The sequence below is a fragment of the Carcharhinus amblyrhynchos genome, unplaced genomic scaffold (assembly GCF_965287045.1).
Source record: "Carcharhinus amblyrhynchos unplaced genomic scaffold, sCarAmb.v2.hapA scaffold_40, whole genome shotgun sequence".
Lineage (NCBI taxonomy): Eukaryota > Metazoa > Chordata > Chondrichthyes > Carcharhiniformes > Carcharhinidae > Carcharhinus > Carcharhinus amblyrhynchos.
In genome coordinates this window covers 4,387,629-4,459,717 of record NW_027649781.1, presented here as the reverse complement: position 1 = coordinate 4,459,717, position 72,089 = coordinate 4,387,629, and the positions used below count along the sequence as shown (strand labels likewise).

The window sequence follows — 72,089 nt, the reverse complement described above, 5'->3', positions numbered from 1 at the left end:
ATAAGATCCCCCCTCATCCTTCTAAACTCCAACGAGTACAGACCCAGTCTATTTAGTCTCTCTTCATAGTCCAACCCCCTCATCTCCGGTATCAGCCTAGTGAACCTCCTCTGCACTCCCCCCAAGGCCAAAATATCCTTACACAAGTGCGGCGACCAAAACTGCACACAGTACTCCAGCTGTGGCCTCACCAGTGCCCTGTACAGTTACAGCAAGACCTCCCTGCTTTTATATTCTATCCCCCTCGCTATAAAGGCCAGCATCCCATTTGCCTTCTTGATCACCTGCAGACTGGGTTTTTGCGACTCATGCACAAGGACCCCCAGGTCCCTCTGCACCGTAGCATGCTGCAGCTTTTCGCCCTTTAAATAGTAATCCCTCCTACTATTATTCCTGCCAAAGTGGATAACCTCACACTTACTAACATTATACTCCATCTGCCAGGTCCTCGCCCACTTGCTCAGCCTATCTAGATCCCTCTGCAGGCTTTCCACACCCTCCACACAATTTGCTTTTCCACTCAACTTTGTGTCATCAGCAAATTTCGACACCCTACACTCAGCCCCTCCTCCAGATCATCTATATAAATGGTAAATAGCTAAGGCCCCAGCACAGATCCCTGTGGCACTCCACTAGTTACCAACCGTCAATCAGAATAGCACTCATTGATACCAATTCTCTGCCTCCTATTAGACAGCCAATCCTCTATCCATGCTAACACCTTACCCCCAACTCCATGCCCCCTAACCTTCTGAAGCAACCTTTTGTGCGGCACCTTATCAAACGCCTTCTGAAAATCGAGAAACACCACATCCACTGGATTCCCTCTGTCTACCGCACTAGTCACATCCTCATAGAATTCCAATAAATTTGTCAAACACGACTTCCCCTTAACGAATCCGTGCTGTGTCTGCTCCATCAAACAATTCTTCTCTAGGTGCCTCGCTATTTCTTCTTTGATGATGGATTCCAGCATTTTTCCTACAACAGACATTAAACTAACCGGCCTATAATTCCCTGCCTTTTGCCTGCTACCTTTTTTAGACAGTGGCATAACATTAGCCGTTTTCCAATCTTCCCGGAATCCAGCAAAGTTTGGTAAATAATCACTAAGGCATCTACTAGCACCTCTGCCATTTCCTTCAGAACCCTGGGATGCATTCCATCCGGTCCTGGGGACTTGTCCACCATCAGTCCCACTAGCTGACCAAGCACTACCTCTCTAGTGACAGTAATCGCATTCAGGCCCTCAACTCCTACCATCCTTCTATCTTTAATATCCGGCAAACTATTTGTGTCCTCCTCTGTGAAGACCGAGGCAAAAAACTTATTTAAGGCCTCCGTCATTTCCTCATCTCCCACCACTAAATCCCCCCTCTCATCCTCTAAGGGTCCAAGATTCACTCTAGCCAGCCTCCTCCTCTTTATATATTTGTAAAAACTCTTACTGTCCTTTTTTATATTTAGTGCTAGTTTAGCTTCATACTTTATCCTTTCTTTCTTTATCAACTTCTTAGTCATTCTTTGTTGATTTTTAAACCTCTCCCAACCTTCTACTCGCCCACTACTTTTAGCCACTCTAAATGCATCAGCTTTTAATTTAATACTCACCTTTATTTCCCTCGATAACCACGGCTGATTATCCCTTCTCCTACATTCCTTCTTTACCATTGGAATATATTTCTGCTGAGCACCGAAAAAGAACTCCTTAAAGATCCTCCACTGTTCCTCAGCAGTCCTACCGACCAATCTGCGCCCCCAATCTACATTTGCCAATTCCTCTCTCATCCTATCATACTCCCCTCTGTTCAAACAGAGGACACAGGTCTGGGACCCTACTTTCTCATCCTCCATCTGCATCAAAAACTCAACCATACAATGATTGCTCGTCCCAAGAGGATCCCTCACAACAAGATCCCTAATTCTACCTGCCTTGTTACACAACACCAGATCTAAGATAGCTCGCTCCCTCGTCGGTTCCGTCACACACTGTTCAAGGAAACTATCCCGGCAGCATTCCAAGAACTCTTTCTCAAGCCCACTGCGTCCGACATGGGTCAACCAATCTATATGCAGATTGAAATCCCCCATAATTATTACCGTTCCATTCCTGCACGCATCATTTATTTGCTTGTTTATAGCCCGCTCCACCTCCAAGTTATTATTTGGGGGCGTATAGACCACACCCACCAGTGTCTCCCTCCCCTTGCTGTTCCTTATCTCTTTTGCTCTTTGGAGCATATATCTTCCCTTACTACCGCCCCGATATTATCCTTAATCAGCAGAGCTACCCCACCCCCTTTTCCCTCCCTTCTATCCTTCCTAAACACTTGATACCCCTGGACATTCAGCTCCCAGTCCCTGTAACCCTGCAGCCACATTTCTGTAATGGCCACCAGACCATATCCATTTGTGCTGATCTGCGCCACCAGCTCATTCACTTTGTTCCAAAGGTGTCACAAGGTGTTATTTGATAATCACAAGGTGTTATTTGATATATACAAACTATTATACTCTGGGACACACAGTGTGGTATGTAATATATACAGGAGTGTCACAACCTGTAATACATGGGGTGTTACATATTTTATCAGGCGCCTAGATTCCAACTATTTTTTATTGACATTAGTGTGAGGATAAGCTTTTTCATGCTTATGTATGACCCTATTGGCCCACTTGGAAGCTTTTAACAAAACAAAATTTATTTTACCAATGCAGTTTAAATATAATAAATTAATTAGCTTAACTGTTGCCAATCAAAGTACTTAAACATGACAAGATAAATTCTTAATTGCTAAACTATCCCAATTAGTTCCAAATGAAGCAATATTCCTCATAGATTCAAACTCCTCTTCAAAATCAATTAGCAGACAACACATACTTACCTGCTGGGACATGGGCTGCTAGTCCTCAAGCCTCTGAACACTTCCAAAGATAAAGAGATGCCTGTCTTCTGACAGGCAAATGACAGCCTCCAGAGAGAGAGTGAGAAAGATCCCTCTGACTTCTTTCAGGATCAAGCAGAAATGAAACTGTTTTTCCCTATAAACTTAGCTCCTTCCATTCACATGACTCAGCCTCTGTCAATCAACCTAATTAAACCCTATTCCGAAACCCCAAGGGAAAAAACAAAAATGAATTACCTCATGTTAAAACAAGCAGCCCATTCTCTAGGATCAATTATTCTCCCACATTTGCAACATGGATTTGCCTAGTGTGCAGACAGATCGGCATCAGGTAAATCAGAGCTGAATTTTAAGCATATCCCTCACAAGAAACATTTCTTAAAGGCACAGTATCATCATTCCTCCCCGCTCTGCTTAAAAATGAACCAACAATATGAAAAAATGGCTTTTATTGTTTGAAACCTCTAGTTTCACACTATTAGTACTCTAGCATATATTAAATCTAAACGTACAAGTATAACAGTAATAAAGTCCAGTTCAGTCATTCTTTTCAAACTGTGAACGTTCCTCCTTCTTTCATCAAAGCCATGATAAAGAATTGGCAGTTACATTCTCTCTTCCTTTTTTTCTCAACACACTGCTGCTTTTGTCCAGTTGCTTCCTCTTTCTTTTCAGAGATCTCTTTCCGTTTTCGATCCTGCCTTAATTTCAACTCTGAGCTCATTATGTTGTTATGATGATAAATTAGTCCTGATCATATACCTCAGAGAGCTAGGCAGGACTTGGAGGGTATAATTTCACATTGGATAGAAACTGGCACAAAACACCATGGATTGGCTTTTTAATTTCCTCTGCTGAATCAAAGCAGTTCTTTTGATTTTCTAAGTCTTGAAATGATAAAATGAAATAATCTTTTTCCAGAAGGTTGAGTTGCTCATAGACAAGAGAACCTGTCTCTTTGTACGCTTTCTCAACTTCATGTGTTGAGAGCCACCCAGAAGGTTCACTTTATCTCTGTCCCCTTTCTCATTAGCTGGCCTTAGTTTCTCTGTTATGTAGTCCAACTCCACTTTCTTTTGCAAAATAGTACACTCAACATGATTCCAGAGTCTCCCATTGTATATCTTTCTGTTCCGATGCAGTTATCAATGCCTTTGTCTGTTCTGGATTTTCATCATCACTGTCTATATATTCTTTGGAAAAGATATATAGCAGATAGGCTTCTTTGGTGTCATGATTTGTTGTAATTATAGTTTTAGTAATCATTGTGGCAGTCATGCCATTGAAAAAACCATCATGATTTACTTAAGCAGCAGTTATGAATAATACAGCTTCTCTGGGTATCAATGTCTGTGCAAACTATAGATTCATTATCCCAGAAATTAATTTGGAGTGATGGTACAGTTTCATCAAACAGTCCCATTTCTCATGATTGTCCTTTTCTTTTGTCTGCTGTATTACAATAATTCTGCTCAGCAATCTCCACCTTGAGATCACACATGATTGCTCATTGATAGATATTTTTCTTCTCCTTGATGATAAGTTATTTGTGACTGTGCAGTTTATGCTCAATTAATTGCAATAAATCAAGATCAGGCTTCAAATCAGTCAACTTTTCTTGTAACTATCGCTGCATCTGCTCATTTTCTTTATTCAACTTGTTATCCAGTAGCTGGTTATGCTTTATTCCTTCAGCAGATTTACATTGTGCTCATTTGCCTCTATTTATGTCTTCATTATCTGAGATTTGCAACTATCTACCAGCTCTCTGTAGTGTTTAATTAAGACTTTTGGCTGCTGCATCCCAGACTGAGCAAAACATCAGCTTCTTCTGAACCTGTTCCAACTTGAGTGGATTGTCTGAATGGATGTTGCTCAACTGGAACAGCACTTTCTACATCTACATCATGCATAATTATTTAAATAGCTCCCAGTTTATTCCCATGTATATCTCCATGTGGTTGTAATAAAACTTTCAAGTTGTTTTGATTTTCCTCCAGAAGGTGACTTAATTTATCCCAAATTTGAGGAATGTCAAATTCAGAATCATCTGGATTTGGTTTTTCAGTCTGACTTGTAACAATGAACACATTGATCTGCTTTCCTCTCTATCAAAATAGGCATATTAACATGACATACTCTGTGAGTTTTCCCTCTATCTGGCTTCTTATCAAATAATTCACCCCACTCTATTTTTCTTTGATATTTAAGGTCCACTAAACCTTGGCTTTAAAGGTTTACCTACCACTGATCGGAATACTAATACTTTATCACCACGAGGAAAACTATGAATTTTTGAAATACTTATCTGATTCCTGTTTCATCACATGCAGTGCCATCTTTAAATGCTGTCTAGCCAACTCACCAGTGGTACTTAATCTCTCCTTAAAGTTTGACACATAGTCCAACAATGCAATCTCAGACTGTTGACTCATCAATTTCTCTGTGATCAGTTTTGTGGTTCACTTTCCTATTGACCAAAACTCAATTCAAATGGATGGAATTGAGTTCATTCATTAGGGGAATTCCTTTATCCCAATCCTCTGGGTAATTTTGACTATAGGCTCTCAACATGGTTTAAAGTTTGATTCCACTACTCTAATGCTCCCTGCGATTTTGGATGGGATGCAGTTGATTTAAATTGCTTTACTCCTAAACTATCCATAACCTCCATGAATAACTTTGATGTAGAATTTGAGCCGTGATCTGATTGCGTTTCTGTGGGTAGTCCATATCTGGTAAAAATAGATGAAGTAACTCCTGTAACAAACTGTGTGTTATATAATATGTACAGAGTGTTATACCCTGTAACACACAGTGTTTCATATAATATATACAGAGTGTTGAAACACAAAGGGTGGTGAATCTCTGGAATTCTCTGCCCGTTGAAGTGGTGGAGGCTGCCTCGCTAAATATTTTTAAGATGCGGGTTGATGGGTTTTTGATAAACGAGGGGATTAAGGGATATGGGGAGAGGGCGGGAATGTGGAACTGAGCCATGACAGATCAGCCATCATCTTATTGAATGGCGGGGCAGGCTCGAAGGGCTAGATGGCCTACTCCTGCTCCTATTTCTTATGTTCTTATGTTCTTATGCAGAGTATTATATCCTGTAACACCATGCGTTAAAGGATATAATATTCTTGTATATATTATATATCACACTGTGTGTTACAGCATGTAACACTCCTGTATATAGTGTTATATAACATATGCAGAATGTTATACTCTGTGACACAGTGCCTTATATGCTATATTGGCCACCATGTAACACACTGTGTTATATAATATATACAAGAGTATTACGCCCTTTAACACACAGTGCTGGGATTCTCCAAAATAAAGAAGCTCCAGTGTTACACCCTCTGTAAGTAGGGCCAGAGCTTATTCCCGCTGTAGATGCTGACAGCATCACGCTGAGCAAGTCACTGCGCATGTGCTGAACAATTAGAGCAGAGATTGGCGAATGCGCAGTGCCCCCCCACTCCACCCATAGCAGGCCTCTCGGTCACTGGCCAGCCCTGCAACCACCCTGATCACTGACCTTCTGACCATCCCATCCCCAATCGCTGGACTACCACACCCCTTCCAGCTCTGATCTCAAACTCATGGCGAGCCCTGTCTCTCCCCAACCCCCCCCCCGCCTTCCTAGGCAGCCCCGAGTACGCTTACCCCGATGACCAGGCAGAACCGCCCCCCCCCCCCAATTCTAATGGCCAGCTCCAATAGCCTTCACTCCCTCCCTTCCCCATTGATCCAGATTTCAGAATGGCAGTGGTTCCCTCCCATCGATTGGCCCCAATAGGCCCTGCCCCTCAGAATGCCTTTTCCCCTTAGCACTGCATTGTGTCCAGTGGGCAGTGCAAAGGTACTCAGTGGCCAGTACCAGTTTGCGCCATGGGCAGTGCCAGTGTGTTCTTACCCTCAACCTCCCTGGAGGGCCTCAATGGCCTCTGACCCACCAGTGGTGTGAGAACATCTGTTCCTCTTGAGTGAGGAACAATCGTAGGTCCAGCTGGTACAAACCACTCCCAATTGATGCAGAGATACTAGCGGGTCTGGAGAAAACTGTCCCAGGCCTGCTAATCATACTGAAAATCTAATTCCAATATGATAATCAGCTCCATGCGATTTCCAGCACGGAGCTGATTGCACAAACAAAAGCGCCTGGGAGACGCTTGACATTCCCATTACCATTTCTGAATTCTGCAGCGAGTAATTCATCTCCTGAATCCTCTCCACTTGCCTGGATGAGTGCAGCTCCAACTATACACAAGAAGCTTAACAACATCCAGGACAAAATAACCTTTGCTTGATAGCAACAACAAACATCCATTCCCTCCACCACTGACTCACAGTGGCAGCAGTGTGAATCATCTACAAGATGCACTGCAGCAACTCACCAAAGCAGCACCTTCCAACCACATCCACTACCATCTAGAAGGACAAGAGCAGCAGATACCTGGGAACACCACCAGCAGAGGTTCGCCTCCAAGCCATGCACCATTCTGACTTGGAAATACACCATCGTTCATTCATTGTCACTGAGCCAAAATCCTGGAACTCCCTTACTAACAGCACTGTGGGTGTACCTTTCCCTCAGGGACTGCAATGGTTCAAGAAGGCAGCTCACCATCGTCTTCTAAAGGGCAATTAAGGATGGGCAATAAATTCTAGTCTTGTCAGTAAAGCCCACATTCTTTGAATGAATTAAAAATCCAGGCATGAATCAAATTAAAAAAAAACAGTGCATCGGAACAGGTTGTGGTCAGCATTCACCTGTGAGAGATTCTACCTGGCAGTGAATGACATTACACAGGAGAATTGTAACCATGTGGCACACAGATTATGGAAATACTAACTTTGAGTGATCATGTAAAATAGGAGATGTTGAATAAGCCCTTTGTTACATACATCCGCCAATTTTAATTTCTCCAACTACACTCAAGAAGCTCAATGCCCCCCAGGACAAAGCAGATTTGCTTGATTGGCACCCCAACCATAAACATCCATTCCCTCCACCACTGACTGGCAGCAGTGAACCATCTACAAGACACACTGTAGCAACCCTCCAAACCCATATCCACTATCATCTAGAAAGTTAAGAGCAGTAGATACCTGGGAACACCACCAGCTGGATGTTCCCCTGCAGTGGTCCAAGAAGGCGGCTCATCACTACCTTTTCAAGGGCAATTAGGGATGGGCAATAAATTCTGGTCTTCCCAGGAGAAATGTCCAATGGGAGACTAATCCAATATCATTGACTGATTGTCAATGTGATGCCCAACATGTATTACATATGGAAATGCTACACATAGAATCCTACAGCAAAAAGGTGGCCATTTGACCCATCATATACCTGTCCGTTCTCTGAAAGAGCTATCCAAATACTCTTAACTCCCTGCTCTTTTCCCACAGCATTGCTAACCTTTCCTTTTCAAATGTGTTTTGGTGTCGAGATATAGATCAGTCATGATTTGTTAAATAGCAGAACAGACTCAAGTGACTGGGAGGCGCTTGACATTCCCATTACCATTTCTGAATCCTGCAGCGAGTAATTCACCTCCTGACTTCCCAAAGCCTGCCCAGTCAGGAGAGTAATTGAATCCTCTCCACTTGCCTGGATGAGTGCAGCTCCAACTATACACAAGAAGCTTAACAGCATCCAGGACAAAGCAACCTTTGCTTGATTGGCACCCCAACAACAAACATCCATTCGCTCCACCACTGACTCACAGTGGCAGCAGTGTGAATCATCTACAAGATGCACTGCAGAAACTCACCAAAGCAGCACCTTCCAACCACATCCACTACCATCTAGAAGGACAAGAGCAGCAGATACCTGGGAACGTTTCATTCCTTCTTTCTATGCTCCAACCTGTGATTGCTTCCTGTTGAATCTGCCCTCACTGCTTGTCAAGACAGTATATTCCAATACAACTGGGCTAAAATAAAAACATCCTCATCAACCATCTTCACCCCAGCTCTTTTGCCCATTCTCTTAATTCAATAATAACTGTTGGAATAAGTACCCAGTGGGTCTGACAGCATCAGGGGAGAGAGAGAGAGAGAGACAGAGAAAGAGAGAGAGAAAGTGAGGGAGGAGAACAGGGTTAATATTTCAGTTCAATGACCTTTCATCGGAACTGGGAAAAATTAGAGATATGAGAGATTTTCCTGGGTGAAATGGAGGAGAGTCTGTTGCACGATAGGAGATAGGAGCAGTTAAATACAAAAGGAATGAATGATGCAGGGCCAAAGAGTGGTATGATGGGCGAGAAGGGGAAAAAGTACAAAGGTGCAAAACATGCGTTTAGGGGCAGTGAGAATGGCAGAGCGATGACTGGCTGCTGACCTAAAACAAAGAACAAGACAAGATCAAAACACACAAAGGATTTGGGGCACAGATTAGAGTCCAAAGTTGCTGAAACTCAATGCTGAGTCCAGAAGGCTTTGAAATGCCTGATCAAAAGATGAGATGCTGTTCCTTGTGCTCATGTTGAGCTTGGCTGGAACTCTGCAGGAGGCCAAAGTCAGAAAGGTCAGCACCTGTGAAGGTAAAATCACAAGTAACCAGTTTAGGCTCGTGTGGAGGCATTGCACAAAGCAGTAATCCAATCTGTCTTTGGTCTTCCACCCTCCCCCAAGTAGAGCAGAACACATTGAAAGCCACAAGTAGAGTGCACTCAACACACAAATCACTGTCTCAGCCAGAATGAGTGTCTGGTCTTGGGTGGTGAGGAGAGAGGAGGGAAGAGAGGCAGGGTTGCATCTACAGGGAAAGCGTCATAAAAAAGGGAGGGGATTTGTGGGGTGGGGGAATTAGGAGGGGTGAAGAGTGTGGGTGATAGAGGAATGGACCAAAATGTCACAAGGGAACAGGTGCTGAAAGGAGAGGGGAGGGGAATTGACTATGGCAACAGTTGCAAATGGGAGAGGATGATTCATAAATATGGTGACTGTTGGGGTGAAAGATGAGGACAAGGGGAACACCAACGTCATTCTGAGGTGGGTGGGGAAGAGGTGAGAGCAGTAGTGTGGGATTCTTGTTTCTAGTCTTATATCTAGTTCCTCTGGTTGACTGACCCTCTTGCTGGTGGATACAGACTCTTCCAATTTAAGAAGTCCTCAGAATTAATGCTCACACGTGATGCACAGATGCTCTTGGATACCCTTTGTTACTTGTTGTTGTTGTTTAACCAAGTTTATTTTAAATGTGTAAAACTTGAATGATCAGAGGGGAAAAGAAAATCAATTTTGAGCTTGGACCCAAGAAATGGAGGTCATGTTTAACTGATGTGCTGGAATTTGTTGAAGATATCACTGCAATGGTGTACTGGGGAAATACAGCTGATGTTATACACTTGGATTTTCAGAGATCTTTTGACAATCTTCCACATCGGCGTTTGATAGCTAAGGTAAGAAATCGTGGAATAGGAGGTAAAGTATGGCCTTAAATTGTTTTAAAAACAGGAGATTTCAGGTTAGCGTCAATTAGAACATCACATGGTAAAAAGAGTGTTCAGAGTGGAATATCACAGGGGTTTTTTTCTCGAACCTTTATTATATTTAATGCATCCAGTGAATAACTTGATGGCAGATTTGTGGGACAGTAATCCAATCAGATCCAGAAGGATTTAGATCTTCTAGATAATTGACCCAATGGACAGTCAGTGCAGTTAAACGCACATAAATATACGGCAATTCTTTACCTGGTAAATTATGGAATTTACTACCACATGAAGTAATTGAGGCAAATAGTATAGATATCCTACAGGAGGGGGTGGAATCAAATAAGTACTTGATGGAGAAAGGAAGATTAAGATTTACTGATAACCAGTGTAATGTGGGACAAAAGGAGGAACGTGAATTAAATGGCGAAATAGTGAGGCATGCTAAGAGGAAAGATGTTTATAGATAAATCTGTGTCAACCCAGAGCTTGGGCTCACTGCAAAATGAAATAGTGCTCTGTTAATAGAATGGCAGACAATGAATTAGAAGTGATTGTATTGTTAATGTTTTATGGTAAAATACGGTCTGAGAGACAGTGAGCAAGTTTGGTCTGCCCTCATAAGAGGGAAATTGTTATTTGGGTTAGTAACAAAGATAATTTTGGATGTCAGAATTTTAGCTTAGGAATAAATTGATTGCTTTAGACAAGTAAAAGATCACAAAGCCATAGTTTGTAGGATTATGGAAGTGATCTGCTCCAGAAAAATAGTATGCTTGCCAGATTGGCTGAGTTGATAGCATTTGCATTTCAAGTCAAGGTCATCAACTGAGCTGGGATTTCAGTGAAGTGATGCATTTATGGGGTGTTGGTACTTCTGGCTAGGCCAGCATTGCTTGACACTAATTACCCTTAAAAAGATGGTGGTAAACTACCTTCTTCAACCGCTGCTATCTATGTGTTGTAGGTACATCCAGAACGTTGTTAAGGAGGGAGCTCCAGGATTTTGACCCAGCAACTGTGAAGGAACGACAATATTGTTCCAGGTGATGATAGTGTCTGGGTTGGAGGGGGAGCTTACAGCCGGTGGGGCTCCCATGCATGCTGCTCTTGTCATTCCAGATGGTTGAGGTGCTGTAGAAGGAAGCTTGGTGAATTGCTGTACCGCATCTTATAGATGGTACATAGTGATGAGTGAAGGTTTAAGGTACTGGATGGGGTGCTGATCAAGTGGGCTATTTTGTCCTGGATGATGTTGATCTTCTGAAGTGTTGTTAGAGTTACACTCATCCAGGCAAATGGAGAATATCACATTCCTGACCTTTGTTTTATTGATGGTAAATAGATTTTGTGGAAATAGAGATGAATTACTCACTACAGGATTCCCAGCCTCTGACCTGTTCTTGTAGCTCCAGTACTTATCTAGCCCTAGTTCAGTTTCTGGTCAATGGTAACCCCCAGGATGTTAATAGTAGGGTTTTATCAATGGCAATGCTGTTGAATGTCAAGGAATGATAATTTAGATTCTCTGTTGTTGGAGATGGTTATTGCCTGGTGTAACGTCCTAACTATATTAAGTGTTGTGCATTTTGAACAAAAAGAAAAGATATGGTTTGCACATGTAGATTCGAAGTAACACACAACAGGTTTATGTGTTGCCTGTACAGGGTACAAACTGAAGCTGAAAGCAGTAGTCTCTGAAACACCCCACTTACATCAATATCAAATCATGTGACCTTGGTCTTAAAGCAAATTATGTAACTATTTAAATATTTAACATTTCTCCCCCTTTACTTCTGTGGTCATGACAACAAATTGCTACAATGTAATATATAGGATCAATAAAACTCAAGACGCAGCACTCTGTATCGTTAATCGTTATCCACAGTTAATAAGAAAGTTGATCAGGAGGATGTCTATACTTCTTTGGTTGTATGCAATGTTCTGGAACTTTTCTGTCCTTGATTTTTGAAGTATAATTTGGGACTTCAGTAGACACTTCTCTCAAAATGAATTCTCACATCGTATAGTAGCACAGACACAATCATCAGGCAACTCAGACTCAACTAAGTCTCTCACAGTAACTAAGTCTTTGGCATTAGTTTTCACAACACAAGGAAGTTGTTGCTTCTGAAGATGATTCAGAGAAATCATTCTGAGATAACAACAATTGTTAGGCACGGCATCGTCAAACTGGTTTATCTTCAGTTTGAACCATGTAAGAAATTGGATCTGTTTTTGCCATAACTATAGCTGGTACCATTTCTCACTCATGGACATGATTACACGCTAACACTTGATCTCAGATGAAGGGTCATCTAGACTCAAAACATTGGCTCTATTCTCTCTACACAGAGGCTTTCAAACCTGCTGCGATTTTGCAGCATTTTTTGTTTTTGTCATGTGTAACTTAACGAGGCACAATCTGCCAATGATAGATCTTGAACCAGATTATGACGCTGCCAATCATGTGAACTGTTCCATCCTGCATGGCTTCTTGCATATTGCTGTGTCACATAGTCATAGAATTTTACAGCACAGAAAGAGGCCCTTCAGTCCATCTTGTTTGCACAACCCATCAAGCACCCATCTATTCTAATCCCATTTTCCAGCACTTGGTGCGTAGCCTTGTATGCTATGATGTTTCTAGTGCTCATCTAAATGCTTCTTAAATGTTGTGAGGGTCCCCATCTCTGCCACTCTTTCAGGCAATTCTCACCACTCTCTGTGTGAAAAAGTTTTTCTCACATCGCCCATAAACTTCCTGCCTCTTACTTTGAATCTGTGCACCTGGTTATTGATCCCTCTGCTAAGGTGAAAAGTTGCTTTCTATTCACCCTATCTCTGCCCCTCATACTTATATATACCTCAATCAGCTCTCCGCTCAGTCTCCACTGCTCCAAGGAACAACAAGCACAGCCTAACCAGCCTCCCTTCATAACTGAAATGCGCACCAGTCAAAGAAACCTCCATTTCCTCAGCACCGTCTCTAGTGTACACTCTGCACAGAAAGTGATCCAACTGGGATTGGAACGGGAATCACTTACCTGGTTGGACTGAAGTGATTCCTGTTCCATTCCCAGTTGGATCACTTTCTGTGCGGAGTGTACACGTTCTCCCCGTACCTGCGTGGGTTTCCTCCGGGTGCTCTCCTTTCCTTCCGCAGTCCAAAGGACACACTGGCTAGGTGCATTGGCCATGCTAAATTCTCCCTCAGTGTACCCGAACAGGCGCCAGAGAGTGGTGACTAGGGGATTTTCACAATAACTTCATTGCAGTGTTAATGTAAGCTTGCTTCTGACATAAATAAACTAAAGTAAATGGGTGGAGGGACTCTTACTGTGATAATTGGTCTAAATTTCCAAAGGTACATGTTCCCACTCACCGTGGTCGCTGTTTGTCATCAAAGATCCAACTTAAAGATCATTGATAACTTAGTCACCTAGCCTTTCAAGAGACCATTGGGTCAAGTAGGAAAGCAACTATTTACCTCATCTGACTGGTCACTGAAACAAGTGAAAATGAGGATATCAATAGTGATAGAAAATGTTGGAAACATTTTTCTTCATGGAATTGCTTCCTATTTACCAGCCCTAATTGCCTTTGAGAATTAATCACATTGCTATGGGTCTGGAGTCGCATGAAGGTCAGACCGGGTAAGGACAGCAGATTTTCTTCCCTAAAAGGACTTTAGTGATCCAGATGGCTTTTTCCAACAAATGAAAAAGATTTTTATTGAAATCAAATTCCATTATCTGCCATGGTGGAATACAAACCCTAGTCCCCAGAACATTGACTTGGATCTCTGGATTCCTAGTCCAGTGACAACACTACTGCATCACTGCCTTCCCAGCAAGTCAGGCCATTTTAACTCTCCCATTGGGATCAGTGATGGTTAATCTTGGGCAACATTCCACCCAACCTATGGGCTTCCCATGCAGCGAAATTAGGCTAAAACTCTGCTCAGGTCGATCATCTACCATCATGTTTTTTGAGAGTTCGCTTAAGAGACGACCAATCTGGTGCCAAAGTAATAGTGTAACTACGTTAAAAACAAATACTGTGGATGCTGGAATCTGAAACAAAAACAGAAAATGCTGGAAAATCTCAGCAGATCTGACAGCATCTGTCAGCATGAACTATTTCCTTGATGCCACCGTCCCTGTACTCCTCTAACTTTTGCTCCAGTAAATGGTTAAATTCTATTTTGAAAGCCACAATTGAATCAGCCTCTACCACACTTTCTGGCAGTGCACTTCGGGTCCTAACCACTCACCACGGGAAAAATAATGTTTTCCCAATGTCACTGTTGTTTCTTTTGCCAATTCCTTCAAAGCTCCACCAACAGGAATGGTTCATCCCTAACCATTGGCACAAAAACTTCATGGTTCTGAACAGGGCATTGTCAAATCTCCTCTCAATTTCCTCTTCTCCAAAAGCCCAAGCTTCTTCAAACTGTCCACATTATTGAAGTTCATCATCCATTCTCATGAACCTTCGTGGACCCACTTTAGTGCATTCAGATCCTTCATAAACTGTGGTCTTCACTACTGGATGTGATGTCCCTATTTGTAAAACCTAGGATCCCATATGCTTCATTACCCATGCTCCTGCCAGCCACCTTCAATCATTTATGCACATACACCCCTGGATTCCTCTACTCCTAGGATAAAAAACAAAGACAGTATAGGCAGGATCGGCCCTCCAAGCCTGCGCCGATCATGATATCTGTCTAAACTAAAACTGTATGCACTTATGGAATCTGTATCCTTACATTCCATTCAAGATGTTCCTTAAATACCACTATCGTAAATGCTCCTACCATCTCCCCGGGCAGTGCATTCCATTCACCACCTTCTGTGTAAAAAAACTTGCCGCGTACATCTCCTCTAACTTTTCTTCACACACCTTAAACCGATGTCCCCTAGTACTCGACTTTTCTATTCTAGGAAAGAGCATCTGACTATCTACTCTGTCCATGCCACTCATAGTCTTGTAAAGCTCTATCAGGTCACCCCTCAACCTCCGTCATTCCAGTGAGAACAAACCAAGTTTTTTCAATCCCTCCTCATGGTTAATACCCTCCAGACCAGGCAACATCCTGGTAAACCTCTTCTGTATCCTCTCCAAAGCATCCACATCCTTCAGATAGTGTGGTAACCAGAGAAAGGTCATCTAAACTCAAAACGTTAGCTCTATTCTATCTCCATAGATGCTGTCAGATCTGCTGAGATTTTCCAGTGTAACTATAATGTCTGCCCAAATAGCCTTGCACATCTGGAGAGGTAATCACTAAGGTAGTTTTCCACTTTGTTCCACAGTCAGGCCTTTTCTACATTAGTGTCATATTCCAGAGATACTCCCAGGCACTGAGACAGGAGACCTATCTCCTTATGCGAAGATATGACTTCCTCCAATGTTCAGAAAAAGACAAACTAAACTTTGTTTGATAAAAGCTCCCTCGTAGGTCATTTGAATCATAGCTGAAGTGAAATATCTCATACTTATCCTAACCAAATTCAAGAGACTCAGAACAGTTTGAAATCAGAACGCTTCCCAGACCAGGGAGACTCTCTGGTCAAGCCATCAACAGCAGATTTTCTACACCAGGAAAACTTTCAGCTAAACAGCAAAGTTTCCGAAAACCGGGGAGAGCAAGTTCTCACATACTTCTTTCAGTCTGATGTCCACTCCCTTCTAAGCTAAAACTCTGCTGCCAGCCAAAATCAGAAAAAAAACGTTGAATTCCCTAGGAGGGAAAGAGAAACCTGATCAGAACCCATGACCTTCCTCCTAACAAGGTAAGAAGTCTCACAACACTAGGTTAAAGTCCAACAGGTTTATTTGGTAGCGAAAGCCACTAGATTTCAGGCCTCTGACGCTTCGTCAAGTGAGTGGAGAGTTCTGATGACAAACAGGGGGTGTAAAGACACACACTCAGTTTACAGAATACTGATTAGAATGTGAGTTTTTACAGCTAATCAAGTCTTAAAGGTGCAAATAATGGAGTGGGGGTAGCATTAAGCATAAATTAAAAAGATATGTATTATCTCCAGACAGGAAAGTAAGTGAGATTTTGCAGGCCCAGGCAAGTCATGGGAGTTACAAATAGTGTGACATGAACCCAAGATCCCAGTTGAAGCCATAGTCATGTGTTCAGAACTTGGCTACGCCGGCATCTCCACATCATGACTTCCTCCTAACAATTCAGGGCAATAAAACCAATCCCAGAGTAAACATAAGCAATCCCATTTAAGCTATTAAAGTAGTAATAAAACAATATCCCCAGTTAAGCAAGTATCAAATGACATTAGCTGAGGCTGTGAGCTAAGAAAACACTGAAGCTGTGAGAGCTGTAACGATCATGATTAAAAAAAACTTTCTTAAAGGTACACTAATGCCACACTTCCTACTTTGTCAGACCCACAAGTAAACACCTTCCAGACAACGCTCCCTTTAACTATAAAGATCAAGTGATGTTATCCAAGGCAAAACTGCTGTCACTTTAGTAAAAGCCGCATGACCTCTCAAACTCGCTACAGTTCTGCAGTAGAGAGACAGCAGCCCAAACATTTTTGGCTTGATAGGGTGGCTGATTCAAACTTTTTACCAGCAGATCTCAGCCTCACGAATAATAAGTCAATTCAATCTCTGTCCTTCAGTATCTTTTTCCCTTTGATCTTCAATCCCATTGTTCCTAGTGCTTCTTTGAACTTAACTTTTCCAAAACATAAAAATCTTTCATGTCTTACCTATTGCCTCACTTTTGTGTAATTGCCTGTTTATTTATAAAACCTTTCTAAATTGTACAAGCCTTTTACTCCCCTTTGAAATTCAACAGCTGAAGAAAGGAAGTCTGTAATTATTTCCTAGTGCACCTGAGGCTGGAATCTGGGTCCCTGATGCTGTAATGCAGCTGAGCTAAGCTCTGTGTCACCATACCTCCCATAACAAGCCAATGGGCCTCTATAATGCACTGCTTACACCATAATGTGGTTGGTGTGTGTGTGTGGATGGACGGGCGTGAGCAGCCCACTTTTAGAGAAAAGATTTCAAAAGTGGAGGCTCGGAAGTTGGGTACTGTCTTGAGGGGGGGTGCACTTTTGCCATGGGGGGAGGGTGTGGGTCGGGAAAACTCCCTTCCTCTTCCTTCCTACCCACCTGCTTCTCAATACGCAGATCTTCTTATGCCCCAACCCCTCTCTGAGTTAGCCACACTGTTGCTGCCCATACCCTGGATATCTCCATTGAGTCCTCTTCTTGGGGTCGGTTACAGTCCTGGCAGTGCCCACTACTGAGCTCATGGTGCTGCTGATGCTGCAGGCCAATCAGATAAAGGCAGGACTCTGCCTCAGTGAAGGGTACAAGTCCCACTGTCCCACTGTGAGCCAAATTAGCCCACCCACAATGCATGGTAGCGGCAGGGCAGGTTTACACAGAAATGGTTGTCTTCCAGCCAACTTTATTTCTGGGGAGGTAGAGGTATGGTGTGAAGTCTCAACTAAATCTCTCCTCAGCCTCCAATTTTTCAAAGAAAATCATCCCCAACCTATCCAACGTTTCGTCATGTTTTAAGTTCTCCTTTTTTCTGGTGGATTCCTCATACTCATACTCATTGTTAGGTGCCTTGGCCACGCTATATATTCCTTCAGTGTACCTGAACAGGTTCCAGAGTGTGGTGACTAGGGGATTTTCACAATAACTTCCTTGCAGTGTTCATGTAAGCTACTTGTGACACTAATAAATAAACTTTAAACTTAACAGCCTGCCGGGTATAATCACACCTGTGTTATCATGCAGCAACCAGAACTGAATGCAATATTCCAGTTGGGGTCTAGTTTGTGTTTTACACAGTTCTCAGTGAGCATCTCTTACTCTCATATTCTGGGCATTGACTAAGAAAGGAAAGCACTCTGTGTGTCTTCTCCACCTAGTATGCTAATTTCAGGGATTGAGCATTCCAAAGTCTCTCTCTCTCTCTGTACCCCTGCATTTCTCAATATCCTGCCATTTGTTGCGTATTCCCTGTCATGTCAGCCCTTCCTAAATACGTTACAGATATCTCATACATCTCCATATTAAATTACATTTGCCACATTGGTACCCTCTTGCAATTGAATGGCCTCCAGGAATAATATAAATCCATGATATGGATTGCAAAGTTCAAGAAGCCTCACCACTAGCTTCCCAAAACCAATTGAGGATGGGTAATGGATACTGGTCCTTCTAATGATGCCCACATCCTAGGAATGTTTTATTTATTAGACCTCAGGGGTCACACTTTTGCCAATTTAAAAACCTGAGCAATGTCCAGGTTACACATGTCCAGATAACTCTACCATCATAGGGTTATTCAGTGGGTGATTAGAGGGTCCAGCAGTAATATCACTAGAGGGATTTTTCTGCTTCCCACACCTTAGTAAATGTTGCGGGGCTGACTGCTCCATGAATGCACCAGTGAAGTCCCCCCACCGGATGCTCATCCTCCTGTTTATCACTGGAGGGGTTCTTCTGCTTCTCACTTCTTAGTAGATGTTGCTGAGCTGACCTCTCCCAGAATGCATGAGTGAAGTCCCTCTACCGATGTCACTAGGCCAATGCAGTAATGTCACCAGACTAGTAATGCAGAAGCCTTGACTAATGCTCTGGGGACACAGGTTCAAATCCTACCACTGAATTCAAATTCATTTAATAAAATCTGGAATTGAAAGCTAGTTTCAGTAGTGATGACCAATGATTGTCATATAAACCCATCTGGTTCATGAATATCTTTTAGAGAAGGAAATCTGCCATCCTTACCCAATCTGGCCTATATGTGACTCCAGACCCCACAGCAATAAGTCTTAAATCACTCTCAGGGATGGACAATAAATGTTGGTGAATATAAAGAATGCATTGACAATAGTAAATGCCCCAGGGCACTCCACAGGCATGTATACTGACAAAAACTGATCTTACGAAAAGCTGCTTACTACATACAACACTCAGCCATTGAAACACTGAAATATACCATGTCTCTCAGTTTGTTTATCAGGCTTGAGGTGAGTGGAAAACAGGAAGGAATACAAAATTAGAATTCACATACAGATGCTAGCAATTCCATGGAGTATTTTCAGCACCTCTGTTTTTATTTCAGGAGTACAGAAACAGGAGTGTAGCAGATTGAGAAAATGAGAGTGTGACTAATGGGAAAGAGAGAAGTGCGATAGCCAGAAAGAGGAAAGGCAGGAAATGGAGGAGTGCGACACTGAAAAGGAGGCCCCACGGCTGACAGAGAAGGGAGCAGTGTGACATGGGGAGGGGGGGTGGGGGGAGGGGAAGGGGCATGATCGATAGTATGATGGTTGGAAATGGACAGAAGTGAACAGAAGGAGCAAGACAAACAGAAAAGGAGAACTGTGAACACAAAACAAGGATGAAACAGGCCAAAGAAAGGAAAGAGAGCAGAACGACAGACAGGGATAGAGGGAACATGCCAAACAGGAGAGAAAAGACTGTGAAAGTGGTAATGGGAAGAGCGTGATAGATGTGACAAGAGGGAGTGAGGCAGGTTGTGAAGGATGAAGTGTGTGAGATCAGAAAAATTGACTGAGGCAGACAGAAAAAGGAGAAGCGCACCCAACAGGAAAGCAAGGAGTGTGTTATATGGGAACAAACATAGAATGGAGGAGTGCATAGTGGTATTGTCACTGGGCTAGTGATTCAGAGACCCAGGGTAATGGAACCTGGGTTCCAATGCCTCCACTGCAAGTGGTAGATTTAAAAATCTGGAATTAAAAGTCTAATGATGATCATGAAACCATAGTCGATTGTTGGAAAAACTCATCTGGTTCACTAATGTCCTTTAGGGAAGGAAATCTGCCATCCTTACCTGGTTCGGCCTATATATGACTCCAGAGCCACAGCAAAGTGGTTGACTGTCAGCTGCTGTCTGAAATGGCCATTTAGTTGTACCAGACTGCTAAAAAGTCTCAAAGGAATGAAACCGGATGGACCATCTGGCATCAGCTCCGGTGATGGTAGTCATGATGTGGAGATGGCAGCATTGGACTTGGTAAGCACAGTAAGAAGTCTCACAACACCAGGTTAAAGTCCAACAGTTTATTTGGCAGCACGAGCTTTCGGAGTCTCAGGCTCCTTTATCAGGTGATTCTTGTGCTACCAAATAAACCCGTTGGCTCTTACGGTGCTCAGCCTAGGCACCAGAAATGACAATGGCAAACCTAGTCCTATCGAACCTGCAAAGTCCTCCCACCTAACAATTGGGAGCTTCTGCCATAATTGGGAGAACTGTCTCACAGCATGGTCAAGGAACCACCTGACATAGACATTCTCACAGAATCATACATTACAGATAATGTCCCATACATCACCATCATCATTCCTGGGTATGTTCTTTCCTACAGGCAGGGCAGACCCAGCAGAGGTGGTGGCACAGTCGGGAGGGAATTGCCCTGAAAGTACTAGCCACCGACTCTGGACCCCATGAAGTTTCATTGCACCAGGTCAAACATGGGCAGGGAAACCTTCTTATTACCATTCTCCCCCACAACTTTGCATTGCTCTGCCATGTTGAAAACCACTTAGAGGAAGGACTGGGAGTGACAAGGGTGCAAATTGTATTTTGGGTTGAGGACTTGGGTTGAGCAAGAGTGGTTCGGCAGCACCACCACAGACCTAGCTGGCCAGGTCCTACTGGACATAAATGCTATTCTGCAGCAGGTGGTGAGGGAACAAACAAGAGAGAAAAACAAAGCCATCCTCACCAACCTGCCTTCTGCAGATGCATCTGCCCATGACAGTTTCAGTAGGAGAGACCTTGTGGAGATTAAGTCCCATCTTCACATTGAAGATACCTGTTGTGTGGCATTACCATCGGGCTACAGGGGGCAGATTTCAAACAGATCTAGCAACTCAAGACTGGCCATTCTCATGAGGTGCTGTTGAGACATCAGCAGCAGTGGAACTGTATTCTAATACAATCTACAACCCCATGACCCAGCACGTCCCCCAACCTACCATTACCATCAAGCCAGGGGGTCAACCCTAGTTCAATGGAGAGTGCAAGAGAGGGCTCAAACAGATATACCTAAAATTGAATTGTCAACCTGGTGAAGCCACCAAACAGGGCTACTTGAGTGCCAAACAGCATAAGCATCAAGTGATAGACAGAGTTCGGCAATTCCACAACCAACGGATCAGATGTAAGCTCTGCAGTCCAGTCATGAATGGTGGTAGACAATTAAACAACTCACTGGAGGGGAGGGGTCCATGAATATCCACCCTCACTGATGGAGGATCCCAGCACATCTTTGCAAAAGACAAATCCTAAGGACCCGCAACAATCTCCAGGCAAAAGTGCTGAGTGGTTGATTCATCTCAATCTGTTCTGAGGTCCTCAGTATCAGAATTCCACTCTTCAGCCAATTTAATTCAGTCCACATGATATCAAGAAATGGATGAGGGCCAATTTTGCAAAGCCTGTGGGCCCTGACGATATTCCAGCAATATTACTGGAGACTTGGGCTCAAGAACTTGCCAAGCTGTTCCAGTACAGCTGCAACACTGGCATCTACCCAGTAATGTGGATGATTGTCCAGTTGGAGTAAGTCTACTTTGATATCAAGATCACATTTGACCATGTATGGCATCAAGGCGCCCGAGTGAAACTAGAGTCAATGGGAATCAGGAGGAAACTCTCTGCTGGTTGGGGTTACATTTGACACAAAAGAAGATTGTTGTGCTTATTGGAGATCAATCATCTCAGCTCCAATTATTTGACCCTCAATTATTTATTAGCATCTGGCAGGTGAGGAGGCCTCATGGCAGAGTGGGTCGTATCCCTGCCTCTGAGCCAGAAAAATCTGGGTTCGAGTCCCACCCCAGAACCTGATGGCCAATGGAAGGTGCGTTCATAACGCAGCCAAACAGGTTGAGTATCAGCCTGCAAAGTCCGTTTAATCATTCGCCAACGGTTGGTGGTAAAAGTGGGAGAGACTCCATGGTAAAGGGAGGTTACAAGGATAGGGTGAGGGAGTGGGTTAGATACAGTACTTCCAGAGGGTTGGTACAGATTTGATGGGCCAAATGGCCTCCTTTTGCACTGTATGGATTCTGTGGATTCTTCTCTGAGTGAATGGCAGGAGCTCTGCCTGCAGCCAATTGATGCATTTTTGAGTGTGAATTGGCAGGCAATGTAGGCGGAGAGAGAGGTCTCTGTTGGGAAACATTGCCATATCTGAAATACCCTGGCCCATGTGTAAAAAAAAGACAATAGGACTAGGGGGCACAGCCTCAAGATAAAAGGGGGGCGGTTTAGAACGGAGTTGAGGAGGAACTTCTTCACTCAAAGGGTGGTGAATCTCTGGAATTCTCTGCCCGTTGAAGTGGTGGAGGCTGCCTCGCTAAATATTTTTAAGACGTGGGTTGATGGGTTTTTGATAGGAGAGGGGATTAAGGGTTATGGGGAGAGGGCGGGAAAGTGGAGCTGAGCAGCGACAGATCAGCCATGATCTTATTGAATGGCGGGGCAGGCTCGAAGGGCTGGATGGCCTACTCCTGCTCCTATTTCTTATGTTCTTATGTTCTTATGTATTGCAAAAGAAATGTCTAGAACTTTCTTTGCATTGGCACGTTAACTGATGCAAGGAATAGCTATCAGAATAAAAGGAAACAGCTATCTGAACAGGCAACCAAAAGCCTAATTGAAGAGATAAGTTTTGAGTAAGCAAAGTTAAAAGGAGATGGATGGAGTTTCACAGGCGAGGAATTCCAGAACTTGGACCTCAACCAGGAAAGCATGGTCACCGGTGCTGGATAAACATGAATGGGGGAAATAATAGGGCAGAAATTGTAGGAATACAGAGATATTGAAAGATTATAGTGTTGGTAGAGGCTACCATTCTATCATGCTCATGTTACTTGATGATTGCAGGGATAGGCTGGGGGGGGGAGCATAGTGTGATGGTAGATTCTGGCATTGCTCCATTAATGAGTCCACAGTGAGAGAGGGCAGACATTTAACGAGTGTTCAGCCCCAGGCAACTGACATTAAGTGAATGGTATTGGGAAGTATGTGCCTTACATCTTAAGTAGGCACCCCAGTTGGCATCTGTATAACCTAACAAGAATTCATATTCATTCAGGACTCAACATGATTCCACATTCACTGGAAAATGGGCCTCTAAATCAAGTGTCTGTTCACATTTATTCCTTAATTTCATAGCACACACAGCCTACAAAGACAAGCAGCAGTTGCACGAAAATCTCACCATCCCATTCCCTTCTGAGTCATCTCCTAACAGCATTGTGGAATTACCTCCCTAACAGCACTGTGGGATTACCCTCCCCCAACAGCACTGTGGGGTTACGCCCCCAACAGCACTGTAGGATTACCCCACTCCCTAACAGCACTGTGGAATTACCCCCCTAACAGCACTGTGGGATTACCCCCTAACAGCACTGTGGGATCACTCCCTACCAACAGCATGTGGGATTACCCCCCCAGCAGCACTGTGGGATCGCCCCTCCTAACAGCACTGTGGAATTACCCCCTAACAGCACTGTGGGATTACCCCCCCTAACAGCACTGTGGGATTACCCCCTAACAGCACTGTGGAATTACCCCCTAACAGCACTGTGGGATTACCCCCCTAACAGCACTGTGGGATTACCCCCTAACAGCACTGTGGGATTACCCCCCTAACAGCACTGTGGGATTACCCCCCTAACAGCACTGTGGGATTACCCCCCTAACAGCACTGTGGGATTACCTGCCCCCCCAACAGTACTGCAGGATTACCACACACCCCCCCACCCCCGAACAGCACTGTGGGATTAACTCCCCCAACAGCATTGTGGGATTACCCCACAAACAGCACTGTGGGATTACCTCCTAACAGCACTGTGGGATTACCACCCCCCACAGCACTGTGGGATTACCTCCTAACAGCATTGTGGGATTACCACCCCCCACAGCACTGTGGGATTACCTCCCTAGCAGCACTGTGGGATTACCCCCTCTAACACCATGGTGTGATTATCTCCCCTAACAACACTGTGGGATTACCTCCCTAGCAGCACTGTGGGATTACCCCCTCTAACACCACGGTGTGATTATCTCCCCTAACAGCACTGTGGGATTACCATCCCCCACCAACAGCAATGTGGGATTACCCCCCTTAACAGCACTGTGGGATTACCCCCTAACATCACTGTGCGATTACCACCCCCCTCCCCCCCCACAGCACTGTGGGACCACTCCCCCCCTAACAGCACTGTGAAATTACCTCCCTAACAGCACTGTGGGACCACTCCCCCCCTAACAGCACTGTGAAATTACCTCCCTAACAGCACTGTGCAATTACCACCCCCCACCCCCCACAGCACTGTGGGACCACTCCCCCCCTAACAGCACTGTGAAATTACCTCCCTAACAGCACTGTGCAATTACCACCCCCCACAGCACTGTGCGATTACCACCCCTCCCCCCACAGCACTGTGGGACCACTCCCCCCCTAACAGCATTGTGAAATTACCTCCCTAACAGCACTGTGGGATTACCCCCTCTTCACACCACGGTGTGATTATCTCCCCTAACAGCACTGTGGGATTACCCCCCCACAGCACTGTGGGGTTACCCCCCTCCCCCCAACAGCATTGTGGGATTACTCCCCTAACAGCACTGTGGGATTACCTCCCTAGCAGCACTGTGGGATTACCCCCCTAACAGCACTGTGGGATTACCCCCTAACAGCATTGTGGGATTACCTCGCTAACAGCACTGTGAAATTACCTCCCTAATAGCACTGTGGGAATACCCCCCTAACATCACTGTGGGATTACCCCCTAACAGCACTGTGGGATTACCCCCTAACAGCACTGTGGGATTACCTCCCTAACAGCACTGTGGGATTACCTCCCTAACAGCATTGTGGGATTACCCCCTAACAGCACTGTGGGATTACCTCCCTAACAGCATTGTGGGATTACCCCCTAACAGCACTGTGGGATTACCTCCCTAACAGCACTGTGGGATTACCTCCCTAACAGCATTGTGGGATTACCCCCTAACAGCACTGTGGGATTACCTCCCTAACAGCACTGTGCGATTACCTCCCTCACAGCAATGTGTGATTATCTCCCCTAACAGCAGTATGTGATTACCCCCCTAACAGTACTGTGGGATTAACCCATCCCTCCCTAACAGCACTGGGGGATAATCACCCAACAACACTGTGGAATTACCCCCTAATAGCACCTTGGGTAATTCTCCCCTAACAGCACTGTGGGATTATCCCCCAATAGCACTGTGGGATTACTCCCCCCCAACAGTACTGTGGAATTACCCCACTAACAGCACTGTGGGATTACCCCTCCCCACCCGAACAGTACTGTGGGATTACCCCCTCTCACAGCACTGTGGGATTATCTCCCATAACAGGATTGTGGGATTACCACCCTCCCCCCAACAGCACTGTGGGATTACCCCCCCTAACAGCACTGTTGGTTTAACACCCCTATCAGCACTGTAGCATTATCACCCAACAACACTGTGGAATTATCCCCCCCAGCAGCACTGGGGGGATTACTCCCTAACAGAAATGTGAGATTATCCACTAACAGTACCGCATCGTACGTTGTTGCATAAGGTTAAATCTCATGGGATGCAAGGTGAGGTATCTAAATGGATAAAAAAATGGCTTCTTGACAGAAGCCAGAGGGTGGTTGCACAGATTTGTTTTTCAAACTGGAGGCCTGTGACCAGCGGTGTGCCTCAGGGATCAGTGCTGCATCCATTGTTATTTGTCATTTATATCAATGATTTGGATGAGAATATAGGAGGCATGGTTAGTAAGTTTGCAGATGACACTAAGATTGATGGCATAGTGGACAATGAAGAAAGTTTCTTCAATTGCAACGGGATTTTGATCAATTGGGCCAGTGAGCTGATGAATGACAGATGGAGTTTAATTTAGACAAATGCAAGGTGATGCATTTTGGTAGATTGAACCAGGGCAGGACTTACTCAGTTAATGGTAAGGCGTTGGGGAGAGTTACAGAACAAAGTGGTCTAGGGTTACATGTGCTATAGCACCTTGAAAGTGGACAGAGTGGTGAAGAAGGCATTTGGCATGCTTGGTTTCATAGGTCAGAACATTGAATATAAGAGTTGAAATGTCGTGTTGAAATTGTACAAGGCGTTGGTAAGGCCACACTTGGAATACTGTGTACAATTCTGGTCACCTATTGTAGAAAGGATATTATTAAACTAGAAAGAAATGCAGAAAAGAGTTAGTAGAATGCTACTGGAACTTAATGTTTTGAGTTATAAGGAGTGGCTGGATAGACTAGGACTTTTTCCTCTGGACTGTAGGAGGCTGAGGGGTGATCTTATAGTGGTCTATAAGATAATGAGGGGCACAGATCAGCTAGATAGTCAATATCTTTTCCCAAAGGTGGGGGAGTCTAAAACTAGAGGGCATAAGTTTAAGGTGAGAAGAGAGAAATACATAAGTGTCCAGAGGGGCAAATTTTTCACACAAAGGGTGTGGAACAAGTTGCCAGAGGTAGTAGTAGAGGTGGTACAATTTTGTCTTTTAAAAAGCATTTGGATAGTTACATGGGTATGATGGGTATAGCGGGATATGGGCCAATTGTGGGCAATTGGGATTAGCTTAGGCGTTTTTTTAAAAAAAGGGACAAGTTTGGCCAAAAGGCCTGTTCCCATTCTGCAAACCTTTATGACTCTATAATGGCACTGTAGGATTACCCTCCTAACAGCACTGTGGGATTAATCCCTCAACAGCACTGTAGGACTACCCCCCCGCCCCCCCAACATCTCTGTGGGATTAGCCCCCCACAATAGCACTGTGGGATTAGTCTCCCTAATAGCACTGTGGGATTACTCCCCCCCCCGCCCCCAACAGCTCTGTGGGATTACTCCCCCTCGCCAACAACACTGTAGGATTACCTCCCAAAACAGCACTATGGGATTAACCCCCCTCCCCCATAGCACTGTGGGAGTAGCTCCCAAAACACTGCAGGATTACCCTACTAACAGCACTGTGGGATAACCACCACCCGCATTCCACCCCCCCCCCCCAACAACACTGTGGGATTATCCCCCTTTCCCAACAGCATAATCAGCAGCAGTTTGAAAAAACATTATACCACCACTTTCTTAAGTGTAAATTGCACTCGGTGACAGAAGCTAGACAGATCCCCTTATCTTGAGAACACTTTTAGAAATTATACATTCTCCTTTTTTGATTCATGGGATTGTGACATCACTAGCTAGCCCAGCATTTATTTCCCATCCTTAATTGCCCTTGACGTGGTGGTGAGCTGCCTTTTTGAACCACAGTAAAAAGTCTGACAACACCAGGTTTTAGTCCAACCTATTTATTTGATAATATACTCGCAAGCTTTCGGGTTAGCCCCTTCGTCAGGTGTCGCAGCAAACTACCCAGCCTTCAGGAGAACAGTGACCACAATACCACACAACCCTGCCACAGCAACCTCTGCAAGACATGCCGGATCATCAACATGGATACCATCATCACACGTGAGAATACCGTCCACCAGGTACATGGTAAATACTCTTGCAACTCAGCCAACATTGTCTACCTGATACGTTGCAAGAAAGGATGTCCCGAAGCATGGTACATTGGGGAGACCATGCAGACGCTACGACAACGGATGAATGAACATCGCTCGACAGTCACCAGGCAAGACTGTTCCCTTCCTGTTGGCAAACACTTCAGCGGTCACGGGCATTCAGCCTCTGACCTTCGGGTAAGCATTCTCCAAGGCGGCCTTCACGACACACGACAGCGCAGAGTCGCTGAACAGAGACTGATAGCCAAGTTCCGCACACATGAGGACGGTCTCAACAGGGATCTTGGGTTCATGTTGCACTATCTGTAACCCCCGTGACTTGCCTGGGTTTGCAAAACCTCACTTACTGTACTGTCTGGAGACAATACACATCTCTTTAAACTGTGATCAGTGCTCCTTCCACTCACATTATCAGCCACTTCAGGTCTTGAACAGCAGGTTAGGTGTAAGGATTCGCATTCTAATCAGTAATCTCTAAACTGTCTGTGCTTTATATGCTCTGTCTGAGGCCAGAACTCTCCATTCACCTGATGAAGGGGCTAACCCGAAAGCTTGCGAGTATATTATCAAATAAATAGGTTGGACTAAAACCTGGTGTTGTCAGACTTTTTACTGTGTTTACGCCAGTCCAACGCCGGCATACCCACATCATAACTATTTTTGAACCACTGCGGTCCACGTGGTGTAGGTACACCCACAATGTTGTTAGGGAGCAAGATCCAGGACAGTAAAGGAATGGAGATGTATTTCCAAGTCAGACTGGGATAAGGCTCAGAGGTGTTTCTGTCCACCTGCTGTCCTTGGTCTGCTCAATGCTAGAGGTTGCAGATGTTTACAATGGAGATTTGATTAATTGCCACAATGTGTTTTGTGGCCACTGTGCATCAGTGGTGGAGGGATTGATTGTTTGAGATAGTGGATGGGATGCCAATCAAAGAAAGCTGCTTTGTTTTGGTGTTAAGCTTCTTGAATGTTGTTGTGGCTGCACTCATCCAGGCAAGTGGGAGTATTCCAAATTGCACCCCTGATGTATAGCTGGTGTACAGGAGTTGGGGTTTCAGGATGATTTACTCACCACAGAATTCCCAGCCTCAGACACGCTCTTGTATTCCATTCATGGAAACTGGGTTGGCGTACGCTCCTCTCCAAGAGATAATAGCTGCACCTTAGGCATACAAACGAAATTCCATCTTCTCATTTCTAAAAGCTATTAGGGAGATACTGCAACCCACTGCCCCCGCACCCACCCCCCCAACCCAAATATTATTGTGCAGTTTTGGTCTCCTTATCCATTGGCCATAAAGGGAGTGCAATGAAGATTCACCAGACTAAACCCTGGATAGTCTGTGGAGAGCGAATAGGTCTGGGCCTGTCACTCTAGAGTTTAGAAGAATGACAGATGATCTCATTGAAATTCTTCCAAAACTCGACAGCGTATATGCAGGCTGTTTCCGTGGTTTTGGTGGTGGGGATTTAGAAGCAGAGGACATAGTCTCGAAATAAGGGGTAAGCCATTTACAACCAAGAGCATAGGAATCTTTGGAATTCTCTGCACCAGAGGCCTGTAGAGGCTCAATCATTGAGTTTGTTCAAAGCTGAGGTCAGTGGATTTCCAGATACTGAAGACATTAAGGGATATGGGGATAGTGCTCAAAGAAAATGGCTCAGCCATGGTCTAGTTAAAACAATAGGGTATGCTCAAGAAGCCGAATGGACGACTCCTACTCTGACCTTCCTACGAGGAAGAGGCAACTGTGGTAATGTCATATTCCACCCTCCCTAGTTCTGATTTGTCTTTCCTCTCCTGAAGAGGCCAACGTTCTGCACTGTGCTTCCACCCTATCTGCAGATATCAGGCCTGAGTAGCCAACAATATAGCTGGGACAAGCAGACTATTCAACACTTCGCCATCACAAACCTGCCTTATGCCATCCACATTCCTACCTTCTTCAGGTTAAATTTGTTGTGTTTTGGGTGACACCAGGCATAGCCATCATTTATTGTTCATCCCTCCTAACTCTGACAGCATTAATAGCCAACAATAAAGTGTGGGACTAAATTTACAGGTTGGTCACATTGGGGCAAAGAGTTCCTAAATGCCGTGTTAGCCAAACAAAAATCCATCATTTTAAACTTTTTTTTAAAAAGTCTGCAAATCATACAATCCCTACAATGCAGGCCATTGGACCCATCAAGTCTGTACTGACTCTCTGACACAGCATCTTATGCAGGCCCTATCCCCATAGCCCCACTTATCCCACTAATCCCCCACACCTGCACATCTTTAGATACCAGGGGTCAATTTAGCATGGCCAATCAACCAAATTCTTTAGACTGTGGGAGAAAACCAAAGGCACCCAGAGGAAGCCAACACAGACACTGGGACAATGTGTAAACTCCACACAGTCAACCAAGGCCAGAATTGAACACAGGTCCCTGGCACTGTGAGACAACAGTGCTAACCACTGTGGCACCCAGTCTTCATTGAACTCAATCCTCAAAATGTACTCACAGTCGTGAGTGGACTAGAATCAGGAGCTCAGGATTTTTTAAAATTCATTCATGGTACACGAGACCAAACTGCCCTCAAACTGAATGGCATAGCTATGGAGTCACATGTAGGTCAGACTAGGTTAAGAATGGCAGGTTTCCTTCCTGAAAGGGCATTAGTGAACCCCAGATGGCTTTTCATGACAATTGCCATGGGTTAGCAACAGAGTTTTAATTCCAGGTTCCAATTTCACAATCTGTGATGGGATTGAAATCCGGGTCCCCAGAGCATTATCTATGAGGGTTTCAGGATTACTCACCCAGTGACAATATCACTAGGCCACTGGCCTCCCATTTTGTGTAGTAAGTAATGAATAATCTGGAGTGCGCTGCAGAAAAGGGTGCTTAACAGATTCAACAGTAACTTTCAAAAGGGAAAGAACTGCTCCCGGGGCCTGAAAGGGAACAATTAATTGGGCTATGGGGAAGAGATCAGGCAATCGAGCTCACCTCAAACACGCCGGCATGGACACAGGCTAAATGACCCCCACCATCCCACCCAGGACGTATAATTTCAGTGACCTATTACCAGGCTGATCTTGGCTCAGGTGGTAACTCCTATTACCACCTGAGCCAAGATCAGCCTAAGAGTGAGTACAGGAGTCTAGTCAGTTGTCAAACTTTTTTATTCACAGGGAGAGCAGTTTAAGTCGACACTATTTTATAAAAAGACATAAATAGTAAAGAACACGACAAAAATAAAAACAAAAAAAATTGGAAATGCCGGAATCCCGAAAGGATAGATCAGAACCAGGAGGCCCACACTGCTTTAATGGCTAATGTATCTTTTGAAATACAGACATTGTTGCAATGTGGTGGTGCTGGGGGCAACATGCAGCAAGTCAATTCGCACAGAGCAAGCTGCCACCAAAGCAATACGATGATGACTAGATCATCAATTTCAATGGCGGTGGTTGAAGGATGAATATTGGCCATGGGTTGCGGAGGGGGAACTCTCCTCCCCCCACTCTTCTCCAAAGGACAGACCGCAGGAATCTTTAACTTGTGATCCCAGGCATAGGATCAGGATTGGTGGGCTTGGTTCAAAGTCTCAACTTGCAGTGCAGCATTCCCTCCAAGCCACCACTGGCAGCATCAGCCTCCATCTCTGTGCTTGGGTCTCTGGCGGTGGACTCGCCTCAGTGAACTTCTGACTTGGGAGACAACGGCCAACACAAATCCAGGATGCTCTCTAACAGACACCAGTCAGTCTGTGAAGCATCTCCTGTCTTCCTAGTTCAATATTCATAAATATTTAAAAGCATGAGGCAGTGGTTAAAAAATACTTCAGTGTTCCAAGCACCACAATTTACAGATATAGATATATATATATATATCTAAATATATATATATTTTTCATAGACTTAAATACTCATTCCATGTAAAAATTGTCAGCATGATTTGATGTGGGTAAGTGGGTTTGAAGCTGGATCATGTCAGCCATCAAGTTCTTTAAAAAGGTCCACTGAGGATTATGCTCGTCCTGCTTGTCCCACCACCCCCTCCCCCACCCCACCCCTCCCCTAACAACCGTCCATGGTCGCACTGGCCCACGCCCAGCTCCCCTCTGTCACCCCCTCCCAGGCTCAGCTGTTCAGTGTCATCTTTGGTCGCATAGTCAGGAGCGGCGCTTCACCAGTGGTGGACCAAGTCTGAGGGGAAGCCACGGTGGGGATGCAGCCAGGTCAGAGGTCTGTAGGCACACTGAGGTCAGACGGCACATCGAGGTCGGGGAGGGTAATGGGGACGGAGGCAGCGGCGGCAGCGTGGTAGAGCTTGGCACAGGCATTGCGGTGGCGGGTGAAGCTGTCACGCCACATGAACTTCTTGCCGCAGTAGTGGCACTCGTAAGGCTTGTGGCCGGTGTGGATCTTCATGTGACCCATCAGGTGGTGCTTCATCTTGAACTTCTTGTTGCAGATGGGGCAGCCAAACGGCCTGACGTTCAGGTGCATGCTCATGTGTCGGTCTCGCTGGCTCTTGTGGGCAAAGCTCTTGCCACACTGGCATGGGTAGAGTTTGTAGACGGCGCCAGGAAAGTCCGAGCCGGCCGCCTGCTGGCCTGAGCTGGGGCCCGGCTCCCCCAGCACTCCATAGGCACCATTCTCCTGGATCTCGCCGGGCAGCCCAGCCCCCTGCAGGACAGACCCATTTGGACTGCCTACCCCCGGCCGCTCGAAGTGGAAGTCATCTGAGGATCCATAGTAGTCAACAGGCTCGTCGTAGCTGGGGTCCTCGGGGAACTCGTCGTATTCTTCAGGCAGTGAGTGCTCGCCGAAGTGGGAACCCTCGTGCTCGTTGGACTCTGGGGCCCCTGGCTCCCTCTTACCCAGTGGTGCCAGCAGGAAGTGCCGTTCCTCCTCACTGCCCGGAGACCTCCCATCCTCCACCTTGCCGCTCTTCACAAACACCCAGCGCTTGTGTGGCACGATGCTGGGCTGGCTGTAAGCAGCGGGCAGTGGGTAGGAGCATTCGCCACTGTCGCTAGCCCCTGCCTCGCACTCCCGGCTGACCCCCTCCCCGGCAAACTTCTCTCGCTCAGCTGAGTTGCTGATGACGTTGTCCTGCTCAGTCTCCCGGCTCGGGGAGGCCTGGCCTTTCTGGCCCCCCTCCTCATCCTCGTCCTCTTCCTCATCCTCCTCCTCCTCCTCCTCCTGGTGGCCCTCTACCTTGACGTCGTCTTCCTCGGGCCGCTCAAACTTGGCCGGCAATGCGACGCCCGGCTCAGGCCCATGCCAGGGACTGAGGTAGTTGCTGCTACTGGGTGACTGGTTCTGGCTGGGGGCTGGGGTGGGTGGTGGCTGGCACTCCCTCAGCAGCTCAGTGCACTTGTCCACCACGTGCCACATCTGTAGGAAGCTAGCCACTGTCAGGTAGCTGACAATCTCCGGCGACATAATGGTGAGCTTGCCGGTGTAAGAGGAGGCCAGCACGTTCTCAAAGGCCTTGGGGCTCATCACGCCAGGCAGCACGATGCGGTTGGCGTTCTTCAGCAGCACCTGGTCATGGAAGTACGGAGAGGAGGCTGCCAGCACCGCCCGGTGGGCCCTGAACATTTGGCCCTGGAGGTGGATGGTGATGTCGCATAGTTTGCCCTCCATCCGCTGCTGGTTCAACTTCCTCAGAAGGTTGTTGCCGAAGTTCGGGAACTCCACCTGAAACATCCCTGGCTCCATGGGGAAGTGCCTTTTCCACAGCCCCAGCTGTATCTGTTGTGAGGAAGGGGGCGGGGGGGGGAGAACAAAAAAACTGTTGAAGTTTGCAGCAAAGCATAAGATTCATTACTCAAGACTTTAATCTTCTTACAAATTAGAAGGAGTAGGTCACTCGGCCCCTCAAGCCTGCTTCCCTATTCATGGCTGACCGGACTGTAACCTCAATCCCACATTCCTACTTACCCCAATAACCATTCACCCTTTTGGATCAAGAATCCATCTAGTCCAATAACTACCCCTCAATCAATGTCACTAAAGCAGACTAACTGGTCATTATTACATTGCTGTTTGTGGGATCTTGCTGTGTGCAAATTAGCTGCCATGTTTCCTACATTCCAACAACAACACGAAAAGAGCTTCATTGGCCGGAAAGGAGTTCTGAGGTGTGCGATGGTTGTGAGAAGTGTTATAGAAAGGCACGTCTTTGAATTTGTGTCGGCAAAGATATTGCTAAAAAGGAAGTGGGTGAAACGTGTGGGTTCTGCTCCTGCCGTGGTTTGGGATCAGACATCCTGTTTAAGCTAAAGAGGTCTGCCAGCAGTGGCAGGTTGCTGTGAACGGCCAATGACAAGAAAGATCCAGAATTTAGTTTATACACACCAGGAAAGGCTGGGGTACTTTCCTCTAGAAAACAGCAGGTTGAGGTGTGGCCTAAGAGGGATTTTCAAATGGTGAAGGGAACTGATAGGACTCGATGTAGGGTCAATCACTACAAGGATTGCTAATGCATCCAATAAAGAATTCAGGTGAAACAACTTTATCCAGAAAGTAGTGAGAATCTGGAACTCTATCACAGAGAATACTTGAAGCAACTGGAATAGTTACATGCAAGGGGAAGCTAGTTATGTACTTGAGTGTCAGGTCCATGAGGGAGAAAGGGATAGAAGGACATGTTGGTAAGGTGAGAGGAAGTAGGTATGAACGTAAGAACAAGGAGCAGGAGTAGGCCATCTAGCCCTTCGAGCCTGCCCCGCCATTCAATAAGATCATGGCTGATCTGTCGTGGCTCAGTTCCACATTCCCGCCCTCTCCCCATAACCCTTAATCCCCTCTCTTATCAAACACCCATCAACCCACTTCTTAAAAATATTTAGCGAGGTAGCCTCCACCACTTCAACGGGCAGAGAATTCGAGGTTCACCACCCTTTGAGTGAAGAAATTCTTCCTCAACTCCGTTCTAAACTGCCCCCCCTTTATCTTGAGGCTGTGCCCCCTAGTCCTACTGTCCTTTCTGAGCGGGAAGAGTCTCTCCACCTCTATCCTATAAGAACATAAGAAATAGGAGCAGGAGTAGGCCATCTAGCCCTTCGAGCCTGCCCCGCCATTCAATAAGATCATGGCTGATCTGTCGCTGCTCAGTTCCACTTTCCCGCCCTCTCCCCATAACCCTTAATCCCCTCTCTTATCAAAAACCTATCAACCCGCTTCTTAAAAATATTTAGCGAGGCAGCCTCCACCACTTCAACAGGCAGAGAATTCCAGAGATTCACCACCCTTTGAGTGAAGAAGTTCCTCCTCAACTCCCTTCTAAACCGCCCCCCTTTTATCTTGAGGCTGTGCCCCCTAGTCCTACTGTCTTTTTTGAGCGGGAAGAGTCTCTCCACCTCTATCCTATCCATCCCATTCATCATCTTATACGTCTCAATGAGATCTCCCCTCATTCTTATAAACTCTAACGAGTACAAGCCTAGTTTATTCAGCCTCTCCTCTTAGCTCAACCCCCTCAACTCCGGTATCAGCCTAGTAAACCTCCTCTGCACTCCCTCCAAGGCCAAAATATCCTTGCGTAAGTATGGCGCCCAAAACTGCACACAGTACTCCAGCTGTGGCCTCACCAATGCCCTATACAGCCGCAGCAAGACCTCCCTACTTTTATATTCAATCCCCCTCGCTATGAAGGCCAGCATCCCATTCGCCTTCCTGACCACCTGCTGCACCTGCAAGCTGGGTTTTTGCGACTCATGCACAAGGACCCCGAGGTCCCTCTGCACCATCGCCTGCTGCAGTTTTTCGCCACGTAAGTAATAATCCTTCCTACCATTATTCCTACCAAAGTGGACCACCTCGCACTTGCCAACATTAAATTCCATTTGCCATTTCCTGGCCCATTTGCCCAGCCTATCTAGATCCTTCTGTAGACTCTCCACACCCTCCGCACATTTTGCCGTTCCACCAATCTTGGTGTCATCAGCAAATTTCGACACCATACACTCGGTTCCCTCCTCCAGATCATCTATATAAAATGGGAGGAGGCTCACGTGGATCATAAACCCCGACCAGACTAGCCGAGTTAAAAGGCTCGATTCTGCGCTGTTCAGCCCAAGTAACCTTTTCCTTCATTATTTTGCTGGCCATTTTTACACGCCGGCTCACTGGGGCCGAAGCAGGGGAAATAGCTTTTTGTTCTCAATCAATCGATTGATCAAAGAGTGGAGCGACTGCTCCCAATGCTGAATTCACTTGTGACTAGACAATTGTATCCAGGACTGTCTGCTACATCCCTCCCCCATGCTACAATTTCCCTTTCCTTAATGTAGGGGTGCCTATAAAAATCCTTCCACCCTCTCCGACTCACCGCCTTGTGGCTGCTTTAAAGGCTGTCGAGATTATGAATCAGCCAGCAAACACATCCACATCGCACCGCTCTCTGGAGGAAAACTGTGAACGCACAAAATCCACCTCACACATTCTGAATATGTCCTTCGGAAGCACTTGTCAACCTTCCCTGCTGAGCGATAGAATCACCGTTTCCTTAATCTTCCCTCAGAACTAAAACCTTTCACTATTCATGTCATCTTCCTTAACCTCATCTACTTTCTCCCCAGGTCCTAGGCATCTTTCTTAAGGTAGGGCCATTAAGAAAATTCTAGCCAGATCGATGATCGATCCACTTTTAGCATTACCTCTGTTTAAACACTGTGTCTCCATTTATTAAACCTACAAGCTATCTGACAGCTTGTTTTAAGCCTGTCTTTGAGATACATTGTGTGTCACTGGCAAAGCCACCATATATTGTCCATCCCTTTAAAACTTGGTGGTGAGCCTTGTTCTTGAACCAATCCACTCTATGTGGTGACAGTGCGGTTACAATAATGAAATTTATAATATATTATTTTGGGACTCCAGCTTTAAATTCAGGGTAAATGAGAGGGATGGGGGAAGGGAGATCATGCGACCTGTTCTGCAATCTACCCAACTCTAAGTTGGGTGGCTTGATTGTTAGAGATCAAAGGAAAGTTTGGACTGGTTTTTAATTAAAAAGGTCCAAGGTGTTTACAATTCAGAGACAATGGCAATAGTCTCCGAGTTTACAATGGGCAGACGCTGTGCCTTTTAAATACCCAAAAATATATTTAGGTACCAGGTTATACTGCAAACTGCCTAGTTACTTTTAGGATGAAAGGGAGCTGAGGCCAAAGATAGTGAAAATTATCATTTCTCCCCAGTGCTGAGGCACTGCCATGGGGAAAACGGCAGATGAAACCATTTTGAGATTAGGTTACAGGCTTCCCCACAAATAACGAAATATCACAAAAAAAACAGCAGTTTCTTCAAAGGCTGAGGGAAAGACCTGGAGGTAGTCACTCAAAGTTAGGACTTGGTGAAACAGGGATACAGCAGCCCATTGCAAGCTGGAGCAACTGTGGATTGTTTGTGATGAGTAATGCAATTCCATGGAGTGTGAGGACCCCAAAAGGGGAGTGCTACTTTTTGTAGTTTAAATTATAAGTTCCAACAAAAAGAAAATAGTGGTTAGCTGATAATGTTTTCATTTGTTATAGTAAAGGTTTTAAAATGTGACTTCTTGAATATCATTCTCTCAGCTAGTTTTAACCTTAGTTTAAAAGTTTATGGTCCCTACAGAGATGGCAGCAGTGCTCCATCCATTGTTTGATGAGAAGCAAGGACTTTAACCCTATGACAATGCAGGAACAGTGATAAAAGAGTAACAAGGGAGACAGTGAGGCCTCTTAAGGATCAACAAGATCTTCTATGTGCGGATCCACAAGGGGTGGGTGAGATCCTAAATGAATATTTCTCATCAGTATTTACTGTTGAAAAAAGCATGGATGTTGGGGAACTTGGGGAAATGAAGAGATCTCTTGAGTAGTGTACATACTTCAGAGAAAGAGGTGCTGGAAGTCTTAAAATGCATCAAGGTAGATAAATCTCTGGGACCTGATGAAGTGCATCCAGGATATTGTGGGAGGCTAGGGAGGAAATTGTGGGTCCCTAGCAGATATTTGAATCAACAATAATCACGGGCGAGGTGCCTGAAGATTGGAGAGTGGCAAATGTTGTGCCTTTGTTTAAGGAGTACTGCAAAGCCTGGGAACTACAGGCCAGTGAACCTCATGTCTTGTGGTGGATAAGTTGTTGGAAGGTACTTTGAGAGACAGAGTTTATTAACATTTAGAGACGCAAGTGTGATTAGGGACAGTCAGCATGGCTTTGTGAGTGGAAAATCATGTCTCACAAATTTGATCAAGTTTTTTGAAAGGTAGATGAGGGCAGTGCAGTTGATATTGTCTACATGGACTTTAGCAAGGCCTTTGACGAGGTACTGAATGGTAGGTTGAATCATAAGGTTAAATTTCAAGGGATCCAGGGTGAAGTATCTAAATGGATATAAAATTGGCTTCTTGACAGAAGCCAAAGGGTGGTTATAGAGGATTGTTTTTCAAACTGGAGGCCTGTGACCAGAAATGTGCCTCAGGGATCAGTGCTACTATTTGTCATTTATATTAATGATTTGGATAGGAATATAGGAGGCCTGGTTAGTAAGTTTGCAGATGATACCAAGATTGGTGGCATAGTGGACAGTTAAGAAAGTTGTATCCGATTGCAACAGGATCTTGATCAATTGGGCCAGTGGGCTGACAAATGGCAGATGGAGTTTAATTTAGATAAATGCGAGGTGATGCATTTTGGTGGATCGAACCAGGGCAGGACTTACTCAGTTAATGGTAGGGCACTGGGGAGAGCTACAGAACAAAAAGATCTAGGGGTACATGCTCATAGCTCCTTGAAAGTGGAGACAGCAGTGATGAAGGCATTCAGCAAGCTTGATTTCATTGGTCAGAACACTGAATACAGGAGTTGAGGCGTCTTGTTGAAGTTGTACAAGACATTGGTAAGGCCACGCTTGGAATATTGTGCGCAGTTCTGATCACCCTATTATAGAAAGGATATTATTAAACTAGAAAGAGTGCAGAAAAGATTTACTAGGATGCTATCGAGACTTGATGTTTGAGTTGAGAGAGGCTGGACAGACTGGGGTTTTTTTCCTCTGGAGCATAGGAGGCTGAGGGGTGATCTTATAGAGGTCTATAAAATAATGAGGGGCATAAACCAGCTAAATAGCCAGTACCTTTTTCCAAAGGTAGGGGAGTCTAAAACTAGAGGGCATAGGTTTAAGGTGAGAGGGGAGAGATACAAAAGTGTCCAGAGGGACAATTTTTCCACAGAGGGTAGTGAGTGTCTGGAACAAACTGCCAGAAGCAGTAGTAGAGGCAAGTATAATTTTGTCTTTTAAAAAGCATTTAGACAGTTACATGGGTAAGATGGGTATAGAAGGATATGGGCCAAATGCAGGCAATTGAGGCTGACTTAGGGGGTTTAAAAAAAGGGTGGCATGGACAGGTTAGGCCAAAGGGCCTGTTTCCATGCTGTAAACTTCTATGACTCTAACTATTCAACATAGGATAGTGAGACGTGGCACCCTGACAAAGCTGCTACCCTTCTCCTTCGAGGTAGTGGAGGCCATAAGCTTGGTACTTGCTGTCAGAGGTTTTAATGATTACAGTGAAGATGGTGCACATTGCATCCACAGTACACCTCTGCTGGAGGGGATGATTGGTTAGACTAAGGAGTGAGATGTCAATCAAACACATTGCTTTGTACTGAATGTCCGATTCTCAAGATTGCCAGCATGGCTCTATAACTCATGCCTTGGGAGGCTTGCAAGTTTGAGCCTCCCTCCACAGATCTCAGCACAATATCTTGGTGGACACTTCTATGTCATAATGGTGTTCTGGCTTGAGATTTGGAGGTGATGGTGAGGTGAGCTACTCACAATAGGACTGCAAGCAGCTCAACCCTCTATATGGAACTGGACTCAGTTGAGTTTCTTGTTTAATAGTGACCTGTAGGAGGATAATGGTGGGGGATTTGACGATGGTAATTTTGTTGGAAGTCAAGGAGAGAGAGTGTTAGATCTCTTGTTGGAAGCAGTCTTTAGTGGAGACTTCTGTGGTACGACTGTCGCAAACCACTCTTCTGTCCAAGCATGGAAGTCCTCCAGGCTTGTCTGCAAGTGATTACGGACTTGTTCGGTATCTGAGGAGTTATGAATGGAACTGACGCAAACATCCTCACACCTGATCTGATGACGGATGGATGGAGGATCATTGACAAAGCAGCCAAAGATGTTTGCTCCTGCTTCATAGCAGGGTCTCCATCAGCCCTCAGCCCACCCATCCCGTTCCTTCCCATAGGCCCTGTCAAGTGTTTCCTCCAAGTACAATGCAATGGGATTGATTTAGGTTTTGGTGAAATAGCACCTTTCACAACATCATGGAATCCTGCAGTGCAGAAGGAGGCCATTGGGCCCATCAATTCTGCACCGACCACAATCCCACACAGGCCCTATCCCCATAACTCCAGGCAGTGTCTTCCTGATGCTAAGGGGCAATTATTAGCATGGCCAATCCATCTAATCCACACATCTTAGGACTGTGGGAGGAAACCGGAGCAAATCTGTGCAGACAAAGGGAGAATGTCCGCCCAGTGACCCTATGATGGGAATTAAACCTGGGTCCCTGGCGCTGAAAGGTAGCAGTGCTAATCACTGAGCCACCAAGAAGTATCGAAGTACCTTGCAGCCAACGAAGTACAATTTAAAACTCAGTTACAGTAGTATTGCAGGAAGTATAGCAGCCAGGATGCATAAAGAGAGACAGGTGTGACAATAACCAGTTAATCTGACTTTCCGTGATGTCGGTTTAGAGTTGAATATCTGTCAGAATGCTGAGGCACTGCACCTCAATGCCAATTCCTTCCGGCACTGACCCTCCTGACAGTGCGACACTCCCCCGGGCACTGACCCTCCTGACAGTGCGACACTCCCCCGGGCACTGACCCTCCTGACAGTGCGACACTCCCCCGGGCACTGACCCTCCTGACAGTGCGACACTCCCCCGGGCACTGACCCTCCTGACAGTGCGACACTCCCCCGGGCACTGACCCTCCTGACAGTGCGACACTCCCCCGGGCACTGACCCTCCTGACAGTGCGACACTCCCCCGGGCACTGACCCTCCTGACAGTGCGACACTCCCCCGGGCACTGACCCTCCTGACAGTGCGACACTCCCCCGGGCACTGACCCTCCTGACAGTGCGACACTCCCCCGGGCACTGACCCTCCTGACAGTGCGACACTTCCCCGGGCACTGACCCTCCTGACAGTGCGACACTCCCCTGGGCACTGACCCTCCTGACAGTGCGACACTCCCCCGGGCACTGACCCTCCTGACAGTGCGACACTCCCCCGGGCACTGACCCTCCTGACAGTGCGACACTCCCCCGGGCACTGACCCTCTGACAATGCAATATTCCCTCAGTGCTGAATTGGGATTGTCCATCCAGATTGTGGTGTACGTACATTAAAAACGAAGCACAGTCCTGGCTTCCTGGGTGTGCATTAAAGCTTTGTCAACATTACCAGCAGAGTTGGATACCATCCTGGGAGGGTCAGTAAAAATCCCTGAGTTTGAGATAGATAATTTAACAATAATTACAGCCCAGCTTGTACACTACCCGATAAAATAAGGCAACTGCCTTTATTTGCAGCTACCAGGTGTTTCCCCCTCTCCTCACCCTCCACACACACACACACACACACATATATGTACCGTACCCGCGAATGAGCTCCTGGCCCCGGCTACCGCATCTACTCAAGCCCGAAGCTTCCCGGAGGCCTACCTCCCCTCCACCAGTGCTGACAGGACTGGAGAATGGACGAATTTTTACAGATCGGGACGGGGGGGGAGGTAGGATTTTTTTTGGGGTGTTTCGCACCGAGTTCCGACGGAGGGCTGGCTGCGACCCCGGTCTAAACAGTGCTTGGTCCCGGCGGCGGATTCTTCATCTCATTCAGGGAGAGGGATGTGGAAGTCGCCAGGCCCTGGTCGCTCGGCTCTTTCCGGCTCCCAGGGCGGCCTGGCTACTTCCGTTCGCTCCCTCCTCCCGGCACTCGGCTATTTCCGTCTCGCCTCCCACACCCGCTCGGCTACTTCTGTTCCCTCCCCCTCTGTATCTCTCTCTCTTTCTCTCTCCCCGCCCCGCCCTCCAAGTCATCCAGTCGACTATTTCCGCTTCCACTCGGAAAATCCGACTCTTGGCTCCCGTAACTCTTAAAGGGACAGGCATTGCCAGTCCATTCCCAGGGCATTGCCCACACAAGTATAATATATTATAATACTTGATTAAAGTATAAAATATAATTACCTTATAAAACTTAATTATCTTATATATAACATAAAGGTTACTTTGGTCATTTAAAGTTTATTTCTTTGTGTCACAAATAAGCTTACATTAATGCTGCAATGAAGTTACTGTGAAAATCTCCTAGTCGACACACTTCGGCGCCTGTTTGGGTACACTAAGGAAGAATGCACCTAACCAGCACGTCTTTTGGACTGTGGGTAGAAACTAGAGCATCCGGAGGACATCCACCCAAGCACAGGAAAAACATGCAGACTCCCCCAGACAGTGACCCAAGCCGGGAATTGAACCCAAGTCCCTAGCACTGTGAGGCAACAGTGCTAACCACTATGCCACCTTGCCATCTTTAATCAAAGCAGCAAGATCTGATCTGATACTCTGTGGATAATTCGGGGTACTCGACGCTCAATATATTGAGTCAGTTTCACAGAAAGTGCCAGGGACTCAGGTTCAATTCCCAGTTTGGATCACTGTGTGGAGTTTGCACGTTCTCCCCATGTCTGCATGCATTTCCTCCAGGTGCTCCTACAGTCCAAAGATGTGCTGGTTAGCTGAATTATCTATGCTAAATTGACCCTCAGTGTACCTGAACAGGTACCGAAGTGTGGACAGTAGAGATTTTCACAGTAATTTCAGTGCAGTGTTAATGTAAGCCTACTTGTGGTTAATAAATAAACTTTATGAAGAGTCATATAGGGCTCAAAACGTTAACTCTGTTTCTCTCCACCTACGCTGCTAGACCTGCTGAGATTTTCTAGTGCTTTCTGTTTTTATTTCAGATTTCCAGCATCCACAGTATTTTGCTTTCATCATTATATTGAACCAGCACATAACAGAAACCAATCAATAAATATTGAACAGAGAGCAGGGATTCATGGAGTTTTTTTCTGGAGGAATCTGCTAATAAAGCAGAGTATTCTGGGCTTTATGAGGCCATAAGATGTAGGCCATTTGGCCCATCGAGTCTGCTCCACCACTTTTTTTGAGATCTGATGTAATAATTCTCAATTCCACTTTCCCACCTTATCCCCATAAACCTCGATTCCTTACTGATTAAAAATCTGTATTTTTTTTATTCATTCGTGGGACATAGGCGTTGCTGGCTGGGCAGCATTTATTGCCTATCCCTAGTTGCCTGAGGGCCACATTGCCATGGCCCTGGAGACACGTGTAGGCCAGACCAGGTGAGGATGGTAGATTTGCTCTGCTGAAGGACATTAGTAAACCAGATGGGTTTTTCCCGACAATCGACAATGGTTTCATGGTCTGATTTTCTACGTTTCAAAAATCAGAGGAGATCGATTTAAGGAGGTGGGTAAAAGAAGCAATGGCGTGAAGTGGAGGGAGGTGGGGGGTGATTTTTTTGAAAACACAGCAAATGATTAGGATCTGGAATAACTGCCTGAGATTGTGGTGGTTAGGTCTCGTCGTGGAGTAGGATAATTATCTGAAGTGAACTGATCTGGGCACTCCAGGGGAGTGGAGGAGGAACAGGACTGGCTGAACTGCCACTTTGCAGAGAGCCAGAACTATGGTGATGGGTTCCTACTGTGCTGTGACCATCCCACGATTCAATGATTCAAATAACTGGATTGGTGAGTTGAATGGCTTATCTCCTAGTCTTATATTACCATTCAGTTTCTGGGAGATCATTGATTTAAATTTGTGGGTTTTGGACATTTCACTGACTCCCTCCTCACTACATGGACACTTACCTCAGTCACTCTGTTACCCTTTATTTCCATCTTGTAAACGTTACTACCTTTTGTTTGGTAGTGAGGGAGAGTGAAGGATACTCACAACCACATGCCCCACCTAATGCCTTCATGTGCTCTAATGCTGTGACATCATGAATGGGTGAAGTAGCTTGTAACAATCCCCACTCATGACACAAATCACACACAAATGTACAGCACAGAAACCAGGCCCTTCTTATCCTCGCCTCATTCAAACTATTGCTATAACCTTTTATCCCTTTCAGCCTCCTGGTGGCATGGTGCCACACTGGTGAGTACTGCTGCCTCATAGCACCAGGAACCCGGGTTTGATTCCCAGTTTGGGTCACTGTCTGGGGGAGTCTGCACGTTCTCCCATGTGTCTGTGTGGGTTTCCTCCGACTGCTCCAGTTTCCTCTCACAGTCCAAAAATGTGCTGATTAGGTGGACTGGCCATGCTAAATTGCCCCTTAATGTTAGGGACACTAGCTAGGGCAGACTCAATGGACTAAATGGCCTATGATTCTGCTAAATTGCCCCTTAATATCCCAAAATGTCTAGGTTAGATGGATTGGCTACGGGAAATGTGTATGGGATTACAGGGATAGAGTGGGAGAAAGGGCCTGGATAAGATATTCTGTCAGAGAGTTGGTGCAGACTCGATGGGCCTCCTCTGCACTGTAAGGATTCTATTCCATAATACTTATTGGAAATATGCAAGGGAGTTAGATATGTGGGTGACACATCGATGCAGCAGTTAAATCTGTAGCTGTGTAAAATAATTTCCTTGCATGTCTTACTGGGCTCCATCTTGAGCCCAATTCACTTCTGAAATGAAGCCATCAAATAAACTCCCAAAGGATTCTCTACTATTGCAAACTGACCTTCACTGGTCAATGCACTTTTACAGTCCCATGCACTGTAAGATTGATCTTATCTTGTAAATGGGGACCAATTAATTTGCTCACTATGTAAGCTTGATTCTGAAACAAAGAAATCCTGCGGTATAATAGCTACCTTCATCAGATCATTCTGCACTGTATATCACATAACCCATGAATGGGCCCAAGGGCGTCACTGACTGACCCTGAAAAATGCCCCATCTGCCTCAGATCATCCTGGAAGGGTAAGGTATCTCAAACGTTTGAGCAACAGGTGAAGCTAGCTGTTTCATGATATTACTATACAGTTGCAATATGACTGATATTTACCACTGACAGGATGATTCTATCAAGGCAAAAACACATTTTGCCTATCACACAAATGAGTAATGTGGTATATGAAGTTTAGTGGCACTGTGATGCCAGGTATGAAGGCCGTACATCCCAAATTTTGGCAGCTGATGGTATAAACCAGCATTTCCCAATGGGCAAGGTACAGACCATATCCAACCAACTCAGACTTGCAAAATATCGTGTCCAATATTGTACATGATTCTGCAATTCAACAGCATTTACTAAATAATCCCCATTGTGTTAAGAATTATGCTGACAACCAATTTAAGATTGTCAGTCAGGTTCACAATGTGGCATTTGTGTGTATTGGAAGCTACATGTATTAGTATAGAGGGTTCTGTTCTTTGCAGACAGAGAGAACAGTATACACATTGCACCTGTTTCAGCTAAACAAAATAAGTGGCAGTCATTCACTGACCCATTCCTCAAGGCAATCCCTTGACTAATCAGATTCAAGCTTTTTGAGTTTAAACTTCAAACAATGCTTGAAAGTTCACTGTCAGTCATCTGATGCATTCTCCATGGCAACACCTCTACCAATCAGAGCCCACTTGCCGACCAGTTAGTACTCTCACACGGTATGAACTGTTGTTTGACAGAAGGATTCAACATGTCTCTTTTTTCAGGTTCCCTGATACCAAACGATTATTTAGCTAATTTCCCCATAATTGTACCTGTTATATTCATATCAAACACTCTGAGTTGCAGCAAGTTTCATATTCTCACCATTCTCTGAGTGAAGAAGGTTCTCTGAAATATCATATTTGATCTATTAGTGACTTTTGATATTTACAGATTTGTAGAATCCCTACAGTGCAGAAGGAGGCCATTTGGCTCATTGAGCCTACACCAACAATAATCCCATCCAAGCCCTATCCTTGTAACTCCATGAATTTACACTGCTAATCTCCCTAAGACTGAGGGTTAATTTTGCTAATATGGAACTTGCTGCAACTCAGAGTGTTTGATATGAATATAACAGGTACAATTAAGGGGAAATGGGAGGGCAATGAAGACCCGACAAGAAACATGCCAGGTAGTGGGAGGGAGGGGGGAAGTTGGGAGGGCTCACTCCTATCAGCACAGACATGGACAGACAAACCTGCAACAGGTCGACTGGTGAGGACAAAGTCAAGTCAGTTATTCCCATGTGCTGGTCCCCTCGTCTATTGGTAAGAAGTACCTTCCAATCAATGAGGCCGAAATAGAAACTGGGGAATGCTGGGAAATCAGACATGGGTACAAGAGTTGGCAAGTCATGCTGCAGCTATATAAAACCTGGTTAGGCCGCATTTGGAATATTGCGTGCAGTTCTGGGTGCCTCACTACCAGAAGGACATGGATGCTTTGGAGAGAATGCAAAGAAGGGTCTGGATGTTGCCTGGTCTCGAGGGCATTGGCTATGAGGAGAGGCTGAATAAACCTCCTCTTTGATACCAAAACATTGAATGTATTCAAGAGGCGGCTGGATATAACATTTGGGGTGAATGGGATCGAAGGTTATGGGGAGAAAGCAGGATTAGGCTATGGAGTTGGACGATCAGCCATAACCATAATGAATGGCGGAGCAGGCTCGACGCACCAAATGGCCTTCTCCTGCTCCTATTTTCTATGTTTATAAACTAAGATTGCTTTCACTGGAAAGACAGGGGCTGAGGATAGACCTGATCAAGGTCTGCAAAATTATCAGACAGGGTGGATCGTCAGAAGCCTTTTCCCAGGGTGGGAGTGTTTATTACAAGTGGGGAGGGGGGTGGGGGGCACTTCAAGGTGAGAGGGGAAAATTTAAGGGAGATGTGTGTGGGGGCAGGGTGGTATTTCATGCAGTGAGTGGTGGGTGCCTGGAATGCCAGAGGAGGTGGTGGAAGCGCGGAGGGTGTGGAGAGTCTGCAGAAGGATCTAGATAGGCTGGGCGAATGGGCCAGGAAATGGCAAATGGAATTTAATGTTGGCAAGTGTGAGGTGGTCCACTTTGGTAGGAAGAATGGTAGGAAGGACTATTACTTACGTGGCGAAAAACTGCAGCAGGCGACGGTGCAGAGGGACCTCGGGGTCCTTGTGCATGAATCGCAAAAACCCAGCTTGCAGGTGCAGCAGGTGGTCAGGAAGGCGAATGGGATGCTGGCCTTCATAGCGAGGGGGATTGAATATAAAAGTAGGGAGGTCTTGCTGCAGCTGTATAGGGCATTGGTGAGGCCGCAGCTGGAGTACTGTGTGCAGTTTTGGGCGCCGCACCTGCGCAAGGATATTTTGGCCCTGGAGGGAGTGCAGAGGAGGTTTACTAGGCTGATACCGGAGTTGAGGGGATTGAGCTATGAGGAGAGGCTGAATAAACTAGGCTTGTACTCGTTAGAGTTTAGAAGAATGAGGGGAGATCTCATTGAGACGTATAAGATGATGAATGGGATGGATAGGATAGAGGTGGAGAGACTCTTCCCGCTCAAAAAAGACAGTAGGACTAGGGGGCACAGCCTCAAGATAAAGGGGAGGCGGTTTAGAACGGAGTTGAGGAGGAACTTCTTCACTCAAAGGGTGGTGAATCTCTGGAATTCTCTGCCCGTTGAAGTGGTGGAGGCTGCCTCGCTAAATATTTTTAAGAAGCGGGTTGATGGGTTTTTGATAAGAGAAGGGATTAAGGGTTATGGGGAGAGGGCGGGAAAGTGGAACTGAGCCACGACAGATCAGCCATGATCTTATTGAATGGCGGGGCAGGCTCGAAGGGCTAGATGGCCTACTCCTGCTCCTATTTCTTATGTTCTTATGTTCTTATGTTCTTATGAAATTAGCTAAATAATCGTTTGGTATCAGGGAACCTGAAAGAAGAGACATGTTGAATCTGTCGAACAACAATTCATACCGTGTGAGAGTACTAACTAGTCGGCAAGTGGGCTCTGATTGGTAGAGGTGTTGCCATGGAGAATGCATCAGATGACTGACAGTGAACTTTCAAGCATTGTTTGAAGTTTAAACTCAAAAAGCTTGAATCTGATTAGTCAAGGGATTGCCTTGAGGAATGGGTCAGTGAATGACTGCCACTTATTTTGTTTAGCTGAAACAGGTGCTATGTGTATACCTGTTCTTTCTGTCTGCAAAGAACAGAACCCTCTATACTAATACATGTAGCTTCCAATACACGCAAATGCCACATTGTGAACCTGACTGACGATCTTAAATTGGTTGTCAGCATAATTCTTAACACAATAGGGATTATTTAGTAAATGCTGTTGAATTGCAGAATCATGTACAATATTGGACACGATATTTTGCAAGTCTGAGCTGGTTGGATATGGTCTGTACCTTGCCCATTGCGAAAAGCATTGGGAAATGCTGGTTTATACCATCAGCCGCTAATCTTTGGAATGTACGGCCTTCACACCTGACATCACAGTGCCACTAAAATTCATGTACCACATTACTCATTTGCGTGATAGGCAAAATGTGTTTTTGCCTTGATAGAATTATCCTGTCAGTGGTAAATATCACTCATATTGCAACTGTACAGTAATATCATGAAACAGCTAGCTTCACCTGTTGCTCAAACGTTTGACATGGAGTTGGGGGTAGGGTGTTAGTGTGGATAGAGGATTGGTTGTCAAATAGGAGGCAGAGAGTGGGGGTCAACGGGTGCTATTCGGATTGGCGGATGGTGACTAGTGGAGTGCCCCAGGGGTCGGTGCTGGGGCCTCAGCTTTTTACCATTTATATAGATGATCTGGAGGAGGGAACCGAGTGTAGAGTGTCGAAATTTGCTGATGACACCAAGATTGGGGGAACGGCAAATTGTGCGGAGGGTGTGGAGAGTCTGCAGAAGGATCTAGATAGGCTGGGCGAATGGGCCAGGAAATGGCAAATGGAATTTAATGTTGGCAAGTGTGAGGTGGTTGATTGAATATAAAAGTAGGGAGGTCTTGCTGCAGCTGTATAGGGCATTGGTGAGGCCGCAACTGGAGTACTGTGTGCATTTTTGGGCGCCGCACCTGCGCAAAGATATTTTGGCCTTGGAGGGAGTGCAGAGGAGGTTTACTAGGCTGATACCGGAGTTGAGGGGGTTGAGCTATGAGGAGAGGCTGAATAAACTGGGCTTGTACTCGTTAGAGTTTAGAAGAATGAGAGGAGATCTCATTGAGACGTATAAGATGATGAATGGGATGGATAGGATAGAGGTGGAAAGACTCTTCCCGCTCAAAAAAGACAATAGGACTAGGGGGCACAGCCTCAAGATAAAAGGGGGGCGGTTTAGAACGGAGTTGAGGAGGAACTTCTTCACTCAAAGGGTGGTGAATCTCTGGAATTCTCTGCCCGTTGAAGTGGTGGAGGCTGCCTCGCTAAATATTTTTAAGACGCGGGTTGATGGGTTTTTGATAGGAGAGGGGATTAAGGGTTATGGGGAGAGGGCGGGAAAGTGGAACTGAGCAGCGACAGATCAGCCATGATCTTATTGAATGGCGGGGCAGGCTCGAAGGGCTGGATGGCCTACTCCTGCTCCTATTTCTTATGTTCTTATGAGATACCTTACCCTTCCAGGATGATCTGAGGCAGATGAGGCATTTTTCAGGGTCAGACAGTGGCACCCTTAGGCCCATTCATGGGTTATGCAATATACAGTGCAAAATGATCTGATGAAGGTAGCTATTATACCGCAGGATTTCTTTGATGTTTCAGCATCAAGCTTACATAGTGAGCAAATTAATTGGTTCCCGTTTACAAGATAAGATCAAGGCACCCAGCAAAGTCTGCATGAGAAACTTCCCTCACACATCTCCCTTAAACTTCTCCCCTCTCACCTTGAACCTGTGCCCCCTTTTAATTGACACTGCCACCCTGGGAAAAAAAACCTCTGACTATCCACCCTGTCTATGCCTTTCATAATTTTGTAGACCTCTGTCAGTTCTCCCCTCAGCCTCCATCTTTCCAATGAAAACAATCCTAGTTTATTCAACCTCTTGTCATAGCCAACAAGACCAGGCAACATCCTGGTTAACCTTCTTTGCACTCTCTCCAAAGCTTCCATGTCCTTCTGGTAGTGTGGTGACCAGAACTGTGTGCAATAATCCAAATGTGAAATATCTTGATTTCAAAATTCTCATCCTTGTTGTCAAATTCCCCTGAGACCTTGCTCTCCCCTCCCTATCTCCATAATCTCTTCCTGCAGCAGGAGCCTTGATCTCTGTGCTCCACCAGTTCCGGCAGTGTTCTGTCACTCCATCATTGGTGGCTATGTCTTCAGGTGACCTAGGCCTCAATCTCTGGAATTCGCTCTCTAAACTTCTCTCTGTCTCTAATTCACTTTAGATGTCTGTTAAGAGCTACCTTTGGTGCCACCAGACTTAATATCTCTGTATGAAGCTCAGTGTCACACCCTATTGAGTAATGCTCCTGTGAAAGGCACTGAGGCATTTCAATATTTAGAACCATAGAATCCCTACAGTGCAGAAGGAGACCATTCAACCCATTGAGTTTCACTGTCTAACACAGCATCCCACCCTTGCCCTATCCTCATAACTTCACATGTTTGCCCTGCTTACACCCCCCACCAATGCATCTTGGGACATTAAAGGGCAATTTAGCATGGCCAATTCACCTAACCTGCACATCTCTGTATACTAATGGTCAATTTAGCCAATTCAGCTAACCTGTGCATCTTTGGACACTAAGGGGCAACTTAGCATGGTCAATCCCCTTAACCTGCACACGTTTGGAGTGTAAGAGGAAATCGGAGCACCCAGAGGAAACCCATGCAGACATGGGGCGAACACGCAAACTCCACACAGTCAGTCAAGGTTGGAAGTGGACCTGGGTCCCTAGTGCTGTGAGGCAGCAGTGCCAATCACTGCCACCCAATATTTGTGGGATCTTTGTGTGCCAGTTGGCCACTGCACTTCCTACATGGCATCAGTGACTTGCACTTCAGAAGTGACATAATGACCAAACTTAGTGGTGTTTAGGCCAGAGTCAGACTGGATGAGGATACTGCACGCCACTCCCCCCCCCCCCACCACCCCATCCCAGATAACCCCTGCCGCCATACCCCCAGCTTAGAATTCAGAAACACCATCTCACTGCCCCTGACAGACTCACCCGCAAAGTCAATCAGTGGCTAATCACTTCCTGCTGAGAGGAGGTTGTCTCCATGGAATCCAGGGCTAAGGAGCGGAGTCTTAACATAGAAAAAGAGGCTGATCTTTCAGGAAGGAATTAGGAAGCATCTTCTGAGCAAAGGGTAGTGGATATGTGGAGTTCTCTTCCACAAATGGCAATGGGTATCAGCTGATCAACTGTTAGATATAAAATGGCAACAGGTAGATTTTGGTGAACTAACTGGTTTTAGGGAGCGAAGGCAAATTGATGAGTGATGTTAGTATTCTGGTAATCCAACAGCCTGGATGAATGAGTTCACATCCCGCCATGGTAATTTATAATTGATAAATCTGCAATTAAAATAGTTCAGTAAAGGTAGCCATGAAACTACTGATTGTTGTTAAAAGTATCTATCCGGGTTCACCAATGACCTTTTAGGGAAGGAAATCCATTTCTTTTAATTCGTTGGATGTGGGTGCCGTTGGCTCGGCCAGCATTTATTGCCCATCCCTAATTGTCTCTTCTTGAGTGTCAGATGACCTCGGCTGTCCTTACTGGGTCTGGCAGACAGACACATGACTCCAGTCCTGTGGCAAATGTGCTCAACTTTGAATTGCCCCTTGGAGTGGACAAGCGAGCCACTCAGGTGTACCAGACCACTGCAGAAAGCAAATAGTGTGGGGTGCACCTACATCACACGGACGGTGCTTGCCCCATACCTTCCCAAGGGGGACAATAAATGTTGGCTTTGCTGTGATACTGCCATCCTGAGAATGGCTTTTTAAAAAAGTTAGGTTGCAGATCAGCCATGATCTTATTAAATGTCGGAACATGCTTTTGAGAGCTTAATGGGCCTACTCCTGATGCTGGTAAATCAATACTTCCTCCCCCAGGAAGAAGGCTGAGTTATCAAGGTCAGCCTGGCTTTCTCATTATTTGGAACTTGCTATCCGTTTCTTGTTCAGTTATGATTAATTGACGTTTTGTAAATAAAATACTGGGACCAACCAGGGTCAGATTTGACACAAATATTCTATGTGGCACATTTCAGTACGGCAACGTACTGGTTGTGCACGTAGGTTTTTTTTATTCATCCATGGGACATGGGTGTCGCTGGCTGGTCAGCATTTATTGCCCAGCCCTAGCTGCCTGAGGGCAGTTGAGAGTCAATCACAGTACTGTGGCTCTGGAGTCACATGTAGGCCAGACCAGGTAAGGGCAGCAGGTTTCCTTCCCTAAAAGACAGTAGTGAACCAGATGGGATTTTTGACATGGCCAGCAGTAGTTTGGTAATTCCAGTTTTTTACTGAATTCAACTTTCAACAGCTGCCATGGCAGGATTTGAACGTGAGTACCCAGAACAATAGTTGAGTTTTTGGAATAATAGTCTAGCGATAATAGCACTAGGCCATCCACTTCCCTTGTATGAAGTTATGCAGGTTAATGGTTCTCCCGGGTGAATTGCTCAAGGGTTAAGGCTGTTAAGACGGCTTCAGAGATCCTCGTGTGTGTATATAAGCAGAGGAGAAAAGCAAGAATGATGGAACAAACACTTAGTCGGCCTCTGCCAAAGTATCGCACCCAATCCTGGGCACCATACTTTATCAGAGATATAAGCCTGAATAGGGTAGGAAGAGATTGTCTGGAATGGTCCAGGGATGCAAGTTTCTTTTTAGTTCATCTATTAGTGTCACAAGTTAGCTTACACTAACACTGTGATGAACTTACTGTGAAAGTCCCCTAATCACCACACTCAGTGTACCTGAACACGCCAGAGAGAGAATTTAGCATGGCCAACGCACCCTAACCAGCACATCTTTTGAACTGTGGGAGGAAAGCAGATGACCTAGAGGAAACGCACACAGACAGGGGGAAGAACATACAGACTCTGCACAGACAGTGTCCCAAGCTGGGAATCAAACCTGGGTCCCTGGCACTGTTCAGCAGCCGTGCTAACCACTATGACTGCATGCCATCATTGAGAATGCAGGACTCAAAAAGAGAGGTTGAAGCAGCTGTGATTACTCTCCTCAGAGCAGAGAACGCTCATGGAAATTTACTTGCATCTACTTAGTGCCTCCACTGTTGTAAAACCTCCCAGGCAGCTTAAAAGCAAGTGCTCAAAATTGTGAAGGGTTTTGATTGAGTAGACAGAGACAAAGTATTGCTAGCAGCAGGAAGATGGGGGTTAAGAAGCTTCTGATTCAAAAGTGATTGGTAGGGGAAGCAGAGGGGAGAGCACAGGAATCTCCTTCTTCTCATACAAGTCAAATGATCTGGAGCGCACTGTCTGGAAGGACAGTGAAAGCAGAATCAGTGGTTCACTTTAAAAGAAAGAACTGGATCTGCAGAGCTCCAAGGAAAGGTCTGGAGAGTGGGACAAATCAGATGCAGCTCTTTCAGGGCACCAGTGTGCAGGCACAGTCTGGGGCTGACATGATTTCATTAAGGGATTAGATATAGCTCTTTGGACTAAAAAGGGGTATGGGGGCAGAAGTGGGGGGGGGGGGGGGGTGGAAATCAGGATATTGAATTAGATGATTAGCAATGATCAAAATGAATGGTGGAGCAGGTTCGAAGGGCCAAATGGCCTGCAGCTGCTTCTAATTTCTATGCCCCTCTCCCTGCTTTAACCACATGATGTAGAATATACTGTGACTGTGGCAGTGAATCAACAATGCTCTCTAGGGGAACAAACTAATTGCTACAGTGTGTAAACTTGTACAGAAGCCAATACTATAGTTATTCTGATTTTTGGAGCTATGATGCATTTGTAATTCGATAAGAATCAAGTCAGAGAAAATGGAAATGTGACCAGGATCTGAGTGTGAAATTGAAATTGCAGGAAATTTTACGCTGCTTTTAAATTACACATATGGTATTGCACACAAAGAGAAATACATCTGTTAAAACTATAGATGTCTGGTCTGCTTTCCCTTATCGGAATGGCTTGGTGCCTATACAGGTAGCTGCTTCTCAGGTCCAGCTTCCTCTCAGAGTGCAGAAAATGGATCTTGGGCCAGCAGCCTCAGTCCTCGGATGGAACTCAGACTGTTCTCTGCACCAGCTCTTCAACATTCACTTCACTCCTTCTCAACCCTCTGCCCAATACTTCCAAACAATCGCCCGCTCTTGCCAGTCAGGTGTAAAAACGCAGCTTTAGCAGTCCTGAAACTACTGTGACAAGTGCAAGGTCCAAAATTTTGAATCTGAGCTGATCATGCCCAGAATTGTTGGGTTCATATGAAGATCAATAGTCAGAGTGAGATGAGAGAAGGGCAAAGTATTGAAGTGGGAAAGTTGAGCTTCAGTCCCAAAGATGCAGAGTTCTAGAAGGTCCAGAGCAAACCTCAGGCCCAGTCAGCCTGAAGGTTGGTTCAAGGGTCAAGCTGGTATGAGGTTAGTTCAAATGTGAACTCAGCCGTGATTATTTCAAAAGGTTGGCGGCGGGTCCGCAGGCTGGCCCAAGGGTCGGCGGCAGGTCCCCTGGCTGGCCTAAGGGCTGAAGAGGTCCAAGGCTGGAACAGTGTCTAGTAGAGCCCCAAGCTGGAATTGCAGGCCTAAGGCTTTGAGAGGAACACCAATATAGAGTACCCACTGCAAAATCAAAAGTAATGAGAGACAGTGATTTGAAAAGACTAAACGTTTTGTGGGAACACATACAATTATTTTGACCTTTGATCTTGTACAAAACGCTGCCAACACTTACATGCAAAGAAAAATGTTGCACACCATGACATGCTGCTCGGAACAACTTTTTTTAATGTTTTCGTCACAGGTAATAATGACCATAATTAAATTTATTTTAAAAAATTTGTACAAATCCAGTTTTAATACTAAGGTATTACAACAAAGCTAATATTTAATTTATACACAGGCAATTATACTGCTAACTAAAAAGATCAATATCTAGTTCTCTTAACCTCATTTTCTTGGGGTTTCCAAATAGGCACTACTTAATGATCATTAAGTTATGTACTTCGTGTTAAAGATCAGCAAACATGGCTCTCTCCCCCGCCCCCCCCAACACACACACATATCGGACAATACTTCTTTAATGTTACAACACAATACTGTAGAGTAGATCATCATGGCAGAATGGATGCTGCAACATACATACACTCAAGCACATATATATACTCACATACGCTGCCTGAAAGAAAACAGTGTATACCGATCATAAGAAACAAGAGAACACTGAGGGAGATCCAGCCAATACCAACAGAGTCATGGGGCCTCTACAAAGAGGCAACACAGTCCCCACAGGCATCACATGGAGACAGTAGACAAGTCACTACTAACACTGAGATTCACACAGAGATAGTGGGATGCCCCTTGTTAGTGTGGGGAGTAATTAAGAGTCACCTACAGCAGAGTCACGAGTAGGGAGCAGCTCCCAACAAACCTTTGGTTTGACCATGTTTATGTTTATTTATTAGTGTCATAAGTAGGCTCACATTAACACTGCAATGAAGTTACTGTGAAAATCCCCTAGTCCCACACTCCGATGCCTGTTTGGGTAAACAGAGGGAGAATTTAGCATGGCCAGTGCACCTAACAGCACATCTTTTGGACTGTGGGAAGAAACCGGAGCACCCAAAAGAAACCCACACAGACATGGGGAGAACGTGCAGGCTCCACACAAACAATGACCCAAGCTGGAAATCGAACCCAGGTTCCTGGTGCTGAGAGACAGCAGTGCTCGCCACTTTGCCGCTGTTCTGCCCTTGGAGGTGCCTAGCATCACTCTCACTTTAGAAAGAAAGCAGAAACTCTAATTCCTCGACAAAAACTAAACCCTACTCTTGCCAACCTCCTACTTTTCCGCCAGTCCATTTTACTGTAAGCATTCTCCGTGTCCTTCAGATGGCTAAACATGTTCACTTGGATGACTCCCTCCTCCTCTCACTAAAATACCCCTCAATTTTTCTGTTGTGGAACTAGACTCCTCACTCACTCACTATCCTCCAGCAACACATCCAAAACACCAGTCTTCACATGAAATCAGCAAGGGAGAATAAGTGACTTTGGGTGTCAGAACCATTATAGCTGATCCTGCTGTGAGCTGATTTGGTTCATCTGAACCCAACTCGTGAGTAGGAAGCCGATGGGATCACGTTGGAATCCAAATTGAATCGGGCAGGATGCTGGTTTGACCGAGATAGGGTTTAAAATTGAGTAGAGGTGGAAAACCGGACGGTGGGAGGGTATAGAAAGAGTTGGGTTAAAATTGTCCCAAAAATGTCCCTACACAAGTACCTTTTCAGTAAGAACGTGATTAGGAATGGGAGCCTCAGTTGCCTGGCTGTCTGCTCGAGTAACTCACCTGATGAAGGAGCAGAGCTCCGAAAGCTAGTGGTGTTGGCTATCAAATAAACCTGTTGGACTTTAACCTGGTGTTGTGAGACTTCTTACTGTGTTTACCCCAGTCTAACGCCGGCATCTCCACATCATGTCTGCTCGAGACCAGGGGAACCAGTGTTAGAAACAGCTTCAAAATGAGAGGTCTCTCATTTAAGGCTGAGGTGAGGAGAATCTTTTCTCTCACATTGGCCTGTGGAATTATTTTCCCCAGAGAGCAGTGGAGGCAACACCACTGAATATTTTTAAGATGGAGTTAGTTAGATTCTTGAAAAACAAGAGAGCCAAAGAGAAGAGTGGGGTGGAGAAGAAAGTGGAGTTAAAGTCACAATCAGGTCAGCCATATTAGAGCAGGTTTGAGAGGCTGAATGGTTTATGCTTGTTCCGAATTTGTATTTTCGATGGCTACCTATGGCACCCTAACACTGCTCCAGCACTGACCAGAGGTTGGTCTGGTCTATATCTGTGTAAGTTCTGGTCATCCTATTATAGGAAGGATATTATTAAACTGGAAAGAGTGCAGAAAAGATTTACTAGGATGCTACCGGGACTTGATGGTTTGAGTTATAAGGAGAGGCTGGATAGACTGGGGCTTTTTTCCTCTGGAGCATAGGAGGCTGAGTGCTGATCTTAGAGGTCTATAAAATAATGAGGGGCACAGATCTGCTAGATAGTCAATATCTTTTCTCAAAGGTAGCAGAGTCTAAAACTAGATGGCATAGGTTTAAGGTGAGAGTGGAGAAATACAAAAGTGTCCAAAGAGGCAATTTTTTCACACAGAGGATGGTGAGCGTCTGGAACAAGCTGCCAGAGGCAATAGTAGAGGCAGGTACAATTTTGTCTTTTACAAAGCATTTAGAAGTTATACGGGTGAGATGGGTATAGAGGGATATGGGCCAAATGCAGGCAATTGGGACTAGCTTAGGAATTCAAACTAAGAAGGGTGGCACAGAAAGGCTTGTTTCCATGCTGTAAACCTCTATGACTCTATATGGTTCCTATACCCATTGACAGAGCTAAAATAGTTCCAGCAGTTTATGGGTTAGTACAATTGCTTAAGGGTCTTTCAATGCGCGACTTCATAAATACATTGCGCGATCTGATAAATACATTGCTTAAATTACTAGTTTATGTACTATACATACATCTGACAAACAGGTACACACATTGAAAAGACTGGGTGATTAACTGCCAAATGAAACTTAACTCAAATGAGGAGGAGAAGCAACTTAGGGAAAAGAAAATAGAAAATCACCGACTGCTGAGAAAATAAGAAACTCAGGGATACAGGTGGACAAAGCAGCTTTGTGGGTTAGCTGAGTTATCAAAGCAGAAAGTTTGATTTCCAGAGGTGTAGAATTCAAAAGTAATGCATTGATATTAACATGAGTAATTGGGGTGGGCCATATATCCTCTGCAGCCTGCTCCCCATTTAGTAAGGTCATTTAACCTCGACTCCACTGCTGAGATTTTCCAACACTTCTTGTTTTATTTGTCTTCCATCTATCAAACCCAAGAGTGTGAACAAAAGGGAATCTAACCCCCTCCCCTTGACATCCAATGACATTATGATCACCAAATCCCTGTCAACATCATGGACTGGAGGTGGTGTCACTATTGATCAGAAACTTAACTTGGCTGAACAGGTCAGACACTGCCACTTCTGTATTGAGTGACACTTCCTGACACCCCTGCCCCACCAACCCCATCCTCACCTGCCATTCCCCCAACATGCCTAAGTGCATCTCCAGCAGCATCCACAAAGCTCAATGTCACCCAGAACAAGGCAGTCTGCTTTGACTGGCACCCCATCCACTAGTTTAACATTCACTCTCTCCACCACCTGCGCAGTGTACACCATCTACAAACAGCAACTTGTCAATGGTCCTTGGGGAGCACCTTCCAAACCCACAACCTCTGCCACCAAAGGGCAGCAGATGCCTAGGAACACCACCACCTCACCAGTTTCCCTTTGAGGAGCACACCATCCTGCCTTTCGTCCCTACATTGTCAATCACCATCAGTACAGTGGGTGCACTTACACCACACGGGCTGCGGCAATTCAAGATGGTGGTAAAGGGCAATTAGAGAAAGGCAATAAAGGTTGGATGTCTCAGTAGTTCCCACAAGCCATGAGTGAATAAATTTGTATAGGCCCTAGTCAGATTGTACTTTCACTGCCAATTCCACACACCCCACTATAAGATCAGCATAGAAGCACAGGAGAAAGTTGGGGAAGTGAGGGGAGATATTTAGAAGGATGTGACCAGAACTAAGAGATCACAGCTCTCCAGAAAGTGTGAACAAGTTGGGCACTTCTTTTGCCTTGAGAGAATTAAGTGTGACCTGATCTTCAAAATGATGAACTTGGAGGAAAGGTGTTGAGTTCTAGTAAAATTGAAATCTTGGGCCCACAAACACAAGATTAACAATAATTTAACTGATCCATCCACTGGGGAAATGAGGAATTCAGGGAGTGGTTAGAATGTAGGATTCGCTACCATGTGGACCAAGGCAAATACATTGGATTTATTTAAAAGGAAGTTAGACAAGTATATGAGAGAAAAGGGAATAGAAAGATAAAAGTTGAGAGGCTGAGATAGGTAAGTGGAAAGGGATGGAGTGCATAGTTATCCTATCATATATCCTAAAATGTAACTATCACTCCAGTCCAGCTTTGGCCCCTTCCGAACAAACGAACGTGATAATTTCAGGAATTTTCACCTCACAGCCTGAAGTGGGGTCCAAGAAGTTCAGAGGACTCCCCCTCCACTCCACCCATTTCCAGCTGCACACATCTACATGGATATCTGGGCACAGAAAAGGATAGGTTGGAGGACTGCCAATGGCCTGGGATTGTCCTCGGATCTTGCAGGAGTTAAAGTCTAATCTCTGGGGAGTCAATTTATTGAGGCTTTAAAGAAATGAAAATTCGTAAAAGCAAAAAAGGTTTTTTTGGTATCGGTTACAAAAGTAAATGAGTTGTTGTGTTGGGGGGAGACAATCAAAATCACCCGAATGGGTAAGGTAGAGTCTATTTGCTTTCCAATCGGCCATCTCTAGGCACAGCACAGTATGGACAGCCTGTGCAACCAATGGAGATGGTGTAATGACTTCTTCAGAAACTGGCATCCTTACTGTCATGTGGATGCTCCATATCATTCATTAATATCTTACAGATGAGCAAAATCCTGTAAAACTTGAAGCTTGTGGAACATCCCTGCTTAGTGTATTATAAATGCTCTCTCAAGTCCCACAGCAAAGGTCAAGGGCTGGCCATCAGTCTTTTAGCATCTTCCAAAGGATAGGTAACTTGGCATAGATAAGAAGCCCGCTGTATTTTTTTGCATGGGTTGTAGGGGGCTTGTGGAATCAATGTAACACATGCCAAGCTTTCACCCAGGAGATACCAGGCTCGAAACCCACCCACTGTCCCATAGGGAATGTACATCTGGCTAATTAATGAACAGCATTGCTCACCATGACTGGCTGCCACTTCTCCACAGGGTTTATGTACTCCTAGCTCTAGCCAATGGACAGTATGTACAGTGCTAAAAGTAGCCAGTCTATCATGCCTACTCTGGCCATTAGAAAGAAGCACTTAATTAGTTCCACTGTCCACAGTCCTGCAAATTTGCCTTTGCAAGTGTTTGTTCAAATTCCTTTTTTGAAAATTAATATCAAATCTTGCAAATCAAGGACAGGTTACAGACATCTTAGACTTTAACAAACTCTCACGTTTTTTGCTAGATGTTAAACAGGCAAATAGTCCTGTATATTCCATAATATATAACAATCATAGGCATACACAGGATTCCAACTGTGTTTCATGATTACTTGCTGAGCAACTTCCCTGTTGCATGATGCTGATTAGCTTACCCAGTGTGACAAAATTGTCAATTATATGACTGACTAGGGGTAACTTGAGGGGTCCACTAGGCCATATGTACACACAAAAAAATGGCACTTTCAATCATCTAAGTTTCTATTAGCATATTGAGAGGCACACTATGTAACACATGCATTGGACACGGAGAAACAAAATAGGCTGAATCGCTTTCCACATCCATTATAGCACACAACCATTATTCAGCTCAATCTACAGAGATGAATAATGGGTGTACAAGGAGCAACTAATGCCAGGGCACCCCGGTCCTATTCAATTATAATCCCTACAGTACACTGGGAATAACATATATTCCACATAGTTCAATGCAGTACAATGATCCTGCACATGTTGTATAGGACACTATGGGTATCGCAGGCAATACTCTCCTAAACAAAAACAGAAAATGCTGAAAAAGCTCAGCAGATCTGACGGCATCTATGGAGAGAGAACAGAGCCAACGTTGAGTCTGGATGACTCTTCAAGAAGTGGAATCATGAAAATTAGGCCCCCTCAGGTTTCCCCTCCCTACCCCAAAAATAAAAATTAACCCACAGCAGAGCAAACACCTTTATTGGTGTGGTTAGAACATGGAACCTGTTACAGGAAGTTATAGCTGATAGCATTGGGGCATTTAAAGAGAAGATAAGCACATGAAAAAGGGTTATAGGAGATGATGAGGATGGGCAGGAGGAGATGCATTAACACTGGGCAGCCCCTAAAAATTGTGAGGAGGAGCAACAAGGTAGGGGAATACAAAATGAATGGTTGGATCCTAGGAAGTACAGAGGCTTAGAGGGACCTTGATGTTTATGTCCATAGATCTCTGAAGGCAGCAAGACAGGTAGAAAAGGTGGTTAAGCATATGGGATACATGCCTTTATTAACTGAGGCACTGAATACAAAAGCAGAAAGGGTATGATGGAACTGTATAAAACACTGTTTAGTACTTTGTGCAGTTCTGGTTGCCACACTATGGGATGGATGTGATTGCACTAGAGAGGGTGCAGAGGAGATTCACTAGGGTGCTGCCTGGGATGAAACATTTGACTATGAAGAGAGGTTGGGGTTGTCTTCCTTAGAGCAGAGAAAGCTGAGAGGGGACCTGACAGAGGTGAACAAAATTCTGAGAGGCAGAAATAGGGTGGACAGGAAGAAACTTTTCCCCTTAGTAGAGGGGAAATCAGAGGACATGATTTAAATTAAGGAGCAGGAGGTTCATAGAAGATGTGAGGACAAACCTTTTCACCCAGAGGGTGGTGAGTACCTGACACTCACTGGTAGGGTGGTAGAGTGAGAACCCTCACAACATTTAAGTAGTATTCAAATGAGCACTTGAAATGTCATAGCCTACAAGATTATGTCCATGCTGACCATCAAATAATCATAGAATCAGAGAATCCCTATAGTGCAGAAGGCAGCTATTTGGCCCAGAGTCTGCACCAACCACAATCCCACCCAGGCCCTATTCCCATAATCCCACATTTGATGCTGTTAATCCCCTGATACTAGGATCAATTTACCATGGCCAATCTACCTAACCCGCACATGTTTGGAGTGTGGGAGGAAACTGGAGTACCTGGAGGAAACCCCACAGACACTGGGAGAACATGCAAACTCCATACATTGACCCGAAGCTGGAATTGAACCTGGATCCCTGGCACTGTGAGACAGCAGTACTCACTACTGTGTCTCTGGGCAGAAAGGCCTCTTTCCATCCTGTAAAGCTCTATGACTGTAAGTTGAGCCAGATGGCTCGTTTCTGTGCTGTGTATTCTAAGTGAATACAGAAGTGACATAAAATCCTCTTGCCCTCATACAGTACAACCTGCCCACCGACCAAGATAACAGAAATCTTTGGGCAAAGGAAATGTCCCATAATTTGGTTTTCTAGTAATCATCAGGACATAGGATTGGAAAGCATCTTGACTAATGCTGAAATTTAGGGGAGATCCCCTTGGCATACCACATCAATTAGCCTCAGCGATTACTGGGCCGAGAAGATGGGGCAGGGAAAGAGTACACATCTTCATGAGACCTACGTGTCGGCCCATCTGTTCAACACCACATCAAAACCTTGCCAAAAGTAAAATCAGAGATTTAGAATCGATGAGAGTGGAGGAGGTTCCCACATTTTGACCTTCAGATTGTTGCTTTCAAAATAACTTTCAACCTGCAAATTCAGAACCATGAAACTAAAGAGTAAGTTTCCGGGGAATGCCTTTCGTGACCTCAGGATGTCTCCCAAAATGTTTTACAACCAACAAGACACTTCTGAAGTGTAGCCACTTTATAATGCAGGAGATGTGCGGCCACTAATTTATGCACAGCAAGCTCCCACAACCAGTAATCTGATAAAGACCAGATCATCTCTGTTTGATGATTTTGATTGGAGAATAAATCTTGGCCCCAGGATACCAGGAAGAACATTCCTTCTCTTGGTTGAAGTGGTGCTGTTGAGAACTTTAGTAGTTCCCAAGCAGGGAGACAGGGCCTCGGTTTAATATCTCATCTGCAACAAAGCAAGATATTGGAACTGAAGGGGGTAATGTGAGTCCAGTGAGTCATGGCTGATCAAATCCACTTACCTGCCCGCTCCCCACACCCCTTCATTCCCTGAGGCATTAAAAATCTGCCCACCTCAACCTTTAATATATTCCAAAATTGGAGATTCACAGCCCCCTGGGGTAGGGAATTTTGAACATTCACAACTTTTTGGGTGAAATGATTTCTCCTCATCTCAGTCCTAAATGACTGGCTATTTATCCTCAGACTATGTCTTTTCCCCAGTCAGGGGAAACAACCCTCCCTGTGGCCACCCTATCTAGCCCCTTCAGAACTTTGTGTTTAAAGGAGATGAGCCCAATTTATCCAGTTTCTTATTATGGGACACCCCTTCCTCCTAGGGATCTATATAATGAATAATCATTGTACCCTTTCCAATGCAAGCATATCCATTCTAAAATGTGGAGACCAAAACCACACACACCACTCCAGATGTGGTCTCACCAAAACCATGTACCAAGACTTCCTTACTTTTGTACTCCTTACAATACGGGCTAACATGTCATTTGCTTTCTCAATTGCTTGCTGTAATTGCATGTTAATTTGCTGCACCTGCATGCTAATTTGCTGCATTCTTGTATCAGCATGGCCAAATCTCATGAAATCACCAATCACAAGTTCTACACCTTCTAAAAATATTCTAATTTTTTATTCTTATGAGTAAAGTGGATAATGTCACGCTTTTCCCGCATTATATTGCATCTGCCATTGTTGCTGCCCGCTTCTTTAACCTGTCTGTATTGCCTTGCAGCCTATGTCCTCCCCACAGCTTACCTGCCCACCTAGCTTTGCAACATCTGCAAACTTAGATTTGTTACTCTGTATTTCCTCACCTAAGTCACTAACAGATATTGCAAAAAGCTGGAAGATGGCACCCTCCAACCATGTAGCACTCCTCCATTACTGCTCTGAAACGTCAGCCCTATTTAGGTGTTCTGGTCCCGAGTGCTAAATTATACCATGACTTTGAGTCCCAGTGCGAGCAGCACTGGCTGGAAACTAAATAGGAGACGGAATTTCTTAACAGTTCCTACTTAAATGTTACATTCACTGCAGATTGGCACCTGGCAAACCGCTGTAATTGTACATCATTTTGACAAGTGTGTAAGGACGTAAGACAAAAAAAAACCCAAATACGCACAGAAAGCAAATAATTTGTTAGCAGTTTGTTGGCCACAAGATTAACTTCAGAACAGGATGATACTCCAAAGGCAAAGCACTTGAATGCTAAGAGTGAAGGATCAGGGAGAGGTGTTCGACAACACTGCCCTGAGGCCCTGCATTTTCATCCCACCTCCACTCATGCACGGACAAACCTGTAACATTCCAGCTGTCTGCCACAGATTTTGAATTTTTCACCCCACCATAGCAAGATTGGTGGTGGGCAGAGGGTGCAGTGAGGGATATTTATGAGGATTAGTGAGTTTCCCCCTGGGAGCAAGTGAATGGGACCCTCCCCTCCTCCAAATAGACAGACCTGTCAGTTCTAATGTTTTATATCCCCCTTTCTGGGGAAATGTCATTGTGCATGATTGAAATCAGGAATCCATTTGTAGAACTGCACCATGCAGAGCAAGGCCATTTGGCCAATCATGCTGCCTGTACTGGCTCTTTGTAAAAGATATTAGTCCCAAAGCCATTTTTAGTGATTGGGAGGGTGTGGGGAGGGGGCAAAATTACCCCATTCCATCATCCATCATGGTTCTTACAATTGTGTCAGCCTTAGCCGAGTTGGTTGCACCATCACCTGTGAATGGCAAGGCTTCAAGTTCAAATGCCACTTCGAGACCTTGGACATATAGATATGTAAACGAACACTCCAGTGCAGGAACACAGGGGAGTGGGGGAAGCGTGCTGCACTGTCAGAAGTGACATCTTTCTGCTGAGATGTTAAAATAAGGCTGAGGTGGATGTCAAAGATCCAATGGCGTTATTTCAGAGAGCATGGGAGTTCTCAGTGACATCTTGGTCATTGCTGATCCCTCAAAAACAAGTTCTTAAGAGCAGATTTATCTGGTTAACATCCTGTTACTGTGTGTGCGTGGCTTAGGGGGGTGGTTTGCTGTGAGCACAATAGCTGCTGCCATTTCACTTACAACAGTGACTATGTTGGCTGTGAAGCCTTTCAAGATGCCCACTGGTCATGAAAAACATCAGATCAATCCAAGCCTTAGTTTCCCTGTCTAAGTTACCAATAAACCATGGTACGTTTTACAACGTGAATTCGAAAACAGCACACTTCCCAAATAATTTAATATTTCTACCACACTGTGACCATGTGCTGCCAAGGGGAGTCAGAGTAGACTGATCAAGAGGAATCAGCAGATTAGTGAGCTGAAGGGAGACACACTGGTACAATGTTAACCTAACCCTAAATCTCAGTCAATTAGAATACTGACATTTCACCCGATCCTGTGGATTTTTTTTTAAGAAGAATGAGAGGTGATCGTGCTGTGATATATAGGATTCTTAAGGGGTTTGACAGGGTAAATGCTTCTCATTGTGGAGTATCTAGGACCAGACGACAATTTCAGAATAAGGAGTTGCCCATTTAAGTTACAGATGAAGTGGAACAACTTCTCTCAGACGGTAGTGAGTGTGTGGGATTCTTTACCACAGAGGGCTGTGGAGGCTGGGTCATTCAGTATGTTCAAGGCTGAGACAGATAGATTTTTAACCAGTAAGGGAATTGAGGAGTATGGTGATAAAGCAGGAGAGTGGAGTTGAGGATTATCACATCAGATCAGTCATGATCACGCTGAATGGCGGAGCAGACTTGATGGGCCTAGAGACCTACATCTGCTCCTGTATCTTATGTCTTATGGTCTTTTTCCCTGAACCCCACCCCATCAACTCGTCCCCCAGTGACCTCTTCTGGAATGTCCTCAAAGCATCCCAGAAAAGATTAAACGTCCCCGCTGAATCATGGGAGCCCCTAGCTTATGGGTAACCAAAAATGGAAAAGATGCATTCGGGCACGCACTGCAGGACTTCTCCGGGACCACACAGAGGCAAAGTCGAGGCATTGGAGAGAGGCCACAAACTTCCCGATCACCTCATCGACTCCTAACTTTCCAAGCTCCATCTGGATTGCATCTGGCAGAGCCTATGTATTGCGTATACTACTCACCATTTCACCTCAGTTTCCATGAACTAGAGAGGATGCACGTCATCCTCAATATCCTTCTCATAGAATCACATAAGGCAGGAGGAGGCTGTTCAGCCTATCCAGTCTGTGCCAGCTCTTTTAAAAGGGGGCAAGTTAGTCTCACTCAACCAGTCCAGTCCCCAAGGCCCTAATGCAGACCCGGATATTGATGAGAGGGAATGGATAAAGAAGCTACACACTGTGGATTAGGAGCATTGACTGGAGAAACCAGGTGTTACACGTAAAACCCTGGAAAAAAGAGATCAGAGAATATGACTTCACTCCACAGCCTCAGGATGTTTGACATGGTGACCAAAATTCCCCTGGAAATGCCTTGATTTGGGAGTCATCAGAAAGAAGTCGGACTGATAATCTTTCTGGGAGGGGTGAGGGGTAATGTGGGTTATAGAGCAAGACTTGACTCTTTTAATGCATGCCTCGCTGGCCTCCCAGCTACCAACTCCATAAACTTCAAACTTGCACCACATTCACCCATCAAACTGTGCTCACTGACTTACATCAGCTCCCAGTCCAGAAAGGTGCAAAATCTCACTCTTACTCTCAAATCCCTTCCTGACCTCAAAATCCCTCTGTCCGTCATCTTCTCCATAAGTGCTGACTATTCCTTACATGGTTCTGCATTGTGTTTTCTTTGAGTAATTCTCTTTTGAAGCAGAATTTCGCTGCGTCAAAAGGTGATATATAAATGCAAGCTGTCATTGAGGTTGAAGGGTGAAAGTGATTCCAGAGCCCGTGATGGTGTGTTAAAAGCAAAATACTGCAGGTGCTAGAATCTGAAACAAAAACAGAAAATGCTGGAAAATCCCAGATCTGACAGCATCTGTGGGGAGAGAAGAGAGCTAACATTTCGAGTCTAGATGACCCTTTATCAGAGCTGCTCTTTGATGGTGGGAACTACTGGGGTGGGGGGGGCGGGGGTGGTGGGAAGAGCATTCAGGACCCACAGCGGAGGGCAGCACAGTGGTTAATGCTGCTGCCTCACAGCACCAGCCCCGGTTCGATTCCTGACTTGGGTCACTGTACGTGGGGAGTTTGCACATTCTTGGGTTTCCTTTGGGTGCTCCAAACTCCTCTCACACTCCAAAGATGTGCGGGTTAGGTGGATTGGCCACACTAAATCGTCCCTTAGTATCAGAGGGCCCAGCTAGGGAAAATATGTGGGGTTATTGGGATTGGGGCCTGGCTGGGTTTGGTGCAGACTTGATGAGCCAAATGACTTTCTTCTGCACTATCAGGATTCTATGACTAATCAAGGCACATGGCACAAGTGTTGGATTGAATGCACCCATTCCTCATCGAATCTGTGTTGGTGCTCACGGCAAGGCAGGCAAGCCAAATGCTTTAGAGAAATTTGGCATTTACAGGGCTTCCTGACACAGGCTTGAAGCCACGCCGGTGTACACAGCGGATACCCTCATGTGAACCTGAAAGACACAGTTAGCAGTAAAATCCTTCAACTGAGGCTTTCAGTCACCGACAGCCCTCTGGGGGTTAGTGGTGGAGGCATCTGGCTGAAGTGCCGCCTCTGACTCGAAATTCAGCCTCGCTTTCAATCGGACGGCCTAGGACTTCACAAAATAACCTGTAAGCTTAATGCATTTTAACTGGTGTCCATGCTGTGGGGGAAACTATGAAATGATAAATGGGACAGTGTAGCAGTGGCAATAGGAAATGGGGGAAACGAGGGTGTGGGGTAGTGGGGGAGCGTTACCTGGATTTCACATTGTTCAAAAACGCTGAATCCCCATTGAAGTGGTTCTGCTGTTTTGGACCAGCTGCTCTGAAGTGTGGAGAAAACAGCCTCGTGACTGCAAGTGAGAGCAAACATTAAATTGTGGAGCAGGGAGAAACAGGGACTGCATTGGGGTGAAATCTGTTGGAAGACATTGGTTAGCACTTCTACCCCACAGCATCAGCGACCCAGGTTCGATTCCCGGCTTGATCACTGTCTGTGCGGAGTCTGTACTTTTGCCCCACATCTGCGTGGGTTTCCTCCAGGTGCTCCCACAATCCAAAGATGTGCAGGTTAAGTGGATTGGCCAGGCTAAATCTTTAGTGTCCAAAGATGTGTAGGCTAGATGGATTAGCCATGGGAAATACGCAGTGTTATGGGGACAGGGGGGAGAGGTCCCTAGGTAAGACGCTCTGTCAGACAGTTGATGCAGATTTGATGGGCCAAATGGCCTCTTTCCGCACTGTTGGGATTCTATTCGATGATTCTATGAAGATGATCAAAAAAGCTCCTTAACTGCTTTCTCTTGTTAACACTTCAGTGAGTCAATATTTTTGCTAACTGAGCTAGGTACTGAAAGGGTTGCTTGTGACTTTGGCAGGATGGGAAGTCAGCGGTGTGCTTGCTGCAATTTCCACTTAGCTGTCAACACTACCTGCCGATGGCACAACCTCCAGAGACCCACCCGCCCAATGTATCTTCCTGCTGCCGTGAAGACTCCAACGTGAAATATATTTTACCAAGAGAGAGAGCAGGATAGCTATTTGGCCTCCTGTTACCCGATCAATCCAGAAAAGCCTACAAGGATCTCCTCCGCTGCAGCATCCAGCTATGTTGCTCTCAGTTAACCCCGACACTTTTTTTTAACTTTTACACAGGAGTGCGATTAGAAAAGGGGATCACTTTGCCAATTTCTAGAGGTGGCTCCTTAAACTTGGCATCTCCCTATTTGAACTCCAGTCTCTTTGTCACAAATTGCAACAGCTTGCATTTCTATAGCGCCACCATAGAATCCCTACAGTGCAGGAGGTGGCCATTCAGTCCATTGAGTCTGCACCGACCACAATCCCACCCAGGCCCTATTCCCACTGCCCCATGTATTTACCCTGCTAGTCTCCTGACATTAAGGGACAATTTAGCATAGATAATCCACCTAACTAGCACGTCCCTGGAACATGGGAGAAAACGCAAGCACCAGGAGGAAACCCATGCAGACACAGGAAGAATGCACAAACTTCACACAGACAGTGACCCGAGGCCAGGAATTGAACCCGTGTGCCTGGCACCGTGAGGCAATAGTGTTAACCAATGTGCCATCGTGCCACCACAATACTTGACACTGAGCCATAAAAATGGATATTGCTTAGAATGTGCCATCCAGTGCTTGCTTTCAGTGGATGTTAAAATGAGCCTGCAGACAAGTGTGGGCTCCCATGGCTGGCCCATTCTTCATCTCCAGCTAGACCGATGAAACAGGGTTTGCAATGCCCGGCCTCAGTTATGGGTGGCGGAATTGGTTGGAGCGCCAGTCAGCCGCCGGCTGATCGATCGATCTTAAGTCGCTGAATTGACTGATTTCGGGTCTCTCTGGACATACGACAAACACGTACATGAGGTTAGCTTATACAGAATAACATACAGTACAGGAAGGAAGAAAAGGAATGGAGATTGTGAAGGGACTGCTTGACCAGTCTGTCTCCCCACCTCTCCAGTGCTGACTTGCTCTCTCTCTCTCCATCTCCTCAGTTGGTGCCAGGGTTGACAGTGGTTGCCCGCTGCAGTTTCTCACAGGCTGTCTTATGCCGCAGAAAGCTGTCACGCCACATGAACTTCTTGCTGCAGACATGGCACTCGAAGGGTTTAAGGCCTGTGTGGATCTTCATGTGTTCCACCAGGTGATGCTTCATCTTGAACTTCTTGTTGCAGATAGTGCAGCCGAATGGTCGGAGGTTGAGGTGCATGTTGATGTGCCGGTCCCGCTGGCTCTTGTGGGTGAAGCTCTTGCCACAGTGGCACGCGAACATCTTGACGCCAGCACCCGGGCTGCCTGCTGCGGCCTGCACCGCTCCATGGTGGGTGGTGTCACCCTGAGGCCGATAGATTGCCAGCTGACTGCCCTGGACCTGGCATGGGTAGCCCCGTAGGCTCTCGTCCAGGGGCTCGTAGGCAAAGTCCTCGGAGGAGCCGCAGTAGTCGATCTGGTCTTCGAAGGTGTGTTCCTCAGGGCCCAGCAGCTCAGGGCCAGCCAGGGTACACACGTCACTGATGCTGAGCGCCTGAGGACCACCGCGCCGGCAGCCCACTGTCTTCACAAAATGCTGCTCGTCCTCCTCACACGTCAGCACCAAGTCCTCCTCCGGCTTCTCCTTCTTGACATAGACCCAGCGCTTGTGCGGCACAATGCTGGGCTGGGAGTAAGCCGGCTGGTGATACAGACTGTCTGGGAGGCCCCCTTCGGCCGGTCCCCCCCCCACCAGTTCCCCCTGGTTACTGGTGACCTTGTGCTCCACCTCCTTGCCTTTGCCGGCTGCCTCGTCCTCCTCCTCCTCCTCGTCCTCCTCTGCCTCCTCCTCGTCCTCCTCCTCCTCCTGGTGGGTGCCCATCTTTGCCAGTGCCGCCTCCTCACTCTCAGGCTGGGCCTCGCCCGCTTCCCGAGGGCTGAAGTAGTTGCTGCTGCTGGGTGACTGGTTGTCGGTGGTGCGGCAGGCCCGCTGGCCACTGGGGGCTGGGGCGGGCGGTGGCTGGCACTCCCTCAGCAGCTCGGTGCACTTGTCTACCACGTGCCACATCTGCAGGAAGCTGCCCACCGTCAGATAGCTGACGATGTCCGTCGGCAACACAGCCAGCCGGCCGGCGTAGCAGGAGGCCAGGATGCTCTCGAAGGCCCGGGAGTCCATTACGGCGGGCAGCACCAGGCGACTGGTGTTGCGGAAGAGCACCTGGTCATGGAAGTAGGGCGAAGAGGCTGCCAGCACCGCCCGGTGGGCCTTGAAGACTTTGCCCTGCACGTGGATGGAGATGTCGCAGAACTTGCCTTCCATCCGCTGCTGGTTCAGACTCTCCAGGAGACGGCTGCTGAAGTTGGGGAAGTCCACATACAGCATGGTGCTCCCTGAATCCATGGCTGCTTCACTCCTGGTTAACAGAGGATAAGGGTGTAAGGGAATGGGGTGGGGAGAAGAACAGGAAAGAAAGATAGTGAATGGGAGCAGCAGAAACATCTGGTAGAATGGGGGCTGTCATGTTTAACTAGTGGAACCCTAAGACTGGCATATCAAATTGGAGATAAGGATGGGTGTAAAAGCCAGCAGCCCATCTCATCCTGTCAGCTCTTCGAGGTCAGATTGGGATAAATAATTAATGTCCCTCCCGCCCCTGCATGTCCTCCATTATTCTGTTAGGCCAAGCCAGATGTATATCTCAACTCCAAACCTTTGCTCCACACCCACCAATAACTCTACCTAACAAACTCCTATCAATCTCAGTCTGGAAAGCTCTAATCAACACCCCCATCCCTCCCTCCCTCAATTCTTTCAGGGGAAGAGTTTCCACCCCCTGGCTGCACCCCCCCCCCCCCCGCCCACACCACACTCTGCGCTTCATGACATCACTGTCACAAGGCTGAGTTTCTAACTTTAAGGTGAATGCTCATTTTGTTTGTGTTCTGAACACCCTTCAGGACTTTGTTCTGAAGCATCATGGTCGTGGGGATAGCACGGTGGCACAGTGGTTAGCACCGCTGCCTCACAGCACCAGGCACCTGGGTTCAATTCTTGCCTTGGGTGGCTGTCTGCATGTTCTCCTTGTATATGCATGAGTTTCCTCCGGATGCTCCGCTTTCCTCCTACTGTCCAAAGGTGTGCAGGTTGGGTGGTAAATGCACAGGGTTACGGGAAGAGAGGTAATCTGGGTAAGATGCAATTATGGAGATTCGGTGCAGATTCAATGGCCCAAATGGCCTCTTTCTGTATTGCAGGAAGTCTATTGTTCCCTCTATCAGCTATGTTATCTCTTACCCACCTGTTTGTTATGCCATGCGGTCCATTTAAGATTGTGCATTACTTAATGTCCAAGGGCAGCAGGCTTCTTATTAAACTGGTCT

The 72,089-nt window shown here is 45.7% G+C and overlaps 1 protein-coding gene across 1 annotated transcript; it reads right to left on the bottom strand.

The window, feature by feature from the left end:
- Positions 1-32,062: 32,062 nt before the first annotated feature.
- On the bottom strand, positions 32,063-71,466 carry LOC145335741 (uncharacterized). The gene is made up of 5 exons (XM_080181460.1): positions 69,731-71,466; positions 67,967-68,063; positions 67,618-67,679; positions 41,725-41,884; positions 32,063-33,735 (listed from the first exon to the last, which is right to left on the bottom strand). The coding sequence occupies exons 1-5, from the start codon at positions 71,206-71,208 to the stop codon at positions 32,212-32,214; spliced, it is 3,321 nt and encodes a 1,106-aa protein (XP_080037586.1). The 5' UTR covers positions 71,209-71,466; the 3' UTR covers positions 32,063-32,211.
- Positions 71,467-72,089: the final 623 nt, after the last annotated feature.

Bases quoted from the DNA above. Each gene is read 5' to 3' on its own strand.
- LOC145335741 (XM_080181460.1), bottom strand. From the start codon at position 71,208: ATGTTTCTGCTGCTCCCATTCACTATCTTTCTTTCCTGTTCTTCTCCC. The intron at 67,680-67,966 runs GTAACGCTCCCC...TGTGTCTTTCAG, and splicing joins TTGAACAATGTGAAATCCAG to GTTCACATGAGGGTATCCGC. The intron at 33,736-41,724 runs GTAGGCCTCCGG...TCCTCACAACAG, and splicing joins TCAGCACTGGTGGAGGGGAG to ATACAGCTGGGGCTGTGGAA.